Raw genomic sequence first — 72,089 nt, forward strand, 5'->3', positions numbered from 1 at the left:
GGAGGTTTTTCCGAGATGAGGCCGCATCCCTTGGGGGAGGAGGAGAGACTGTCGACCTCGGGATCGAGGGTCGATAATAAACGGAAAAAGTCTTCGAGGTGTGAGGATGCTCACGGCAGGGCGAGTCCTTCTCTGAGGTTCAAAAGAGACGAGTCAGCCGTTCTTCCGGCTTCGGAGGCCTCTGCTTTCGAGAGAACATTTCCCGTCCCCGTCGAAGGTACTTCGAGAGACAAGGATCATCCGGCGCCTCCCTCTTCTCCTACGAAGGCATTCCCAGGGGAGCTAAACCATCGGACGTATACTCAACCTTGGGTGAGGCTCAACGGCTTAGCTCCATGGTGAGTTTTGGTAGCTGGTATACGCTCCTTTCAATTTTGCGTCTTTCTTACTGAGCTTTCTCTTGCAGGCCTTTAACAAGCATAAGTCCGAGCTGCTTCATTGTGAGGCCAGGCTACGAAAAGCTTTGAATGGGGAGAGGTCCCTTAGGCTTCTTTGCACGAAAAAGGAAGATGAGCTGGTATACCTGCGGTATGAAGCGGATCAAAGTCGGAACTACGAAAGCCATCTCGAAAGATAGGTAACCTACAATTCATGTCGATGTATGCCCTTTTTCGCTTTCGGAGATTAATATTCTTATAATCCAGTTGAAGGATAAATGGGAGGAGCTAGAACGACTTTGGGGCGAAGTTGGCCGAGCCAATCGTGAATACGATGAGTTGAAAGCTCGAGCGGATGTTCAGGCTTCGGCGGAGAGGGGTGCTCTGGCTAAGGCTTCCGCCTTTGAGGTTCAACTTTGCTTAGCTCATGATAACAGCTTGGTTCGAACAGATATGATTATGAAGCTCGAATCTAAGCTTTTGAAGGTAACGGCCAAGGTTGTGGATGCTCGGGCTAAAGCCGTAATAAGCCGAACCAAGGATGACAAGAAAGTTGCGGTCTTCTTGAAGGACGCTGCCGATGTTCGAGCTAAGCTGAGAAGGGTTCTTGATCGTGAGGGCAGAAGCTTGGAGTATGCACGGTGCAAATCTCGAAGAGAAACTCTTGAGGAGATCCATGCAAGGGGCTTTGATCTCTCGAAAGAGATACAGCAGGCAAAGGCGGACAAATATGACGTTAAATCCTTTTTGTCCGATGCCGAGGATGACAAGAAAGAGACCGATTGGTAGCAGTCCCTGAGAGGGACGTGGATTAGGCCTTTCCTTTTCTGAATTTGTATATAGCACTTTCGAAGTATATTGTAAATGGAGCTTGTATTTTTTCGCATATATGTATAAAAGGAAACCTCGCGGTTTTATTCCTCCTGCATTTCGTTTTGTTTCGATTTTAGCCAGATGAGCTGGTCTTCCAGTGAAAAGGAATCCTTAGATTCATAGTATGGCCCTGGGGCTCATTAGGCTGGCCCCTGGGCTCTTACTCGCTTTGGTTGGTGCGACCTTTTAGCATAAGCCACCATTTGAGCTCTTATGCCTTTGCTCTTAGGTATATTTAGTTAACTGTTTCCGGTTCAGTCTCCGAGTCGGGTTTCGACTCGAGCTTATTCGACCCTCAAGTTTTTGAATTTAAAGCTGGCCCTTGGTCTCTTACGCGTTGGGTCGATACGACCTCTAATATGGGCTGGCGATAATGGCTCTTACGCTTTAGGTCAGCACGACCTTTTATGTGAGCTGGCGATAGTGGCTCTTACGCTTTAGGTCGGTACGACCTTTTATGTTAGCTGGCGACAGTGGCTCTTATGCTTTGGGTTGGCGCGATCTCTAATATAGGCTTTATTTTTCCCTCAATAAGGATTTCTTTGGAATTGTGTTTGCCTGACTCTTCGACGGTTCGATAAAACCTCGATTGGGAGTCGTAATATGGCGATGATCGAGCACCTCGGGAGGTTTGGCTCGGTGGCTGAGTATCTCAAAGCTTGTATTTAGGAGCTGACATGGTCGAAGCTCTTTTGCCTATGTCAAGGGTATCCTGTTTAACCGGTTTTTTTCGAAGTATATTCGATGTAATTGAAGGCCTATGATTTTATAGCGACGGTCGGGCATCCCCGAGTCGCGTTAGTTTGGCTGGTACAGCCTTGTGACCGTAGTCATTGTGTTTGGCCGGAGCCTTTCAGTCCCTGAGTGAAGTAGTTTCGGCGTCTATATCGAGGGTATGCCTTTTTAGGGGTCTTACAAGTTCGATATATAGCCTTAACCTTGAGATCGGGTTTATGCCTTTAGTAAGGTCTTACAAGTTTTACATGCCTTTGAGGTCCTACAGTTATTGTCACTTGGCGCAAGTGCGGTTCATTCCTTGCTTGAGGCCTTACAGATTTTTCATGCCTTTGAGGTCTTACAGTTTTTGTTGTTGCCCTATGTAGGTCTTACGAGACCGAGGCTGGCCGTGTGTGGTCTTATGGCCTCGGGTTTTGATAAGTTGATGGGGGTGGCGATTGGCGGCAGTCCTCGAGTCATCGAGGGTTTCTTGGCTCGGGAGCCATCACTTGTAAACTTGGTGTTGCCTCATTGATGGCTTGGGATTTCAGAGTTTTCCGACTCGAGGGTCGTGTGACCTTGAGTTTTTCGATGCTAGCCCCCGAGTGTTCGGGACATTTTTGTCTCAGGAGTTGTTTTGTGATCTTTGCGTTGCCTCATCGAGGGCTTACGAGTTTGGAGCTCCGACCCGGGGTTTGCATTGTTTCGAGTTGTTGACGCAAGTCCCCGAGTGTTCGGGTCATTTTTGACAGAGGAGCCATTTTTGCAAAAATAAACCAAGCTTCTTTGAAAAGCAAAATGCTTTTTGAAAGTATTCTTTGATTACTTGGTACAAGTATACATGTCTTGGCTGTTAAGGGCTCAGTTATTCTATGCAGGCATGGTTCTTTCGACCGTTTGGCCCGGTAGATTATTTTCCTATCGAGACCCTCTTCAGCGTATCTTGGCTTCTCCAAATAAGTCACCTTCCAGGGGGATGCCCCCCAGTATTCGAGGTTGATTGCAAAGAAACCTTGAATACTTGTTGAGTTTTCCTTAGGTAGCATATAGATGTTGCATCGTTAAAATCCTTGCCGGTAAAACCCTTCTTAGGATAAAAACCCGGTCGAAGGAAAAGAGTGCAACGCATGCTTTTGAAACCTAAGGCCTTCAAGTTGGAAATCGCTTCAGCTATTTTGACCGAATACCTGCACTTAGGTTAGTATAAGATGTAATTGACAAAGGGAGGCGATCATACCTTAGTGCCGACGACGCTTCTGCCCCTGATATGTTTCGTTCGTTTGTCATGATGACGCGGTACGGTCCTTTGCCTCGGATGATGTCCGAGTGTGTAGCTCGCTTTCGCTATTTCATTGTTTGCTTATCCTTTGGCTCCTTTGATGGTGGAGATATCGGTGTTTTGGATTGTGCTGGTCATATTGACTGGTGGGGTGGCTTTCCCTTTCGTTGTTTCGCTTGCCGTGTTGAATCTGTTGAGGACTCGAGAGGCAGGCATAGTTTGGTTAAGCAGCCCGAATTGCTTTGTCGCCCTCGACCTGACAATTTGGCGAGCTACCTGGATCCACAAGTACGCGTTTAATTTGAAATGTACTTACAAGAAAAGAATTTACCAGTGCATCGTTATGGGACCGAGATAGAGTCTCGAGTGCGTGGTTTCCTGCAGGGCACCGACACCTTAGAAGATCATATGGATGACATGCTGTGGCTCATCTGTTTCGTTCTTTTTGTCGCCTCTCTTTCCCGGAACTGATTTTTGGCTCGATCGCTGAGGAATTCCCTAAGTTGACCTTTGCTGAGTAGTCGGGCCACTTCTTCTCGGAGTTCTCGGCAATCTTCGGTCTTGTGGCCGTGCGTGTTGTGAAATTCACACACTAAGTTATGGTTCCTTTGTGAAGGGTCCGATTGTATAGGCCTTGGCCACCCGGTGTCTCTGATTTTACTGATGGCGAATACAATGTCCGAAACATCGACATTGACGTTGTATTTCGACAAGCGGGGTGCCTCCGCCGGCTCTGAGCGCCTATCGAACCCGGCTCTATTGACGAGTCCCCGAGGGTTTTTCCCTTGGCCCGTTCTTTAATCATTCTGGGGTATGTCGTGCCTCGGGGCGTTTCTCCTGTCTTCAGTGTATGGCTGGTACCTTTCTTTGTTTGGCTTCGGCTCCTTCACCAGAAGCCTGCTTGGATATATCGAGCCCGAGAGGGATCCTAGTTGGTCGTTTTCGACCCTGATCTTTCATTGGTATCGGTTGTGGATGTCCGACCAAGTCACGGCCGGGTATTCGACTAGGTTCTATTTCAGCTGTTTCGAAGCCATCGAGCTTCGTTCATTCAGACCTTGAGTGAAGGCCTGCACTGCCCAGTCGTCGGAGACCGGTGGTAGTTCAATCCGTTCCATTTGAAAGCGAGATACGAACTCTCACAGCATTTCATTCTCCCTCTGCTTGATCTTGAAGACGTCAGATTTCCTTGTCGCTACTTTGATGGCACCGGCATGTGCCTTTATGAAAGAATCTGCCAGCATGGCAAACGAATCTATCGAGTTGGGGCAAGGCTGTCATACCACATCATTGCCCCTTTAGAAAGCGTTTCTCCGAACTTCTTTAGTAGGACGTACTCGATCTCGTCGTCCTTTACGTCGTTGCCCTTTACTGCACAAGTGTAAACAGTAACATTCTCGTTGGGGTCTGAGGTTCCATTGTACTTCGAAAGGTCTGGCATTCTGAACTTCTTCGGAATGGGTTTCGGAGCCGCTTCCTGTGGGAACGGCTTTTGCACGAACTTCTTTGAATCCACTTCTTTCAGGATCGGGGGTGCGCCCGGGATCTGATCAACCCTGGAATCGTAGGTCTCAACCTTTTTGTCATTGGCTTCTATCTTCTTCTCGCCCAACTCGATCCTCTTTGTTAGGTCCTCGAGCATCTTTACGATAGCGGGGTCGACTGCCGACCCAATGTTGCTTGACCTCTCTGGTACCTGCTCGGCTAGGGGAGCCGTCCCCAATGCTCCCGTGCTGGGAGTTTTCTGATGACTTTGCAGCTGAGCGATCGCCAGCTGTTGTGCCTGTAACATTCCAAAAATAACGTGAAGGCCAACCTCCCGTTCTTCCCTAGCTGTGGTTTTCTGGGCTTCTTGTTGGTCTCCTTGGTGTATGCTCTTGTTGGTGTGGGAGCTTATTTCGACGTGTTGAGCGTCTCGTGAGACCGCGTCCACGGGAATTGGTTCCGGTGCATTCTCAGGGTTTCGTGGTGGTACACCAACACCTGGGACGTCAACACCATTTTCTCCATGGTCTTCAAGATTGATGTTTTCATGTGCGTTTACTGAGTTAGACATTTCGACCTAAAATCAAAGATCTTGGACAAGAAAAAGTGTGAAAGATAACTTGCGTTACGTAGTTAAACCAGCAAGAAAATAATTACTACTATTTTTAGCCCCACGGTGGGCGCCAAATTGTTTACCGTGAAAATGGTAATTACATTAAATTTGATTTTGTGGTTCTAAAAATACGTGATCTAAGTCAAGGATTAGAAATCAAGATTGCAGCTTAGAGACAGTGTGATAACCGAACCAAACAGCTGGAGACCGGGGCCTCGAGCTTGCTTATTCGGGCCCTCGAGGTCGAGTTGGACGACCCACTTAGAGCGATCGAAGGAGGGTTAACACTTAACGAGAGCTATAACGATGGCTCTTTATAATCAATGATAAGCAATAAATGAAGAACAATAAAAATAGAACACAATAAATGGAAGTAAAAATTTTAAGAGAATATGTTAGAGAGCAGAGAGAATGTTCTTGTGTATTTAGTATTGAGCAACAGATGTCTACAAAATGACAAGAATCCCCTTTATATATGAGGGGGAACATAGTACAAATGCATTCATTACAAAGATATGGGCTGACACAGCCATTTAATGCTCTGATACGGGTCAGAGCTAGCTCACTAGACTTTGTCAGCTCTAGTCGTGCGCCTAGGGAACTTCACATTGATCCACCGAGACCACTAAGTTGCATTGCCTCGAGATCGGCCATTATTTACACTACCTCGAAGTCGATCACCGAAAACCCTCGAGATATCCTGATGATCGCGAAATCGAACCGTCGATTTCCACTGTATACAAGCAGAGTTAGTCTTGAAATAAAAATTTAAAATAATGTATTTAATCTTTTGGAACAGAGGTTATTCATTTGATAGTGTTTGTATCATATTTTAATAAGTGCATGTAATTTTTCTAAATTATAATAAATCAAGGCCAAATTATTATTCTAAAATAGTAAAAATTGGTTATATTGACCTCGAGCGTCAAATTTAACCTTCTAAATTCGACGGAGGAAGCTATAAAAGGATGTTTAATATGAGATATGCGTATATTCGCTTTCATTCACCCAATGATATTCTTTTTCTTTTTTGTTCAGATCGAGGTTTGACTAGACAAAAGTACATAATTCTTCACAAATAACATCTGCAAAATTTTATGGACAAAATCTTTTTAACAATAGAAAGAAATCTGATTGGTGAGCTCTCATTTGGACTTTTTAGGTTCACGGAGGACAGTTGGATAAGTAGGTTTGTCAGTGTATAGATTTTGTATTGGAATTCTGCAGTTAGTTTAGAACTTATTTTATCCATTTCGATGATTTCGAGTTGCTTCAAGACTCGATATGCCATGTTACAATTCTACTATCCACAGCTTTAGCTAGTATGGTTGGCATGCTTTCGCAAATTGTTCATACTTACTAAAGATTACATTTTTATTATAAAATATGGTTGGCATGCTTTTGCAAATTGTTCGTATTAAAGGTTACATTTTAATTATAAAATTGTTTATACATACGTATCGTTAGTATAAAATTTTATTTGAGGCACAACTAACGAGGTGAGGACACATGAGGATTTAGTAGTTGAAAACTTGAGACATCTTTGTTGGAAATGGTCTGGTTAGGTTGCCAGCATATTGGTATTAGCATAAATCTTGAGGTATGAAGTTTGTTTACCGTAAAAATGGTAATAACAATAAAATTTTTTTGATGGGACTCTAAAAATACATGATCTATTTTTATGCTAGTTGTTTAAGCAGATGATGCTAAGTATATGAAGTCTAGAGACGAAATGCAAGCTAAAACAGAGTTACAATCGAACCGATGAGCTGACCAATCGGGGCCTCGTACTGACCGATATGGGGCCTCGAGGTCGATTCCTGGGCTCGGTCTCGAGCTATTAAGGGTAATCAGGGAAGGGCTAACAGTTGTAAAATAATCAGCGAAGGCTCTTTATGACCAATGATAAGCAATAAATGAAGAACAAGTATGAAAGTAATAAATAAGAGCAACAATATCGAGAGAGTATGTTAGAGAGAAAGAAGAGAGAGTTCTTGTATATTTCGTGTGAAGTAGTTGGAGTAACAGCCGCCCCTTACAAAATGACGAGGATCCCCTCTATATAGAAGGGGAATCCCTACACGGTATAAAATGCATTAATTGTAAAGATATGGAGATGGGACGGCTAGACATGACACCCTGATTCGGGTTCAGAGTAGGTCGTTCAGAGTAGGCCGACTAGGCTTTGTCAGACTTAGCCGTGTGTCTTGGGAACTCCCCGTCTTTACCCTTGCCACGGTCAATATTTCTTCTAGGACGGGTGTCGACGAGCCTCGAGGGAGGGAACTCGGTCATAGTTTTGCGTCCTCGAGGCTCCGAGATGGTCTTCTGGAATGCCTTAATAATGGGAATTTGGACCCTCCGATTTCACCGTATGCAGATAGTCTCCGTGTTTCCTAGAACGAGGCGATGGGAAACGACTTTTATGCCCAACTCCTCGGGATCCCCGAGACGACGTCATACCGGTGATGCAACCTATGACGTGGGCCTTCACGATAACCGGGACATCCCACAGACTTGTCTTTTCGGCGTCATTCAATGCACTGTGGATTCCCATTCTTCAAAGTGACAGTACCACCGTCGATTCAGTTTTTCAAGAACGCATTGATTGCGCCTGCCGATCCGTCTTTCAAAGGCATTGATGGTCGTGTTATCACCCCCTATAAACGGGGGCATTCCGGCACTATCTCTTTATCCAAGTGCCTTTCTCTATTCAGTCATCCCTTTCTTCTCACTATCTTCCTCCGTTGCTAACCACCATGTTTGGGGTTTACGGCTTTAAGGTTGTATGGCAGCATTTTCATCGGATGTGTGGTGGCCTTCTGCCTGAGCTTCCCCTTGTTGAGCGAGATCATACCGTCTTGTCGCTATTGTTGTTGTTATTACGCCTGTTACTGCTGTCGTTATTGGCTCGAGGTGATGATACAGGGGCTGCCAACTTCTTCCGATCTAGAAGGACGTTTGGACTCTACACCTCTGCTCGAGAGAGTGTTCGGATTATACACCGCTGCTCACTCTCCTACCCTGGCCTGGTGTGGCCCTTCAATCCTTGGGTTTTTTCCTAAGGGATAAAATGGCACAACCGGCCGCTGAGGCTGGTGCCCGCCGTATCTTCAACCTTTGGCTTTGGCGGGCCATGTCTCTTTTCTCTGCCTCTTCTGCATCCTTCCCCTTTCCTCTTCTTTATCTTCTCCCTCAGAGATATTATTCCGTGGGATCGAGTTGGGAACCTAGAGGAGGTGGCGCTCGGAGATGCTGCTATCGGAGATGGACCTTCGAGGGTAGACTAGGCTTTTAGGCTTTGACTATGGGTATGCACCCCTTCGCTTCTTTGTTTCTGTGTAAGGACCCCTTATGGGCTTTTGTAATCATATGTAAGGACCCTTCGTGGGCCTTTGTAACCAAACGTTTATGAATATAAAGATATTTTCTCGACTTTCGTCTTTGACGCTTGCCATATTCTTTTTACATTTGTGGAGACTTCTGAATGTATGCCTTTGCTGACTATTGTCCATATCTAACCCGAATGCGAGTATTCTTTCTGGTCTTCGGTTGATAAAAATGGCACCTCTCGAAGCCCTCTGTTGTTCCTCGTATCAAGCTTGAATCGGTCCGATAGACTCGGGTCGTCGGGACCCTTGGGTCGTATGAATATAGTACCTCGAGCCTTGAAATTTTCGAGAGTGGTCTCTGAGTGAGGGTCAGCTTTAGGCACCTGGAAACTTTCTTTGAACTTGATGTAGATAACCTTTGAGGTGTTGTAGAAAGGTCCCAGATGAGGGGTCGCCAGACTTTAGGTGATATCCTGAGGTCGAAACCTTATGGACAGAGCTCGAAGTGCTTATTTTTCTTCTTGAGAGGAGCCTTCGAGACAGGGTACCATCTCGAATCCTGCGATGCTTCCTGGAGTCTAACTTCTTTTTGATGGAGGTCCTCGAGGTCGGGTACCACCTCGAGACTGAAGATGATGCCGTTGGCTTCTTAAAGCCAGGCTTCTTTTTGATGGAGATCCTCAAGGTCGGGTACTACCTCGAGACTGGAGATGGTGCCGTTGGCTTCTTAAAGCGTGGCTTCTTTTTGATGGAGATCCTTGAGGTCGGGTACCACCTTGGGATTGGAGATGATACCGTGGGCTTCTTAAAGCCTGGCTTCCTTTTTGATGGAGATCCTCGAGGTTGGGTACCACCTCGAGATTGGCGATGATGCCGCTTCTTCATATATATATATATATATATATATATATATATATATATAGTCGACTGCACTCACTGGGGGTGTACAGACTCCGGAGGGATTCCTTCAGCCCAAGCACTATATCGCTGCAGCGTGCAGCCCGACCCAATACCGTTGCGGCGTGCAACCAATCCATATATCGCTGCGGCGTGGAGCCCGATCCATATACATATATAATCAATATATCGCTGCGGCATGCAGCCCGATCCATATACATAAATATAATTAATATATCGCTGTGGCGTGCATCTCGATCCCATAAAGTATAATAGATATAATATGATGCGGCGTGCAACCCGATCCAAAAATGTCACTCTCACTCAGGCAGTAAGGCCCTGTAAAAAAAATATTTGTGCTCAAAACCTAGCAGCTCGTAGGGTCAGGTTCCGAATATGTGTTGGGCCGCGGTTCGGACCCATTGTACTGATCTAAGTATTTAAAAATCAAAGAACCAAGTTTTTCCAGAAAAGTGCTATTTTGCGATCCAGAATGCGGTCGCAAATCAAGTATGCGGACCGCATTTCTACCGCATAATGAGTCAGTGGTTTGGTTAAAATTAAGGTCAAAATGCGGTCCATCATGCGACCGCATACCTGATATGCGGACCGCATTTCTATCGCAAAGTTAGTCAATGTGTCAGTCAAATTTGAGGTAAAAAATACGGTGCATTATGCGACCGCAAATTGGGTATGCGGACCGCATTTCCGCCGCAGACCCAAACAGTAGGATTGGATTTTTGGAGTAGTTTTGCGGTCCATTCTGCGGACCGCATTTCATCTCTGCGGTGGCAAAGTGCGACCGCATATCTGACTCGGGTACCTATTTTTCTAAATTTTAAACCCGACCTTTTTTTTAATAAAACACCCAAACCCCTCATTTTAACGAGTTTTCTGAACAAAATAAGAGAGAGTAAGAGAGGGTTCTTGAGAGAGAAAGTCATCTTCATCAAATTTGATTCTTCAAAACTATCCAGGCCGGGAAATTTCAAAGTGATTATATTCAGCCCCATTCTTGCTGGTAAAATCCCTAACCCTTTTTCATTGATTCTCAGGTTTAAACTAAGGGGGGGGGGGGTCTCATGCATTGATTCTTGAAAATAAAGGATGAAAACGTACATGCATGTCTTTTAAAACCTAAAACCTAGTAAGGGGAAATTGGGTAGAAGTAGAGGGTTGCAAAAGAAGGGTTGATAACCTAAATATGTTCGGGTAGTAATTGTGAACTTCAATTCTAAGATATATGTGTTAACTTGTGCACTAGATTGACGTTGCTAGACTGTTTGGTGAATTGAAAGTAGAAGTTAAANGAGTTTTCTTCTGCAGGCCTTTGACAGGCTTAGGTCTGAGCTGCTCCGTCATGGAGCTAAGTTCCGGAAAGATCTGGTCGAGGATAGGTCCCTTAGTGTCATTTGCGGGGAAAAGGAAGTCGAGCTGGCAGACTTGCGATATGAGGCGTGCCGGAGCTTGAATTACGAGAGCTACTTGATGGAACAGGTAATTTTCCATCCTGGGTGCGTACGCGTTTCGCCTTTTATCTTCTGAGGCTAACACTTCGTTTATTCCAGTTGCAGAAAAAGACGGAGGCCCTGGAACATCTTAGGGATGAAGCCGATCGAATCAAGAATGACTGTGACGAGCTAAGAGCTCGGGCGGAGGTTCTGGCTTCAGAGGAGAAGAACACCCTGGCTAAACTTCCCGTCTTCGAGGTTCAACTCCGTTTAGCATGTGATAATGCTTTGGTTCAAGCGGATATGATCACGAAGCTCGAATCCGAGCTTTCGAAGGTCAGGGCTAAGATCTTTGATGTACGGACCGGAGCAGTACTGAGCCGAACTAAGGCTGATCAAGAGATGGAGATATATTTGAAGGACGCTAACGATGTTAGCCGAGTTGAAGAGGGTCCTAGATCGTGAAGAGAGGATCAAAGAATACGCTCGTCGTAAGTCTCGAAGAAAGATTCTCGAGGAGATCCGCGCCATGGGTTTTGTCTTCTCGGAAGAGTTGGTGCGAGCGAGGGCGGACGAGCGTGATTCTCGGTTAGTCCTGTCCGACACCGAGGAGAGTGAAGATGAGGCCGGTAGGCCGTCGTTCCCAGGGGTAGGACGTAGATTTTGCCATTTTGTACGTAGCATTTCCAGAGCATGTGTTGTAGATAGAGAATGTGCTTTTTCGCGTATGTGTATAAAAGAAAACCTTGTGGCTTTACTTCTTCTGTACCCCTTTCTGTCTCGCATTTGCCCAGGTGAACTGGTCTCAGAGTCGGCGAGAATCCTTAGATTGGTGATATGGCCCTAGGGCTCATTAGACTGGCCCGGGGGCTCTTACGCGCTCGATCGATGCGACATTTAGTATAAGCTGGCGTTTGAGCTCGTATGCTTTTGCTCAACTGTTTTGGGTTCAATCTCCGAGTTGGGTTTCGACTTGAGCTCGTTCGGCCCTCAAGCTTTTATGTTTGCACGGGCTGGCGACAATGGCTCTTAAGCCTTTGATCGAAGAGATCTTTTATGTGCGTGGCCTTGAGGCTCATTACGCTGGTGACAATGGCCCTTACGCTTTTCCCTGAGGCATATGTAGTTAACTATTTTGGGTTCTGTCTTCAAATCGGGTTACGATCGAGCTCATTTGACCCTCAAGTTTTGTATTTGTGTGGGCTGGTAACAGTGGCTCTTACGCCTTGGGTCAAAGTGACCTTTTATTGGCTTCATTTTCCCCTCGTTAAGGACTTTTTGGAGTAATTTTTGTCTGACCCGTCGTCGGTTCGGGAAGAACCTCGATTTCAAGTCATTTCGTGGTGATGATCGAGCACCTCGTGAGGTTTGGCTCGGAGGCTAAGTATCTCGAATCCAATTATGTGGAGCTGACGTGGTCGAAGCTCTTTTGCCTATGTCGAGGGTAGCCTGTTTAACCGGTTCTTTTCGAAGTAGATTCAAAGTAATGGCCTATGATTATGTAGCGACGGTCGGGTGTCGTCGAGTCGCGTTAGTTTGGCTGGTACAGCCGTATGACCGTAGTCATTTGTGTTTGGCCGGAGCCATTTTTGGTCCCGAGTGTAGTGGTTTAGGTGTCTATATCAAGGGTATGCCTTTTCAGGGACTTACAAGTTCGATATATAGCCTAAACTTCGGGATCGAGTTTATGCCTGTAGTAAGGTCTTACAAAATTTTCATGCCTTTGAGGTCTTACAGTTTTGTTGATACTTGGTCCAAGTATGATTCATGCTTTGCTTGAGGTCTTACAGTTTTGTTGATTCTCGGTACGAGTGTGATTCATGCCTTGCTTGAGGTCTTACAGTTTTATTGATACTTGGTACAAGTATGATTCATGCCTTGCTTGAGGTCTTACAGTTTTAGTTGTTGCCTTATATAGGTCTTACGAGACCGAGTCTGCCCGCTCGGGGTCTTATGGCCTCGGGTTTTTTACTGAATGGCGACTGGCGACAGTCTCCGAGTTGTCGAGGTAGTTTTGGCCTGGGAGCCCTAAACTCGGTATTGCCTCATTGAGGGCTTACAATTTCGAAGATTCCGACCTTGAGGTCGTGCGATTTTCGAGTTTTCGATGCCAGTCCCAGAGTGTTCGGGGAGCTTTTGGCCTTGGAGGTGTTTCATGATTTTCACCCTGCCTCGTAGAGGGCTTATGAGTTTGGAGTTTCGACCCTGAGGTCATGTGGATGCCGAATCATTGACGCCAGTCTCCGAGTATTCGGGACGTTTTTGACGGAGGAATCATTTTGGCGAAAATGCTGAGTTTCCTTTGGAGTATGAGATGGTTTGACAAAAGGTGTTCTTTGATTACTTGGCACAAGTACATGTGTCTCTGCCCTCGGGGGCCCGGCTCTGCGGACACGGTTCATTCGACCGTTTGGCCCGGTACATCATTCTCCTATTGGGACCCCATTTGGCATTTTTTGGCTTTTTCGAGGGGATGATCTTCCGGGGGGATGTGCTCCAGTGTTTGAGGTTGATTGCAAAAGAAGCCTTGAACATTCGTCTGGATCTTCCTTAGGTAGTATATAAATGTTGCATCGTTAAAAACCTTGACGGTAAAACCCTTCTTGGGATGAAAACCCGGTCGAAGGAAAAGAGTGCTACGCATGCTTTCGAAACCTAAGGCCTTCGGGTTGGGAAGAGCTCTGGTTGTTTCCATGAGCCTTCATGAGGGTTAGTATGAAGTATAAAATGAAAAGGGAGATTATTATACCTTAGCGTGGGATGCGCTGGCAATGTTCCGAGCTCTGATATGTCCTTGTCACTTGTAGTCAGGACGCGGCACGGTCCTTCACTATGTTTAATCGGGCTTAGCCGATGATGTAGTTTGCTTGCCCTTTGGTTCTTTTGAGAGTGGAGATATTGGCATCGGTGCCACGTCGTGCACCGCGAACATTTCTCTTGCCGCATGCTGTTCCCCGTAGACGATTTTAATCCCGTTCTTAGTTGGGAATTACATCATTTGGTGGACGGTGGATGGCACTGCTCTCATTCAGTGTATCCACGATCGTCCGAACAAGGCGTTGTACCTTATGTCGCCTTCGATGACATGAAATTTGACATTTTGGGTCGTGCCGGCCACGCTGACTGGGAGGGTGATTTCTCCTTTCGTTGTTTCACTTTCCATGATGAATCCATTGAGGACTCGAGTGGCAGGCACGATTTGGTCTAAAAACCTGAGCTGCTCTATTACTCTCGACCTGATAATGTTGGCCGAGCTACCTGGATCCACGAGTACACGTTTTATTTGAAATGTATTCAACGAAGAAAGAGATTACCAGTCCTTCATTATGAGGTTGAGACAAGGCCTAGGAGTCCTCTTCGCTGAACGTGAGGGCATCCTCGGGTATGTACCCCCGAGTTCGCTTTTCTCTAGTGATGGATATTTTTGTCTTTCTCATTACGGGCTCTTGGGGATCGTCGGCGCCTCCCAAAATCATGTGGATAGCATGTTGTGGCTCGTTCGCTTCGTTCTTTTTGGCAGCTTCTCTTTCTCGGAACTGGTTTTTTGGCCCGGTCGCTTAAGAATTCTCGGAGGTGACCTTTATTGAGTAACCTGGCTACTTCCCCTCGAAGTTGGTGGCAATCTTCGGTCCTATGGCCGTGAGTGTTATGAAATTCACATACTAAGTTATGATTCCTTTGGGAATCCTTTGGGAAGGATCCGACTGTACAGGCCTGGGCCATCTGGTGTCTCTGATTTTGCTGATGGCGAAAATGATATCCGATACATCGACGTTGAAGTTGTATTGTGATAAGCGCGGTGCCCCTGTTGGCCTCGTATTTCCATCGAATCCGGTTCTGTTAATGAGTCCTCGAGGATTCTGCCCTCGGTTGATCAATCGATCGTTGCGAGGTGGGTTGCGCCTCGGGGTATTCCTCCTATCTTAGGTGTATGGCTGATATCTTTCCGTATTCGGCTTTGGCTCCTTCGTCAGAAGCCTACTCGGGTATACTGAGCTCGAAGGGGCTCCTAGTTGATCATTCTCGACTCTGATCTTTGACTGATATCGGTTGTGGACGTCCGACCAGGTTACGGTGGGATACTCAATCAGACTCTCTTTTAGCTGCCTTGAAGCTACTGAGCTCCGCTCATTCAGGCCTTGAGTGAAGGCCTGCACTGCCCAGTCGTTGGAGACCGGTGATAGTTCCATTGGTTCCATTTGGAAGCGAGATACGAACTCTCGCAGCATTTCGTTCTCCCTCTGCTTGATCTTTAACACGTCGGACTTCCTCGTTGCTACATTGATGGCACCGGCATGTGCCTTTATGAAGGAGTCTGCCAGCATGGCAAACGAGTCTATGGAGTTGGGAGCTAGGTTGTGATACCACATCATGGCCCCCTTCGAGAGTGTTTCCCCGAACTTCTTCAAGAAGACGGACTCGGTCTCGTCGTCTTTTATGTCTTTGCCCTTTACTGCCCACGTGTAGGTAGTAACGTGTTCATTGGGGTCTGAGGTCCCGTTGTATTTTGGGAGTTCCGACTTTCTGAACTTCTTTTGAATGGGTTTCGGAGCCGCTTCCTCTGGGAACGATCGTTGCACGAACTTCTTCGAATCTACACCTTTCAGGACCGGGGGTGCGCCCGGGATTTGGTTGACCCTGGAGTTGTAAGTCTCGACCTTCTTGTTGTTGGCTGCTATCATTTTCTCGCCCGATTTGATTCTTTTGGTGAGGTCCTCGAGCATTTTTATGATGGCGGGATCGGCTATCGACCCATTATTGTTTGACCTCTCCGGTACCTGTTCGGCCAAGGGATCTATCTCCGGTGCTACTATGCTAGGAGTCTTCTGGTGACTTTGCAGCTGAGCAATAGCCAGCTGTTGTGCCTGCAATATTTCAAAAATAACATGAATGCTAACTTCCCCTTCTTCCCGAGATGGGGTTTTTTGGGCTTCCTGTTGGTCGACTTGGTGTATGCTCCTGTTAGTGTGGGAGCTTGTTTCGACGTGTCGCGCGTCACATGAGATTCCGTCCGCCGGAATCGGTCCTGGCGCGTTCTCACGATTTTGTGGCGGCTCACAAACACCTGGAACAACCACACCGTTTTCTGCGTGGTTCTCAATATTTTTGTTTACTGAATCAGACATTTTAACCTAAAATCGAAGATCTTGGACAAGAAAAAGCGTGAAAGATAACTTGCGTTATGTGATGAAACCAGCAAGAAAATAATCACTATTATTTTTAACCCCACGGTGCGCGCCAAACTGTTTACCTCGAAAATGGTAATAATAATTAAATTTGTTGATGGGACTCTAAAAATACGTGATCTATTTTTATGCTAGTTGTTTAAGCAGATGATGCTAAGTGTATGAAGTCTAGAGGCGAAATGCAATCTAAAATAGAGTTACAATTGAACCGATGAGCTGATCAAATCGGGGCCTCAGACTTACCGATATGGGGCCTCGAGGTCGATTCCTGGGCTCGTGCTCGAGCTATTAAGGGTAATCAGGGAAGGGCTAACAGTTGTAAAATAATCAGCGAAGGCTCTTTATGACCAATGCTAAGCAATAAATGAAGAACAAGTATGAAAGTAATAAATAAGAACAACAATATCGAGAGAGTATGTTAGAGAAAAAAAAGAGAGAGTTCTTGTATATTTCGTGTGAAGTAGTTGGAGTCACAGCCGGCCCTTACAAAATGACGAGGATCCCCTCTATATAGAAGGGGAATCCCTACACGGTATAAAATACATTAATTGTAAAGATATGGAGATGAGACGGCTAGACATGACAACCTGATTCGGGTTCAGAGTGGGTCATTTAGAGTAGGCCTACTAGGCTTTGTCAGACTTAGCCGTGTGTCTTGGGAACTCCCTGTCTTTACCCTTGCCACGGTCAATATTGCTTCTAGGCCGGGTGTCCATGAGCCTCGAGGGAGGGAACTCGGTCACAGTTTTGCGGCCTCGAGGCTCCGAGATGGTCTTCTGGAATGCCTTAATAACGAAAAATTGGACCCTCTGATTTCACTGTATACAAAGTTCAAGTTCCCCCGAATGTTGTTGTGTAATTTACTACTATTGTGCCTTGTTTAGAACATGAAGCTTATGATACCGATCTGAAATTAGAAGCATGTAAATATAGAGTTACACACACACACACACACACACACATATATATATATATATATATATATATATATATATATATTCCTTTCTTCGTAGAAAAAACTTTATGAATATGCGAGTTTAAGACGAGTTTTGAGATTTAGTTAATTTCATATCTTTCAGCTTCAATTTTATAGGCAAATTATGTTGGGTGAATATATTTGGAACACCTTTATTTTTTGATCCCGTTAAAAAAGTTTTGAAAAATTAACCCAACGCTAGATTTTTGAAGCACTAGCAGTCCCGACGATTACCAAAATTTTTAGTCGCAATGCTGAAAAATTCCGGTGATCGATCAAAATTTTATGCCAATTCTTGTGATCACCATTAGCATAGAAATCCTGAGGATCACCATAATCATTAGGATATTTGACCAAAACCGAACGATCACCTTAAGAACCTGGCGATATCCTGGAACATACTTCTAAATTCTGACGAGAAGGTTATTGTATCCAGGACTTTTCTTAATCGGATCAAAATGTAAATGGTAGCATTAAAAGATCCTATTTGCGCAAATTACCCTCGATATATTCATATAACCCTTATTTTAATAACCCTCTAGTCTGTATGTGCAACAATCTAACAGGTCCCCAACAACTTATGCAATTGTCTTAAACCCTCAAAGTTCAACCAGGTGTAACTTACGCAATACACGAACAGTTGATGGAATAGTCTCATTTATCATGCCTCCCGATATTGGACAATCCCAATATTACAACATAACTGATGTTTTTTTATATTTATATATATATAAAATCATTATTGCCTCACATTCTAATATTTTTAGTTATCTTTTGAGTATTAATGATATTACTTTATGCTTCATATTATATTTCAATAGTGTAGGAATAAGCGATATGAAGATCAGGAAATTTGAAGCAAAATTTAATAAAACGCGAAAGAAAAAAAAAAGAATATAAAATAAGGAGACAAAGGCGGGACACCCATTGGTGTTCCCCCCCCCCCAAGTGTAAGACAAATGAAAAGGAAAATGCAATTGAAAGCAAGGAATTGGAATTGAAATTGCAAATTTTCACTGGTTCCGGCGCTCGCCTGGGACAAGGTTATTTCGACCCTACACGGTCCAAACTCATATAAAGTGGTTCTAAACCTAATTTGTAGGGGATCTAACATATTTTTGGGAGGATAACACGCCACTTTGGAGGGGAGAACATAAACCACACTTGGAGGGGGCTTCTAACTAGTTTTTCTTCTCTTCTCTTCCTTTAATCTCACAGTTTATTAGTGTAGACATGTGATTTTTGACCCTCTCCAAAATTTTACATATTTTAGCGTTTAAATAGTTAGTTTAGGTCTAATATCGATATTTTAACTAGTTTTGACCCTTTTACTTTATTTTATCACAAAAAAAAAAATTATAAAAATATTTATTCTTTTATTTAGCTAATTAATATTTTATCTAGTTAATTTTAATTTATCTACTTTACATAAAATTCAAAAATACAAAAATAGTTCCACTTCGTTTTTAGGAATATTATTTTAATTTTTGCAATGATTTTAATCTAATTCCATTTTTATCTTTTAGTATGATATTTGAAGAATACCAAAAATTAGGTTTGTTTTAACGTTTAGTCTTATTTTAATAGTTATTTTACTTAAGTAGGATTAATTGGTAAATGAGGTCGTATTTTTAGTCTTGTTCACGGAGAAAGAATTAAATTTGGGCTCAAACAACCCATTTTTAGGCATAATTTTTGGACCTGGCCCATAACAATCCAAGCTCAATACCCTAAAACCTAAATAAAACTATACAAACACCTAGAATCCCAAGGATAGAGCTGGAGCCGTTTGGACCTAAGACTGAATGAGTAACGCCTAAAACAATTCAGCCGTTTCTGATTTGGAAAGAGACCTAAGACCTAAGACCTAACGCCTGAAAAAACATAAACACAAAAAAAAGAAAAATCTGAAGAAGCAGCCATAGCAGCTGAACATAGGAGACCCCTCCCCTACCCTAAAAGGTCTTCTTCTTCGTGACCCCTCATCCAAGAGCCAGCGGCGAACAGACCTAGAAATATTTCCGTTCCCCTGATTTCTTCAACTCACCAAATCATGAGCACCCTTCTTCTTCCTTATTTACAAGACAAGACCTAAAGAGCACCTAGACGCCTAACACCCACACCCGACGACCCCCCTCAATTCCCAACAGCTGAAGCATAACAGAGAACAGGGGGAACGAAAATAAGGAGACAACCTCACCCTTCCCAAATACCTTTCTATCTCGTTTCTGTCTCACCTCCATCGCCGGCGACCTTCGCTGGAAACTGGCGAAAACTAACCCCAGAACCAGCCACTCCACCACCACATCAACCACTTTAACCAACACTTTTGTTGTCCAATAAATCCACCTCGCAGTAACTCCACACAAACTGATCACTGATCACAATTTTCATTCCGCAAATTTTATATGTTTCGTTCATTTCCTTTCAGCTGTATTTAACGAAAAAAATTGGCTTCCTCGTTCATGATCCAGTTTCGAAGGAAAAATTAGAAAACCAGATTGAAAAAAAAAGTTTTAGGGTCGTTGTTCAAGAAACGTCCATAGCTCCGACCATCTGCTGAATTTTTCGAATTCTGTTCGGGGCTTCGTTGATTATTTGGTTTCAGTTGAAGTTTTCTCAAAGAGATTCGAGTTTCAGTTTTTGTCCGAGAGGCGTTTCATTTGAAGTTCCCGTCCGTAGTTCGTGGTAGTGTTCCTGTGGCCATCTCAGTCTTTGGTCGGAGTTCGAGGTTACTAACGAGATTTTTCCGGTCAAGTTCTGGCCTCGGTTCCTATTCAGGCACTTGTACTGTAATCGAAAAGGCTATCACTGTGAGGTTCAACTCTTACTTTGATTTATAAATTTTCTATCTATGTTTTTTAATCACTGTTTGATGATTATGATTGCCGTAGGATCATTCTGTTATTTTGTTGTTTGCTTGAAACTTTTTTTTTTTTGCTAAATTTAATTGTTTTGTTTAATTTGAATTTGATACATTATTAGGAACATAAATGAATTAGTTAGTTAGTTTTTTTTTTCAAAGTGATGAATACGTAGATATGTTTGGTTAATAATTTTGGGCTAAACTTCATTGAGAGTGTGAAGTGAACCACAATAGTGATTGGAATGAATGGTAATTGGGTTTGGATTGATTTAAGTAACTAATAGGTTAAATGAAAATCAATTGAAGTTACGTTCTCTCGTCTGAGTGTTGATTCGCGAAATTTGATTTGGATTGTGGACTAAATTTTACTCTATTAGGCTTAGAAAACTTTTCTTGCTTTCATTTTAATTTCGTAATATTAACGCTAGGAGCATGTTTAGGCCGATCATATTTGGGTTGGCGAATCTTTATGTGCGTTTTGAATTTATTATCGTGATTATGTACATGTTCGCGTGACGTGATTACGGTTTTCTAAAATGAATATTCGTAGCCTGCTTTAGGCGCGAGTTAATCTACCATCGTGATTGTGTACACGTTCGCGTGACATAATTATGATTTTAAAAAAACGAATCGAGGTATGCATTAGCGCAACTTTGACCAAACCTTTTCTTGAATAATAAAGCGTTATTAATTGTGGACACGTTCGCGTGACATAATTTTGACGCGCCAAACATATGGGTACACGTATGCGTGACCTGTTTCAAGATAATTTCTTAACTAAAAAAAAGGCAAATAGACATAGGTTCTAAAAATGAGTAATTAGACAATTTGATTAAGCCAAATATGGTCAAAGCGACCGTGCTAGAACCATGGAACTCGGGAGTGCCTAACACCATCTCCTGCGTTAACAGAATTCCTTACCCGGAATTCTGTGTTTCGCAGACATAAAAGAGTCAAATCTCCTCAATTCGGGATTCAAAACCGGTGACTTGGGATACCATAAACTACGCCAAGTGGCGACTCTGATCTTAAATAATAATCCCGTTTCGATTGGCACTTAAATTGGAAAAACTCCCTTATACCCCTTTCGCGGGTATAGTAAAAAGGAGGTGTGACAGCTCTGGCGACTCCGCTGGGGACTAGGACACAGAACTTCTGGTTCAGGGTTCAAGAATTCGAGCTTGTTAATATGATTTTGCTTGTCTTTATTTATTGTTAATATTACTGTATTATGTGAATTTAATGTGCTAATTGTTGTTTATTTACCATTTTGATATTATGTGACTTGCATTAAAATGCCTTCTTACGCCACCCTTTCGAGTCTTCTAAAATTTGGTGCACACGTACACGTGGCCCACTTTCTGTTAGAAGTCATACCAATTAGAACGAGGCATGGGTCAGCAACAAGGCCGGGCAGACTTTCGTGCTCCCGGTACGTTGCCCCCACCTCGGCTCGAGCTGTCCGCTCGAGTAAGCCTAGTCTAGAACACAACCCCAGGTTCAAACCAAGTAGAACATAACCTCATGCCAGATCCCTGGTAGGAACGTTTGTTTGGATCACGTGCATTTGACTTAGGGGGCTCAACACAGGGGTTGGGTCCGTGTAGGACAGGTGTATCCAAAAATAAAAGACCATCCTGATGCATCCTATGTTCTACATGTTGCATTTCATCAAGGGTAAAATGGTCATTTGGCGGACCAATGATGGCTGAGGTAAAAGAGAAAGAAAAGAGGGTGAAGTGTTAAAATAAAGCAAGTAGGACCTAGTTTTGTTTTTCTTTAATTTTTTATTAAGAAAAAGACAAAAAAAAGAGACAAAAAAAAGAGACAAAAAAAAATTGAAAAATCCAAATTTTTTTTGCACTTTCCCTTTAATTTTCAAAAAAGACAAAAAATATGTTTTCTCTAAATTAGTTTCTTTTTAATTCTCGCCCGTATCCAATCTGCCCGAACTACGCATACCTGATTCTCGTCTTTCGAGGCCGGATACGTAGGCAGCCCACCAAGGGTCCGGTCTTCCTAGTGAGTCTTAGGTTATTGGCATCGCGGGGTCTTAGCCAAATCTGGCATTTTAGCCACTTTTAGCCACATAGGTTAATTTTAGAAAAATAATCGCAATCATGTCTTGCATGTGTCTAACAGGAAGTATTATTGTCTCACATAGTGTTCTAGGTCTTTAACTTTTTTTGGTCTAATTTTTTCATACTGGTGTGGATCTACTGTAAGGCCCCGTGAAAATTCTTCGCGACGAGTTTGCTCGCCGCGGTTCAGACCCTTTGGACTGATCTGTGCACTAAAAAGTCAAGAAATAATATTTTCCAGAAGAGTGCGTTTATGCGGTCGCATAACAGGTATGCGGACCGCATAGTCACCGCAAAGTGAAACAGTGCGTTGGTCAAATTTGAGATCAACTATGCGGTCAATTATGCGATCGCATAATCGATATGCGGAACGCATAGTCGTCGCATAATCCCCTTGGAATTTTGTAAGAGACAGTTCTGCGGTGCACTATGCGACCGCAGAACGAGTATGCGGACCGCATTTCCGTCGCATACCCAAATAGTGTCTTCAGATTTTGGGGAGCATTTTGCGGTCCATTCTGCGGACCGCATGTCAGCTTTGCGATCGCAGACTTGAGTCGGGCTCCCATTTTCTAATTTTTAAGACCCGACCCCCTATCGTTATATCTTGTGCAATAGCTCACTTTGAGCATATTTCCTGGTACTTCTAGAGAGAGGAAGTGCTTTTCATCAAGAATGGCTCTATAAATCCTTGTTAAACATTGAATATAATCAAGTGAGGCACCTAAACCTTCATCCCAAGAGGTAAGGCTTCATCACCTCAACTCTTAAATTTGAGACATAGCCATAAGGAGTCATTAGTGAGGTAATTTATGGGTATAATAATAGATTTCTTACATGCATACAAGATCATGGAGTATTGGGAAGTTGTGAACTAAAAAGAAAGCTATTAGGGTATAAAATGATAGAAATCTCTCACAAAAAGGACCTAAGATCACAATGCACCCCTAGTGCTCGATATTATGCTCAAACGAGCTAGAATCCTAATCTTGTCCCTAATTCTTGGTTCAATTTATAATTCTTATATAATAGATCGAAGTGCTAAGAGTTCCGAAATTTTGTAAGGATTAAGGGAAGCTTTATTGAGGTATGTATGGCTAAAACCCCGTCTTTTAGAAATTGAGCTTCATCAAGTGCTTGTGCAAATGTGGTAAGGCTAAACTTTGGATTCTTGCGTTAACTATTATTTTACATGAATTGATGTTGTAATTTTATATGCGTGAAAGATGTGTCGCAACGTAATCAATGTGCTATCCTGATAACTGGAAAGGGGCGAGAGGAATGAATCATGTATTGAAATGCTTAGACTTTAATTTAGATTGGAATTGTGTTGTTGTGCCATCTACTGGGAATCTTATTTATGCTTACACTTTAAATAGCCTTTGTGTGCACCTACTGTCCTAAATGGCAAAGTTAATATTGAAATTGGGAATAATGTAAAATGCGGCCTAGTGCCAAGAATGATGTGATAAGTTGTGGCCCCAAGTGCCTATGAAATGATATATGTGAAATGAAATGACTAATGAGAAAGGCACAACGCCGTGCTAAGGCGGCCTAGCCGATCGGGCCGTGATCGGACGCCATGCCGCACACATGGAGGTATTATGCTGAAATTGAATTTCGGGAAAAAAATAAAAATAAGATTGTGATTGAAACGTATGTCTCAAAGGAGGCAACCTAGCCGATCGTGTCAAGATCGGACTCCGCTCAAGATAGCGGTGGCATTGTGAGCAATGATGCATAATGTGAAATGTCCCAAACTAAAAACTAGGGAAAAATGACGTGAAAGTTGTATGATTCCTTTATTTGATAATATTGTGATAGTTTAAAGCCTTTGAGTTATACTTGTGATTTTCTTATTCTTATATGAAAGTTCTTTCTAATTAGATGATGTTTAGTTATACATACTAGTACTATTCCATGGTACTAACGTCCCTTTTGCCGGGGGCGCTACATTTTTAAATGAATGTAGGTGGCTCTATAGCGGACAGTGCCGATCGTGCGTAGCGGAGTGTCCTCATCCCGAAGACTTGGTAAGCCCTTTCTCCTTCAAAGGGGTTATGTTGTTCATCTTTTGTTATAGACCTTCACTTTTGAGGTATAGCCGGGGCCTTGTTGCCGGCGTTGTCATATTACGTCTTTTGTATCCACAGAGGCTCCGTAGACATTGTGTGGGTTATGTTGGTTGGGTTAATGATCTATGTACAACTCTATTCTCTAGTTCGTCTAAGCAATGACTGTATAAAATCTTGGAAACTTAACCACGATCTAAGGTTTGTGATATAAAAAAATGAACTAACATTGTTAAATGTTCAAGTTTGCTACTGTCTAAATAATCGAAAGCCGGATTTCCTTAATTATATTGAGTTGGGTAGAAAGTGTCAATAAGGCTTGCTCAGTTGGGTTTACTCGATTTAGCGCCGGTCACGCCTCCTGAGGTTGGGGCGTGACATCTACTTACCGGAGTTTGGGCATGACAAAAGCCCCGGGACCATCCAGTCAGGATCCTCATTTAGTAGTTGCTTAAGGAGATTTTTATTTATTTATTTTTATTTTTTATGTTTTGAGTCTGTTTTTCTTTTATGTCGTCTTTTACCTTCTAGTTTTGTACAGTAATGTTGAATCTTTTGTTATTGTATTTTCTATTTTGTATTGGAAAAAGATGTGTTATAAATCAAAAATCCAAAAAAAAAGAGATTTTGCGTTTTTATATTTCTGTTAAATGTTTTCTTTAGAATAATAATTCTAGAAAGTTAAAAAAAAAAAATTCTTTTGAGGTGGTTTTCCTTAGGAAATTAATATTTAGAACTCAAAATAAAAAATTGCTTTTATATTTCCTTTAGTAATTAAGATTAAAAATTCAAAAAAAAAAAGAGAATTTTCTATTAGTACCTTTTTAAAAGTTTTCTTTTAATATATTAATACCAAAAAAAAAACAAAAAAAAAATTTCTTTGTATTTTTATTAGAACTTTAGGATATTGTACATAGAAAAAAAACATACTTTATCTTTTGTTTATCTTTAGAGTTTCTCCCTTAGGTAAACAAAAACTGAAATCCAAAAATATTTTTTTATCTTTTTCATTGCTTGTTTCGAAATCTTTCTTCAAGATATCAAATGAAAATTCAAATGAAAGTTTTTCTTCCTAAAAAAAAAAGAATCAAAAAATATTTTTCTCTTCTAGGATTTTTCCTTAATAATTTCTCATAGAGTATCTATTTCATAAAGAAAAATATATGCTTGTTTAAAATTAAGTTTAGAATAGCTTATAGAACATTAAGTCAACAAAAAGAGAGGTTTCCTTCTTTTTCTCATCAGCGCAGTCATTTAATAAAAAAGAGGAAAAAAAGAACATTAGTTTGTTTTCTTTATTCTCGATATTCCCGAACTACGCAAAGATATGATTCATGCGGCGTCATGATACATAGGCAACCTACATAGGGTTTCGATCGAATCATTTAAAAAAAAAGAAGAAGAAAAAGAAAAAAAAAGAGAGGTGAAATTTTGGGACGTGAGAAATGAGAGGAAAGAAAAGAGCGATAAGCAAAAAGAAAAGAGGAGAAAGGAAATAAAAAACCAAGCAGTGCTAGAAAGGAAAATGAAGAAGGAAATGGAGCAAAAAGAGTGAAATTAGGATGATGCCATATGACCTTCATGACCTCGTAGTCATTTTAGAACCAATAATTGTGACTAGGTGCATTGCACATAATGTGAGATTATCTTATGTTAAATGCCCTAACGCAAACGTGATGACTTCATTTTTGTTATCTTCATAGCAGAAGGGTGGTTGGTTTGTGGTTCTTAAAGTGGTAACTCCTCTCTACAACATAAAGTCAAAAGGCAATGGCAGACAACAATAGAATTGAGTTGGTTGATACCGGTGTTCGAAAGCAATTGGTTGAACAGGACACTGCGTTGGTTAATGAGGTAAGCATGTTAAGACAACACATGACGGACATGTATCAGGCTTGGATGACTGGGAAGGCACCACCCCCGCCACCACCTAGCTTCCTTGATGCTACCCTTACCCATACTCCGGTCATAGTGCCAGATGATCCCCCACACTCTCCAGATTCTCCCTCTTGTTACAGCTTTCCCAACCACCCTAGTAGCTCCATCACTCGTCCTCCAACTACCTTTCCCAAAAATTGCCCACCTGTCATATCCACTATCCCCACGATCACAACTTCTCAACAATCTCCCCTTCTTAGATCTAACAATGAACACCCACTCAAAACTCATGATGTCCAATATTACCCCTCTGAGGTTGCCCACAAGGTCCCTGACTCATACCATCATAGCCCTCAGAATGAGCTTCATGTTGAAAATGAGAAGTCAGCAGGAAAAGAAGGGCGAGAGGAGATATCCAGGAAGCTGAAAGGGTTTAAAGCGCCAAAGTTTAACTGGTATGGCGGGTGTGGAAATCCAGTAGCCCATTTGAGGAGTTACTGCAGTGAAATGAGAGGTGTTGGCGGGAAAGATGAGCTGCTAATGGCGTATTTCAGTGAGAGTCTGACTAGGGCAACCTTGGAATGGCATACACGTCAAAATGTCAGTAAGTGGCATACATGGGATGACATGGCTCAAGATTTTGTGCGACACTTTCAGTAAAATATAGACATTGACCCAGACCGCTCCTCCCTATCTGAGGAAAAGAAACCCAAGGAAAGTTTTAGGGAGTTTTGGTTCAGATGGAACGAACAAGTTGCTCAGGCCAGTCCTCCGATTGATAGAAAAGATGGTGCTGAGCCCCCCAACGGCAGGATCCAGTGGGCATTCCTGCTAAACGCTTTTAGCCTCAATACCGACCCCATGAACATCCCCAAGCTCCACATAATCAACCCAGTGTTATCCTCCGAATAACATCCGGTCATCTGTCCAACCACTGGGTCATTCCTCATGGCGAGCGCCAGCACCGCATAATGCACTTTCGCCTTCACAACATTTTCGAGCATCCAACAACCCTAGGAAACTGGGGCATGGAGGGGAACAAAGGCAAAGAAATAGTGTCAGGCCAATCAGGGAATCCTATACAAGCCTATTTGAAAAGTTAAAGCACTCTGGACTGATTGAGCCGCTCCTCGGCTATACTCCGGACCCATATGAAAAAGGTTTTGATCCTACTGTACGGTGCATGTATGTTGATACCCAATTTTTCCCTGTATTTTTTTTAAATATGCAAAATACCCTCAAAATAGCCTATATAGGCATATATAAGTACATCCCAAGGTCCTATTATTTTTCCTTAATTTTTCAAAGATTTTAAAATCAATTTACTGCCCTATTTTATCAAGAAAAACCCAATGATGGTCTCTAAAATTATCATTTCTGGTGATTCATTTATTGGATTCTTATGTTTCTACCAAAATATGGCTAGGATATTTTTTACACATTTTTATAAATTTATTTTGTATTTTTAAGGATAAAATTGCATAATTGCAATATTAGCCATTTTTAAGTTTAAATCCGTCTCATATGTACAAAATGGGATTTTATATTTTTAAATTAATAATTATATATTATAAGACATTTTAATACTTTTAATTTGTTTTTAGAAATTTGTTTATTATTTTTTATAAATTAAGAGGGAAAAAGAGGCTATTTAACTTATAGCCACATTTGGCTTTCTAATTTGGCCTAATTAAACCCAAGCCCCAACCCAAATTAGACCAATCCAATACCAGCCCAATCCTAATTATCCTACCCGACCCACCTACCCCATCCAATCTGGACCGTTGATCATTCAGATCAACGGTCCCCGTTTAACCTACCTAAATTAAACCAAACGACCCCCCAATACCCTCATTTTTCCCTCACTCGTCTCTATCTCTCTAACCTCTGGTTCTCTCTAGAACCTTCCCCACCCCCTCCTCTCCGATGAATTCTATTCATCCTCTCCGGTCACCCTCTAACCTAGATCTATGGTGGTTTCACCACCCACCAAGCCACCTATGGCTCCTCACGTTTGATTGACTGAAGCTCCATGACTCGACCATGAAGGGTTATGTCCAGACCTCTGTCGATTCGAGTTCCACGGCCATCTCCGGTCCCGTTCCGGCAAGCTATGTCTATTTCGAAGCCTGGTCTCGACTCCTTTTGCTTAGATCCAAGCCTTTCTCGTCGTTTGGGTTCCTCTGAAAACCCTAGTTTTGAGGTTTTTCTGATCTCTTTAGATCTGTTCAATATCCATGCGTTCCTTAAGATTTTAGACGATTTTCCTGGCTTTTCTTTCAAAAACTACTTTCAAAACCATTTCTTTTCCGATCTAGGGTTTTTCTGAAAGTATTTAAATGTTTCTCTAACTTTCATTTTTGTGTGTATTTGCCTCTATTGTGTTCTTGTATTTTTTCTTCTACCATGTTCCTGTATTTTCTTATACTGTGTTCTTGCATGCTTTTTCTACTGTATTTTCCTCTACTGTATTCTTGTGTGTTTCTCCTACTGTATCTTCTTTTACTATGTTCTTAAGTGTTTCTTATTAAGTTCCACATACTGAGTTCTGGTTAAGCTTCTTTTAAAAACATCTTAATATGCTTCTCCTACTATTCTTATCAATTTTCCCATTATGTTTCAAATTAGTTTCTTCTACTCTGTTTCCTTTGAGCTCTTCTACTGTGTTCTGCATGTTACTTTTCTATCATGTTTCTCATGAGTTTCTGTTGCTGAAAGGAACGTGTTAGAAGTTTCAGTTCTTTTCTGAGACCTCTGAACCAGTTTCGATTTAATTACTTGCCCTCTCATCTTTGCACTCGATTAATGGTGGAAACCCTAGAATTAGGGGGTTCTTCCAAGTTTGGCTATGTGATTTGCCTGAGCTAGGGTTTTATTTCAAAACCCCCAACTCTTCAGACCAATTTCGAGTCTCTGAACTGAGTTGGGACATCCTTGTCTTTCATACGACTCTAACTTTTGCTAAACTCTCCTAAACTCTTTTACACTAGATTCTTCTACTGATTTTACAATGACACGACATCTTCTTTCATGCTTGACATGTCTGTATGCTCTTTATATGTGATGAACTTCCCTCTAAAATGGCTTTTGAATTTGTGATTAGTTTAGACTCCCTTCTGAATAGGTCTGATTGATTTTCTTTCCTTGTTTGCTAATTTTCCTTGTGACTCGACTTAAGTTAAAAACCTTTCTCAGCTTTTCTGACTTGGTTCATTCAGACAAAATCTCTGACCTCTAATTTACTGGCTACTAGTTGATTTTCTTACCTTAATTGTACAACCGCGTATTTCAAAATTCTGTACTTAAATAAAATTTTTATGTATTTACCCCTAATTGCCTACTTTGCACAAAGTGCTTATTTAATTTCTTTCCTCAAATAGTTTTTACCCGTTTCTGAATTCCTTAATTAAGGGAAGTCTTGTGTGATTGATTCTTAATTGATATTCAGTTCCTTAACTGCTTTCTAGCCTTATTTCTGCCTAATTTTCACACTATAAAGGCACGACCCTTTCACAAACTCAACAGATTTCACTATCCTTCTGAACTCATACTCACACACAATAGTGTTCTCTCTTCTTGTCTGCACTGTGGCCTGTTTACAAGACCTACTGCTTTTCTCTATTTGTTTCTTTGAAACTGATATGTCCTGATTTAAGCTTCAGCATCACAACAATGTGTTTATTTACAGCTTGTGTATCCATGTCTACTTACTGTTCCTGTAGAGTTTAATATATAAATTAGCATGCTGATTTCTTTCTGCCTGTTTCTGTTATGAATCCCTATTCCCTACCCCGTTATGTGTTCGAGCTATGGTTTATGACATGGCAATATGTAAGTTATTGTCCATGAATTAAACTTGATCCTTTGGAATCCCAGCCTCTAAACAATGTGTTCTAACAGGCTTATGGGTATGCTAGCACTCCCTATTGCTGGGTATGCCCACAGCCTGCTCTTGCTTCTTTCAACTTCCCTATTTCCCCTGCACCCCTATGTGTATTTATTTGTAACTATTTTCCTTTCCCTTTCCCCCTTTCAGCACTCTATTTCTGCACTTGCACTCTCTCTTAGTCCCTAAGTTCTGCCCCCCTTTTGTCAGCCTTGCCTTGGGACCTTGAGTTCCCTCTGAACTTGGACACTTGAGGGTTGGCCCTTCCACACTGCACTATGTCTTAATCTGGTGATACAATTGGGTGTGAGCACTGCCCGGAGTCCATATGAGACTCCGAGGGAACTCTGACACATCCAAATGGGAGAAAGGTTTTGGATCATGATCTCATTAGAGTTGGTTTACTTCATATTTCAGGCAGGAAGTCTGAATCAGGCTCTCCTTGGTTGTACTTTTAATTTCTGATGTATTCTTTTATTTTTCTGGGCTGCAATAATTTGTAATAAACTCTTGGGGATGGCTAGTGAAAAAGGGAGGGATAACTATGTGTGCAAAGGGTAGATATCCTGCCTATAGTTACTTTCTGAATTTTTGCACTCTCATATAGATATCTTGTCTATAGGTACTTTCTGAATTTCTGCACTCTCATATAGATATCCTACCTATAGGTTATTTCTGAATTTCTGCATTCTCTCATATAGATACCATGTCTGTAGGAATTCTGCATTTCTCATATAGATACCATGTTTGTAGGAATTCTGCATTCTCTCATATAGATACTACGTCTGTAATTACCCGAAAATCTGAATTCTGCATATAGAAAATACGCCTTTAGGTCTTTCTGAATCTCGCATATCCATTCTTCATTTTAATCAATCAACTGCAATTAGATATCATGTTCATAGGCTCAGCATCTAGATATCATGCCCATAAGGTTTCTGCATTTCCCCATGTCTATAAAAAGGATTAAAATCAACAACGCATAAAAAGCATGTCTATAGGAGCATTTAATCAAGTCTGAATCGCTTCACTCGCTTATTAGTCTAAAACCAGTAATAATGACGTACCATCAGTTGCAGAACTTATGATCTCTCGCTAAAACTTGCCTTTCTTTAATAATTGACAACTTTTCTCAAATCAGTATGTATTCAGTTTACTCCATTGTTTCTGAAATCAGTAGATATCATGCCTATAGGACCCTCTTCCAACACTTAGGCAAACCATAGAGTAAATTTTATAAACTGAATCAGATTTTTATTAGCTACAACCAACAGGCAGGCCTGATTCGGGCTTCTTATCTGAACTATGTAACAAATCAGTCTCCCTCAACCTTTAAGTTTTAATGAGACCCTAAACAGTATATGCAAGACATGCTAAATCATGTGCTTCTCTGTCAAAGGAGGTATATCTGAGCCTTTTACTTGTTATGTGCTTCCCCTAACTTGCTATACGTGTTTTTTGTATGTCGCCTTAGAGTTTTGCCTTTGAAACTATAAACAAGCCTAATATCCCTTCCCTTTATGATTAGTAGTCCTAAATGCCTCCGGGACTGATAGGATTGGGGCGGGTAATAGCATGCAATAAGTAAACGAGACCATTCCGTGCTTTAATACCCTAACGGGGTGGGAAAGGGTAGATATGGATATAACGACCACGCGATAACATCACGTGTAGCCCCTCACTGAGGAGTGATTACCAGATGTTTTGTGGGGTGATCCATATTATTTATAAACCTAGGACCCCCCTCCCTTTGTTTCTTTGTTTCTTTGCTTCTTCTCCAATTTCAAACTATTTCTTTAAGAAAAATCAGCTTTCTTTTGGTTCTTTCTAACTTTGTTTATTTGTAACAATTATGTGAAAATCCCCTCTTACTTGAAGTCTTTATTTGCCTATGTGTTATTTGCGCTTAAGTTCACAACAATAGTTTGGCCGGGAACCACACTAGTGGATCCTGAGGGGTGCCTAACACCTTCCCCTTGGGATAATTTCAAGCCCTTACCCAATCTCTGGTTATTCAAATCAAACCCTTCTTAGTGTCCTAATGCACTTTAATCATTAGGTGGCGACTCTTCAAATCAAACCCAATTCCCCAAAAGGGAACGAGTTGTCCTCCCAAATATCATAAACTCGATTTTGTGAGAAAAGGGGGGCGCGACAATGTACCAATCCAATGTCCAAGGGCATAGCATCGAAGATTGTCGGGCTTTAAAAAGGAAAATAGAAAGAATGATTCAAGAAAGGATAATTGTGATCAAGGACAATGACAGGGGGTATGCGAATCCCCTTGGGAACTTGCTGATTGAAGTTAATGATATTGAAATTGGTAAGGGTATTGATGATATTGATGTGGAACTCAGTGTCTAAGATGCCAAGCTCGGTAATTGGAAAGACGCTCCTTTCTTGGCTAGCTAGGGGAGTCCTGGTGGTTTATTTTGTTGTCATTTCTGTTGTCTGGGTTATCTCAGGGTTTTAATCCGGATATTGTCTTATGACTCAAACCCTTCTATCCTCTTATTTTGCCTAGTTCGTTTAGTCGTAGTACCCCTTTTAGTGTTATTTAGGTTTTTCCATGGTCGTAACCCCAGTGTGTTTTGCTTGTCTTGTTGTTCAAACCCTTTCACCGTCTGTCTAATGCAATTTTCTGTTTTCTGTTTATTTCTAGTCATTTTTTGTTTAGTTCTCTTCTCCTTTATAGATCTTTTCATGCTATCTCTAATGACATGAAATGCACGTATAATTCTAGGCCTGGTCTTAAAAGTTAGTTTAATCTTGAAGCAATGAAACAAGTTTGAAGATGATAGGGACGTTTGAGGGAAATAAGTACAGATTTGGACATCTTAAGGTCATTTAAAGCCTGAATTGTGTGAAACTGGGGCAGATGGTTTGGGAAGTTAAGAGGACGACAAGAATTTGTTACAAGAAAGTGCGTCCCAGATAATTTGAAGCAAGCGACTCTCAGTTCAAGTGCATCTTAAGTTACAACATAAAGCCAAAGGAGTTTGCTCCAAACTGACGGAGCACATCCATTTTGAAGAAGAAATCACCCAAGAAGAGCTCTGTACTTGACAAGGCACTAAAGAAAGGTGGAAGGCATATCTGTGATACCAACGTCGATGCTGCAAACGAAATGTTATGCATGATCTTGATTTTTCATCTTCAGGTTGCATGTGTTATACTTGGTATTCTTAGAGATTGGGAGGCCCTCCTTCTGCTATCTAAACACTTTATCCTTTGTTATCCCTTTTGAGCCTTATTTGTTTCCTTTCATACCCCTCTTTTGGAATCAGTAGCAATGTTCAAAAACACAGATACAGAAGATAAATAAACAGCAGAAAAGAGGAAAAAGAGAAGAGGAAAAGAGAAAAGAAATTGAGAAAAAGTAAGTAAAGCAAAAGAAAGAAAAGAAAAGAAAGGAAAAAAAGAAAAGAAAAAGAGCAACAAAAATAAAACAAGGATTAGGCATGAACTACGTTCGACCTGATTCCTTTTAAGGATACGTAGGCAGCCTCACGGTTCGGTCCCATCAAAATAAAATTCGAAATTCCCCAGGCAAGGAAACTGGGGCGGAAGTTGCAGTTTTGTACAAGATCTGATTCCAAAAGTTGTAATTCTAAACCCATTCAAGTTGTTTTGAGACTTTATGATATCCTTTCTTTCTAACCCTATCCAAAAGCCACATTACGATCCAATAAAGACCTCCCAGATAATCTTTGAAAGTGCTGAGCTAGACATGCCAGGAGCATATGATGTTTTACTATGGGTAATACCTTGCCATCTGCAAAATCAGAGGAAATAAGAAGAAAAGAACAAAATGAGAGTCTTATTGGTGAAAACCTTCACAAGGCACCATAAGGCAGTGGTAAGTTGAGAGAAAAAAAAAATGAGAGAGGCTTGATGGTGAAAACCCTTCGGGCACCACCAGTCGAATAAGGATCGTGAATCAGCTAGGATAATCGGAGCATTGAAGCCCAGTTTCACGCCGAAGAGGTACACCAAGAGTTGAACATTAGACTTGCTTGATAGATTCGGACACTTAATCCAATGGTGCATGTCATGGTCACTAGAGTTGGTATCCACATCTGATAAGTTTCTACTTTGTAGTTTTCTTGTTAGGAATCATCTCTTTCCATTGTCCTTCACTCTGTTCATTTTGTCTTGTTTACTTCCTCTTCCTGTGTCTGTTTAGTCAGAACAAGTGAGAAATGACTTCAAAATTTGCTACCAGCTTTCCAATTGCACAAAGCGGAGTCTGGCTAGTGCATCAGAGTGGTATAAGTCAAGAAAGAGCAGTATGCGCAATGAGTTGGTAATAATCAACGTGCTTTGGGATTCATGTGAAATACAAAGGTTCGGTGTAGGTCAATTCGTGAGCAATGCAACAGATAAATGGTATTGGGTTTAAATGGATCCAAGGTATTTTCTGTGATAAGGCTGACAGAGAAAGTGGTTAGTCAATAAACAGGCAAGGTCTTTCAAGTTGAAATCAAGGTTATCATGGCAAGTGAAGGAGCAAGCGACTGCAAAGTCAAGGCCACAAACCAACCACCATGTTTAAACTCACATGTTTTCTTTGTTTGAAACAGGGACGAAGTCTATATCCAAATCAAGCTTGGAAGCTCGAATCTTTTGAAGTGCCATGACCGAATTTTATCAGCACAAAGGCTGTGCGAGAAGGTTTTACTTTTAGCTGCAAACTGGGGCAGCAAAATTTTGTTCGTTTTGTTTGTATTGATGGGAAGACCGTTCAAGATTCAGCAATCAGGCGCCCACCCGGAGAACAAGGGAAGATAGTTCAAGTTTCAAGGTAAAGTAGTTTCGATGGAAGACAGTTCGAGTTTCAGCAATTAGGTGCCCACCTGGAGAACAAGGGAAAACAGCTCAAGTTTCAAGGGAAAGCAGTTCGAGTTTCAGCAATCAGGTGCCCACCTGGAGAACAAGAGAAGACAGTTCAAGTTTCAGGGGAAAGCAGTTTCAAAGGAAGACAGCTCAAGTTCAGCAATCAGGCGCCCACCTGGAGAACAAGGGAAAGCAGCTCAAGTTTCAGGGGAAAGCTGTTCGTGTTTCAGCAATCAAGCGCCCACCCGGAGAACAAGGGAAGACAGTTCAAGTTTCAAGGGAAAACAGTTTCAAAGGGAAGACAGTTCGAGTTTCAGCAATCAGGGGTCCACCTGGAGAACAAGGGAAGACAGTTCAAGTTTCAATGGAAAGCAATGTCAAAGGAAGACAATTCAAGATTCAGCAATCAGGCGCCCACCTGGAGAACAATGGAAAACAGTTCAAGTTTCAAGGGAAAGCAGTTTCGAAGGAAGACAGTTCGAGTTTCAGCAATCAGGCGCCCACCTAGAGAACAAGGGAAAGTAGCTCAAGTGTAAAGGGAAAGCAGTTCGAGTTTCAGCAATCAGGCGCCCACCTGGAGAACAAGGGAAGACAGTTCAAGTTTTAAGGGAAAGCAGTGTCAAAGGAAGACAGTTCAAGATTTAGCAATCAGGCGCCCACTTGGAGAACAAGGGAAGAGAGTTCAAGTTGCAGGGGAAAGCAGTTCAAGTTTCGAAGGAAGATAGTTCAAGCATCTGCAGTCAGGCGCCCACCTGGAAAACAAGGGAATTCACTTCAGAATGCAATTCAAGTCAGCAACAAAAGAAGCTCGCGGCAAGAATGCGAGTCAACAGTCCGAGATGATTAACAGAAGTTAGTCACAATCCAGAATAAAAAAAACAAAAGAAAAGCAAGAAGTGAATCCAAATGCTGAAGTTGATGAATGATGTGAGCTGCTCAAGACATGGCTGAGGTCACAAGCACTGCATGTCCGATCTTGATCCGAAGAAGCTGAAGAAGAATGAACTAGCACCTACAGCTAGCAAGCGTCAAGGTTCAAATCCAAAGACTGCATGAATAACCATTCAAGACTCAAGATCAAGCTTTAGAAGACTTATAGATAGGAATCTTATAACTCATAGTTGACAGGCTTAGTTAGTCTTTTTAATTTTTTTTTGATTTTGATGTAATATCAGGACCGCGGACCGGAACCTCGATGGAACGGCACCTCGACCATCTCTCCACCTCGGTATACTCTGTCACCTCATTCACTTCTGAACTACACATGGCCTGATTCCTTTATAGCCAAGGATATGTAGGCAGCTCAGATACCAGGGCTCGGTCACATTCTCCTTTCTTTTAGCTTTTGGTCTCTCCAAATAAGGGTCGGGTCAAAAATCTTGTCTTGTCGTTCTTTGACTGAAAATACTTCGTGTTTCCAGTCGAAGAGGGGCAGCTGTAGACATGTGATATTTGACCCTCCCCGAAATTTTACACATTTTAGCGTTTAAATAGTTAGTTAGGTCTAATATCGATATTTTAACTAGTTTTAACCCTTTTACTTTATTTTATCACAAAAATAAAAATTACAAAAATATTTGTTCTTTTATTTAGCTAATTAATATTTTATCTAGTTAATTTTTATTTGTCTACTTTACATAAAATTCAAAAATACAAAAATAGTTCCACTTTGTTTATGGGAATATTATTTTAATTTTTGCAATGATTTTAATCTAATTCCATTTTTATCTTTTAGTATGATATTTGAAAAATATCAAAAAATAGGTTTGTTTTAACGATTAGTCTTATTTTAATAGTTATTTTACTTAAGTAGGATTAATTGGTAAATGAGGTCGTATTTTTAGTCTTGTTCACGGAGAAAGAATTAAATTTGAGCTCAAACAACCCATTTTTAGGCATAATTTTTGGACCTGGCCCATAACAATCCAAGCTCAATACCCTAAAACCCAAATAAAACTATACAAACACCTAGAATCCCAAGGATAGAGCTGGAGCCGTTTGGACCTAAGACTGAATGAGTAACGCCTAAAACAATTCAGCCGTTTCTGATTTGGAAAGAGACCTAAGACCTAAGACCTAACGCCTGAAAAAACATAAACACAAAAAAAAGAAAAATCTGAAGAAGCAGCCATAGCCGCTGAACATAGGAGACCCCTCCCCTACCCTAAAAGGTCTTCTTCTTCGTGACCCCTCATCCAAGAGCCAGCGGCGAACAGACCTAGAAATATTTCCGTTCCCCTGATTTCTTCAACTCACCAAATCATGAGCACCCTTCTTCTTCCTTATTTACAAGACAAGACCTAAAGAGCACCTAGACGCCTAACACCCACACCCGACGACCCCCCTCAATTCCCAACAGCTGAAGCATAATAGAGAATAGGGGGAACGAAAATAAGGAGACAACCTCACCCTTCCCAAATCCCTTTCTATCTCGGTTTTGTCTCACCTCCATCGCCGGCGAGCTTCGCCGGAAACCGACGAAAACTAACCCCAGAACCAGCCGCTCCGCCACCACACTAACCACTTTAACCAACACTTTTCTTGTCCAATAAATCCACCTCGCAGAAACTCCACACAAACAAATCACTGATCACCATTTTCATTTCGCAAATTTTATAAGTTTTGTTCATTTCCTTTCAGCTGTATTTAACAAAAAAATAGGCTTCCTCGTTCATTATCCAGCTTCGAAGGAAAAATTAGAAAACCAGATTGATAAAAAAAAGTTTTAGGGTCGTTGTTCAAGTAACGTCCATAGCTCCGACCATCTGCTGAATTTTTCGAATTCTGTTCGGGGCTTCGTTGATTATTTGGTTTCAGTTGAAGTTTTCTCAAAGAGATTCGAGTTTCAGTTTTTGTCCGAGAGGCGTTTCGTTTGAAGTTCCCGTTCGTGGTTCGTGGTAGTGTTCCTGTGGCCATCTCAGTCTTTTGGTCGGAGTTCGAGGTTACTACGAGGTTTTTTCGGTGAAGTTCTGGCCTCGGTTCCTATTCAGGCACTTGTACTGTAATTGAAAAGGCTATCACTGTGAGGTTCATCTCTTTCTTTGATTTAAAAATTTTCTATCTATGTTTTTTAATCACTGTTTTTTTTTTGATAATATGGATATTTGTATTATATAAACACTAGAAGTTGTTCCTAATACATAATCTTCGAGAATGAAAACTTGTCACAACTTGGTAGTCCAATGTTTTTGACATTTTGGTTGCCTAGAAGTATTAGTCTATTACATGCCGTAATGTCTAGTGACTTGTTGAAACGTAGACAACATCCAGATCTTTAGCAAGTTGTGAGTTTACAAAAGGGGGTGATTGCCGTAGGATCATTATGTTATTTTGTTGTTTGCTTGAAACTTCTTTTTTTTTTTTGTGCTAAATTTAATTGTTTTGTTTAATTTGAATTTGATACATTATTAGGAACATAAATGAATTAGTTAGTTAGTTTTTTTTCAAAGTGATGAATACGTAGATATGTTTGGTTAATAATTTTGGGCTAAACTTTATTGAGAGTGTGAAGTGAACCACAATAGTGACTGGAATGAATGGTAATTGGGTTTGGATTGATTTAAGTAACTAATAGGTTAAATGAAAATCAATTGAAGTTACGTTCTCTCGTCTGAGTGTTGATTCGCGAAATTTGATTTGGATTGTGGACTGAATTTTACTCTATTAGGCTTAGAAAACTTTTCTTGCTTTCATTTTAATTTCGTAATACTAACGCTAGGAGCATGTTTAGGCCGACCACATTTGGGTAGGAGAACCTTTAGGCGCGTTTTGAATTTATTATCGTGATTATGTACACGTTCGCGTGACATGATTACGGTTTTTTAAAATGAATATTCGTAGCCTGCTTTAGGCGCGAGTTAATCTACCATCGTGATTGTGTACACGTTCGCGTGACATAATTATGATTTTAAAAAACCGAATCGAGGTATGCATTCGCACAACTTTGACCAAACCTTTTCTTGAATAATAAAGCGTTATTAATTGTGGACACGTTCGCGTGACATAATTTTGACCCGCCAAACAAATGGGTACACGTACGCGTGACCTGTTTCAAGATAATTTCTTAACTAAAAAAAAGGCAAATACACATAGGTTCTAAAAATGAGTAATTAGATAATTTCATTAAGCCAAGTATGATCAAAGCGACCGTGCTAGAACCACGGAACTCGGGAGTGCCTAACACCTTCTCCCGGGTTAACAGAATTCCTTACTCTGATTTTTGTGTTTCACAGACATTAAAACAGAGTCAAATCTCCTCGATTCGGGATTCGAAACCGGTGACTTGGGACACCATAAACTATCCCAAGTGGTGACTCGGATCTTAAATAATAATTCCGTTTCGATTGTCGCTTAAATCGGAAAAACTCCCTTATATCCCTTTTGCGGGTGTAGTAAAAAGGAGGTATGACAATTAGTTCTAGAGTTGTGAGGTGCTACATGAAAGTTTGAAGCTTGGATTGTTCCTGTTATTTTATCATATTGGTTTATTTATTCAATCTTGTGCTTAATTATTTTATTGTTTGATTACCAATTGAATACTATCTACAAATCTAGGATTGAACTCAGGAGACGAAATTTTAGATTGCATATAAGATTGCGTATAGCGAGATCTTGAACCCGAATATCGGGAACAGATTTGCAGTTATGATAGGGATATACCTAATCTATTTGCTTGGTTACTATATGGGAATTGTTAATGCGTTCTTGTTAATCCTATTTCCATTGGAATATAGGCGTTAAGTTAATTTGAATAGGCGAGTAGTACTTCAGGAGAATACTGCGAGTAATATTAACTCTGTCAATCGGTAAACCAGATAAATTAATTAGACAGTTTAAGTGGAAGACTCAACGGGATTGTTAACCCAAAACACTAGAATATTCTCTCCCATTGAATTTATCTCTAAGATTGCCGACTTGTTTTCTGTAATCGCTTAGTTTGCTACTCTAGATTAGTTTTAGTTAAGTATTCATACATTAGAAAATCTCTCAAATTTATTAATTGTCTTAGGTTAATTTAGTAAATTACAAGTCCCTGTGGGTACGATATCTGGACTTAGAATCCTATATTACTTGTACGACCATGTATACTTACGAGTGCATCTGGGAGCAACAAGTTTTGGCGTTGTTGTTGGGGACTTGGAAATTAACTATTTTACTAGATTGGATTTTTAATTTTTGTCTATTCTAGTTTTTTTTTTAATTTTAGATTAGCTTAATATTTAATTATCTTTGTTGACATGGAATCACATATTGCGAAATGGTCGAATATTGGTTATTCTTATTTTTGTGATCCTTGTCCATATTGTGGAGGACCGCACTTGTGGCAAAATTGCAAGACTATTTTTGGGAGTGAGTTGGGTGCACCATCTCAATCTTTTGCGTGGAATATTCGTAATGTGTATGGTAGTCAAGATGGCTATTGGGATGGTTGTCTTAATTCTTGTTATCCTTCTATGAGCTCTTATTATGATTTTTCTAATAATGTTTGTGAGTTTGATAGGAGCATTGAAGTGGAGGATGTGGAACGCGTTACTCGTATTATGGACACGATGAGACAAATAATTGAGCAAAATGATGAAATTCAAAAAAGACTGCCTTAACAATCAAAGTACTGCAGGATAGAATGGAAGAATTAATGGTCAATTTTAAAGAAGAACCTCAACTCGACGGAGAGAGTGAGTTCCTACAAGAGGTAAAAGCTGAAGAAGTTGATATAGTGAGCCAATCTTGGCTAGAAAACAAGCTCAAGTTATGAAATTTCATGAGTTTTTTCGTAATTGTCACAAAACAAAATCAACCGTCGTGATGGCGCCTATCGTGGAACTAGGCCAACCTCTACTTAACAACTCAACACAATGAAAACTTTTAAAATAAAGACGGAAGCAGTTAATATTAAAAAAAAGCCTTTTTGAAAACAGGAAAAATAATCCAAAATACGATACAATTATCCCAAAACCGGGGTGTCACTGAGTACATGAGCAACTAAACCGGAATACAGTCCACTACAGTGTCTCGAGAATAAAAACTGAAATACAAATAGAGATAAAGAAGAAGAGTCAAGGCCCGCGAATGCCATTTAGTTACCTCGATATTCTCCAAACTCTGATGCCTTAATCAACAGCCGCCGCCGTGACCAGAAATGCCTGGATCTGCTCACAAGGTACAGGGAGTAACGTGAGTACATCCAACTCAGTAAGTAATGAGTCCAACCTTTGGACTGAAAGGTAGTGACGAACTCAACCGGAACAGATAAAATAGAAATAATTGTATAGAAACGTAGGCATGCTTTCAAATTAAATAGGCAGCTCAAAATAGTAAAGTAGAGCAAATCCGAACAATATAAAGAATATAACTCTGCTATCTCTACATGCCAATGGACATGATGTATGTGATGCACCATGCTGTCAGCCTCATGTGCTCACACTCTCAAATGCTCAATCACTCGGTACTGTATATGGCCCATACGGCCCAGGGAAGATCCATCCATGAATATATACATCACTGACCATTAGTCACCCAGTACCGAGGAAGGCCAATCCAGCCCTATGGAGAAGATCCATCTCTAGGTATCAAGTACTTCAGACAAGATCCATGTTCAAGGAAGATCCATCCCTCAATAATATGAACCACGCTCACTAAGGGTGTGTATAGACTCTGGAGGGGCTCCTACGACCCAACCACTATCACAAATCAGTATAACCGCTGCGCCGTGCAGTTCGATCCCATAACTCTCACTCACAATCAGGCTCTCGGCCTCACTCAGTCATCAATCTCTCCGGTCTCACTAACGGGCTCACAATGTCATGAAAACTAGCTCGAAGCAATGATATGATGTATCAATAAATAACAACTGAGACTGAGATATGACATGAAATGCATGAACATGACTGAGTACAAGGTATATATGGAATCAGTGAGATGACATCAAGAAACGACCACTAGGGGTCCCAAAAGTACCGGCATAAAGCCTAAACATGATATCTAGCATGATTGACAACTCAATTACTATATCACATGATGAAAACACGGATCTGAACAAGATAGAGTCACTATACGGTGCCATAGAATCAACCAGGTCACAATTCTCGCGGTGCACACCTGCACGCCTGTCACATGGCATGTGCTTCACCTCAATACCAATCACATAGCATATAATTCGGGGTTTCGAATCCTCAGAACCAAGTTTGAAGACGTTACTTACCTCAATCCGAGAAAAACTCTACTCCAAAATGCCTTTTCCTCTCAAATCGGTCTCCAAACGTCCCGAATCTAGCCACAAGTAGTACAATACAATTAATATAGGCTAAAGGGGCCAATTGCACAAGAAAAACACTAAATTATAGCCAAAATCCGAAATCGGCCCGAACCCGACTCCCTGGCCCACGTCTCAAAATCTGACAAAAGTCACAAAACCCGAAAGCCCATTCACTTATGAGTCTAACCATACTAAATTTACTCAAGCCCGATAACAAAATCCCATTCAAAACCTCAAAAAGCTAACTCAAGAACACTTCCTCTTTTTCCCCAATTTTTCTCCCCAAATCACAAATTAGATGGTGAAATTAAAGACATAATCATGGGATTTAACCAAAATCAAGTAAGAATCATTTAGCCCAATCAACTCCACGAAAATCCCTTCAAGAATCTCCTAAATCCATGGTCTCTACCTCAAAGTATGAAGAATGGGTTCAAACCCTCGTTTTTGAAATTAAATACTGTTTCCCAGATTTCCTTCTTCGCGAACACGACCGTCCTCTCGTGTTTGCGTAGACCAACTTGACTGCCTCCCAGTTTAACTATTTGCGAACCCGACCAATGCTTCGCGAACGCGAAGCTGTACTAGCTCAACTCATCGGGAACGCGACCCATGCCTCCGGAACGCGTAGACCAATGACCTGGGGGTCCCCAGTTGCCTCACTCCTCTTCGCGAACGCGACACCACTCACGCATTCGCGATGCACACACATACTACACCTTCGCGTTCGCGTCCTCTCCTTCGCAAACGCAAAGAGAAAATTCTCCCATCTCACAAACAATCTTCGCGAATGCGAGGCTCCTCTCGCAAATGCATAAGAGTAAACCAGAAAAACACTGTAGCAGATATCAGATATCAACCAAAGTCCAAAAATGATCTGTCAACCACCCGAAACTCACACGAGGCCCCCGGGACCTCAACCAAACGTACCATCAAGTCTCAGAACATCATACGAAATTAGTCGAACCCTCAAATCACCTCAAACAACATCAAAAACACGAATTACACACAGATTCAAGCCTAATGAACTTTGAAATTTCTAAATTGTACAAATGACGTCAAAACCTATCAAATCACGTACAATTGACCTCAAATTTTGCGCACAAGTCATAAATGACACTACCAACCTGCTCGAACTTCCGAAAATCCAATCCGACCCCGATATAAAAAAACACTCCCGGTCAAACTTTCCAAAATTCCAACTTTCGGCATTTCAAGCCTAATTCTACTAGGGACCCCCAAAACACAATTCGGATGCGCTCCTATGTCCAAAATCGCCTGACGGAGCTAACGAAACCATCAAAATTCAGATCCAAGGTCGTTTACATATAAGTCAACATCCGGTCAATATTTCCAACTTAAGCTTTCAATTAAGAGACTAAGTGTCTCAATACATTCTGAAATCACTTCGGACCTGTACCAACTAACCCAATAAGTCATAATACAGCTGTAGAACACAAAAGAAGCAAAAAATGGGGGAATGGGGCTACAACTCTCTAAACGACTGGCCGGGTCGTTACGTCCTTCCTTTCTCCTGCGCAGTCTCCCACGTAGCCTCCTCCACGGGCTTACCTCTCCACTACACTTCCACTGAAACTATATCCTTTGACCTCAACATTTGAACTTGTTGCTCCAAATAGCCACCGGCTCTACATCATAAGTCAAATCACCATCCAACTGAACCGTGCTAAAATCCAAAACATGAGACGGATCGCCGATATACTTCCGGAGCATAGAAAAATGAAATGCTGGATGCACACTCGACAAGCTAGGTGGCAAAGCAAGCTTGTAAGGCACCTCCCCAATCCCCTGAAGTACCTCAAAAGGCCCAATGAACCGAGGGCTTGGCTTTCCCTTCTTCCCAAACCTCATAACACCCTTTATGGGTGAAACCTTCAGCAGAACCTTCTCCCCGACCATGTAAGACACATCACGGACCTTCTTGTCAGTATAACTCTTCTGTCTTGACTGCACCGTGTGAAGCCGCTCCTGAATAAATTTAACCTTGTCCAAAGCATCCTGAACCAAGTCAGTGCCCAATAGCCTAGCCTCGCTCGGCTCAAAACAGCCTACTGGAGATCTACATCGCCTCCCATATAAAGCCTCATACGAGCCATCTGAATACTCGACTGATAACTGTTGTTGTAAGCAAACTCTGTGAGCGGAGAAAATAGTCCCATGAACCGCAAAAATCAATAACAGAAGCGCGTAGCATGTCCTCTAGAATCAGAATAGTGCGCTCGGACTGTCCGTCCGTTTGAGGGTGAAATGCTGTGCTCAGCTCAACCTGAGTTCCTAACTCTCACTGTACGACTCTCTAAAACTCGGATGTAAACTGCATGCCTATGTCTGAAATGATGGAAACTGGCATACCGTGAAGGCGAATAATCTCTCTGATGTAGATCTCAGCCAACCGATCTGAAGAATAAGTAGTACCCACTGGAATGAAGTGTGCGGATCTGGTCAGCTGATCCAGAATCACCCAAATAGCATCAAACTTCCTCGAAGTCCGTGGGAGCCCAACTACGAAATCCATGGTGATCCGTTCCCACCTCCACTCTAGAATCTCTATGCTCTGAAGCAATCCACCCGGTCTCTGATGCTCATATTTCACCTGTTGACAGTTGAGACACCGAGCTACAAACCCCATTATATCTTTCTTCATTCTCATCCACAACTAGTGCTGCCTCTGGTCCTGGTACATCTTGAGGGCACCCGGATGGATGGAATACCGAGAGTTGTGGCCTCCTCAAGAATGAACTCCGTAGCCCATCTACATTGGTCACACATATCCGGTCCTGCATACTCAACACCCCATCATCTCCAATAGTCACATCTCTGGCATCATCATGCAGAACCTTGTCCTTGAGGACAAGCAAGTAAGGATCATCATACTGGCGCTCTCTGATGTAATCAAATAATGAAGACCGAGAAACCACACAAGGTAGAACTCGACTGGGCTCCGAAATATCTAGTCTCACAAACTGGTTGGCCAGGGCCTGAACATCAATGCAAGAGGTGTCTCACAAACAGGAATGAATGAAAGAGTACCCATACTCACTGCCTTACTACTCAAGGCATCGGCCACCACATTGGCCTTTGCCGGATGATACAGAATAGTAATGTCATAGTTCTTTAGCAGCTCCATCCATCTCCGCTGCCTCAAAATTGAGATCCTTTTTTTTAAACAAGTGCTGGAGGCTACGATGATCAGTAAATACCTCACAAGACACACCATAGAGATAGTTCCTCCAAATCATCAACGCATGAACAATGGCAGCCAATTCCAAATCATGAACAGGGTATTTTTTCTCATGGGGCTTTAACTGGCGCGAAGCATAGGCAATTACTCTACCCTCCTACATCAGAACACACCCAATACTGATCCGAGAAGCATCACAATATACTGTATAAGAACTAGAGGCTGATGGTAGAACTAGAATTGGAGCCGTGGTCAAGGCAGCCTTGAGCTTCTGAAACCTCTCCTCATACTCATCCTACCACCTGACAGGAGCACCCTCTTGAGTTAATTTGGTCAAGGGCGATGCAATACACGAGAAACCCTACACAAAACCGATGATAATAACCAGCCAAACCAAGAAAGCTCCGAATCTCTATAGCTGAGGACGGTCTGCGCCAACTCTAAACCACCTCTATCTTCTTTGGGACTATCTGAATACCCTTACTGGACACCACGTGCCCCAAGAACGCCACTGAACTGAGCCAAAGCTCACACTTGGAGATCTTAGCATAAAGCTTCTCCTACTTCAACTGCTGCAACACAATCCACAAATGTTGGGCAAGCTCTTCCTGGGTACGAGAGTACACCAGGATATAATCAATGAATATAATAACAAACGAGTCGAGATAAGGCTGAAACACACTATTCATCATATGCATGAACGCTGCTGGGGCGTTGGTCAGGCCAAAAGACATCACAAGAAACTCGTAATGACCATAACGGGTCCTGAAATCTGTCTTAAGAATATCCGAGTCCCGATCTTCAGATGGTGATACCCTGACCTCAAATCAATCTTGGAGAACACCCTCTCTCCCTGAAGCTGGTCAAATAGATCATCAATACGCGGAAAAGGATACTTGTTCTTGATTGTGACTTTGTTCAACTGCCTATAATCAATGCACATCCTCATAGAGCCATCCTTTTTTTCACAAACTGAACTGGTGCACCCCAAGGTGACACACTAGCCTAATAAACCCCTTCTCAAGGAGTTCCTAAAGCTGCTCCTTTAACTCCTTCAACTCAGCTGGTGCCATACAGTACGAAGGAATAGAAATGGGCTGAGTGCCCATCACTAAGTCAATACAAAAGTCAATATCTTTGTCGGGCGGCATGCCCGGTAGGTCTGCAAGAAACACGTCCGGAATATCTTACACCACTGGAACAGAATCAATAGTCGAGGTCTCAGCACTAACATCCCTCACAAAGGCCAAATAAGACAAACAACTCTTCCCAGCCATCCGTTGGGCCTTCAAGTATGAAATCACTCTACTGGGAACATAGTCTAAAGAACCTCCCCACTCAATCCGTGGCAACCCTAGCATCGCCAACGTCACAGTCTTAGCGTGGCAGTCCAAAATATCATGACATGGAGACAACCAATCCTTACCCAATATCACATCGAAATTAACCATACTAAGCAGTAAGAGATCAATTCTAGTCTCCAATCCCTCAATAGTCACTACACACGACCGATACACATGGTCCACAATAATAGTATCGCCCACTGGCGTAGATACATGAATAGATAAAACTAAAGACTCACAAGGCATATCCAGATAATGAGCAAAATAGGATGATACATATGAATAGGTGGAACCAAGGTCAAATGATACAGAAGCATCTCGGTGACATACTAAGACAATACTTGTGATCACTGTGTCTGAAGCAGTAGCATTTGGTTTGGCAGGGAGTGCATAGAAACGGGCCTGACCACCACCTCATCGGCCTCCTCCTCTAAGGCGACCCCTGCTGACTGAGCTCCACCCTGAGCTGGCTGGGCGGGTGGTGAATTAACTAGTGCTAAAGTCGAAGGCTGACTCCTCTACTAAGATGAACCTCCTGAAAGGTGGGGACAATGCCTCTTGATATGACCCAGATATCCATACTCAAAGCAAGCTCTCCCTGCAAATGGTGGAGGGGACTGAAGGGAGCCCCGAGCACCGGGATAACCGCTAGAAAGACCCGACACAGATGAATCCTGAGCTGATGGTGCATGAGAAGAACTCTGAGCTGGAAGGGCATTGAGAGATGAGTGACCCTGATGAGAACTGTGAGGACCATGGCCAGATGATGCACCATAGTGAAGTGGAAGAGCCGTCTGAGCATGCCTACAAGGACGACCCCTACCGTGGTGGAACTGACCTCCAGAAGGAACACCACTAAGACTACCAGATCCACGAGACCTCTTGGCCTCCCTCTCAACCCGCTCCTGGCTGCGGACCGACTTTATCTCCCGAACAATGTCAAAAACCTCATCAAAAGTAGCACTAGACACCCTCTCTTTGGTCATAATCGCCCGCAACTGAAATGTGAGGCCATCAACGAACCTCCTGATCCTCTCCCTATCAGTGGGAACTAACCAAACCGCATGATAAGCCAACTCAAAAAACCTCATCTCGTACTGCATCACAGTCATATCATCCCGATATAACCGCTCGAATTGTCGGTGCAGCTCCTCTCTACGAGACTGCGACAGATACTTCTCCAAGAAGAGAACGGAGAACTCCTGCCATGTAGGTGGCGCTGCACCGACTGGCCTACGCCTCTCATAAGCCCCCACCAGGTGAAGGCAGCTCAAGTAAACTGAAAAGTAGTGAACGAGACTCTACTTGTCTCCAGAATACTTGCTATACGGAGGATCCTCTAACATCTGTCCAAGAAACCCTAGGCATCCTCCGACTTTGCCCAGTTGAAAGATGGAGGTTGAAGTCTACCAAACCTCTCTAGTCTCCGCTGCTCATCATCAGTCATAGCAGGAACCATATGGGCCTGAGCAGCTGCCACCGGCTAGGCTGGTAGTGCCCCCCCATGACTAGAGTCCCTGCATCACCTGCTCGGGTGTACGGGCGACGGGAGTCTAGGTACCTCCCCCGGCCTAAGAAGTGGCTGCTGCGGCCGGAACAGATACCGCCTAAGCAAGACTGGTGCATACGGTCAAAATCTGATCCAAGGACTCCGGAAGGCCTGGAATCACAATGGGCACAGCTAGTGCCTGAGCTGGTCCAGCTGGTGCATCCATAAATGGGGCCTGATCCTGAACTAGGGCAACTGGTGGATGTGCAGGTGCTGCCATAGCTGGTGTGCAAGCTGCACCTCTGTCCCTTCCGCGACCTCTACCGCGACCCCGACCTCTCGCGACCATTACTAGTGGTACTGGTGGCTGTCCGTCCTGCCCAGTAGTACGTGTCCTCACCATCTTTGAGAGAATAGAGTAACAGACGTTTGGTTACTAGAATCAACAGATTCGCACGAAAAGAATTCATGAATGTGAAGTTTCCTAAGGGTTCTGAAGCCTCTCAAAGACAAGTACAGACGTCTCTGTACTGATCCGCAATACTCTACTAAAACCTCTCATGACTCATGAGATCTATGTAACCTAGGCTGTGATACCAACTTGTCACGACCCAAAATCAACCGTCGTGATTGCGCCTATCGTGGAACTAGGCCAGCCTCGACATAACAACTCATCACAGTGAAAACTTTTAAAAATAAAGACGGAAGCAGTTAATATTAAAGAAAAGCCTTTTTGAAAACAAGAAAAATAATCCAAAATACGATACAATTCATCCCAAAACCGAGGTTTCATTGAGTACATGAGCGTCTAAATTAGAATACAGTCCACCATAGTGTCTAGAGAAAAAAAACAGAAATACAAATAGAGATAAAGAAGGAGAGTCAAGGCCCGCGAATGCCATGCAGCTACCTTGATAGTCTCCGAACTCTGATGCCTCAATCAGCCAGCGCCGCCGTGACCAGAAATGCTTGGATCTGCTCACGAGGTGCAGGGAGTAATGTGAGTACATCCAACTCAGTTAGTAACGAGTCCAAACTTTGGACTAAAAGGTAGTGACGAACTCAACCGTAACCGATAAAATAGAAATAACTGTGCAGAAATGTAGGCATGCTTTCAAATTAAATAGGAAGCTCAAAACAATAAAGTAGAGTAGATCCGAACAATGTAAAGAATATAACTCTGCTATCTCTACATGCCAATGCACATGCTATATATGATGCACCATGATGTCAGCATCATGCGCTCACACTCTTAAATGCTCAACCACTCGGTACTGTATAGTGCCCATACGACCCAGGGAAGATCCATCCCAGAATATATACATCACTGACCATCACTCACCCAGTACTAGGGAAGGCCAATCCAGCCCTATGGAGAAGATCCATCTCCAGGTATCACGTACATAGGACAAGATTCATGTCCAGGGAAGATCCAACCCTCAATAATATCAACCGTGCTCATTAGGGGTGTGTACAGACACTGAAGGGGCTCCTACAGCCCAAGCGCTATCACAAATCAGTATAATCGCTACAGCGTGCAGCCCGATCCCAACTGTCACTCATAATTAGGTTCTCGGCCTCACTCAGTTACCAATCTCTCCAGTCTCACTCACGTACTCATAATGTCAGGAAAACAAGCCCGAATCAATGATACGATCTATCAATAAATAACAACTGAGACTGAGATATGACATAAAATGCATAAGCATGACTAGTACAAAATATATATGGAATCAGTGAGATCACAGCAAGAAACGACCACTAGGGGTCCCAACAGTACCGGCATAAAGCCTAAACATGATATCTAGCATGATTGACAGCTCAATTACTTTATCACATGATGAAAACATGGATATCAACAAGATAGAGTCACTATAGGATGCCATGGAATCAATCGGTAACAATTCTCACGGTGCACGCCCGCACGCCCGTCAATTGGCATGTGTGTCACCTCAATACCAATCACATAACACATAATTTGGGGTTTCGTATCCTAAGAACCAAGATTGAAAGCGTTACTTACCTCAATCCGAGCAAAACTCTACTCAAAAATGCCTTTGCCTATCAAATCAGTCTCCAAACGTCCAGAATCTAGCCACAAGTAGTACAATACAATCAATATAGGTTAAATGGGCCAATTTCACAAGAAAAACACTAAATTATAGCCAAAATTCCGAAATCAGCTTGAACTTGACCGCTAGGCCCACGTCTCGAAATCTAACAAAAGTCACAAAACCCGAAAGCCCATTCACTCATGAGTCTAACCATACAAAATTTACTCATATCCGATAATAAAATCGCATTCAAAACCTCAAAAATCTAACTCAAGAACACTTCCTCTTTTTCCCCAATTTTTCTCCCCAAATCCCAATTTAGATGGTGAAATTAAAGACATAACCATGGGATTTAACCCAAACAAAGTAAGTATCACTTACCCTAATCAACTCCACCAAAATCCATTCAAAAATCGTCCATATACCTGGTCTTTAGCTCAAAATATGAAGAATGGGTTCAAACCCTCATTTTTGAAATTAAATACTGTTGCTCAGATTTCTTTCTTTGCGAACACGACCGTCCTCTCGCATTCACGTGAACCAACTCCACTGCCTCCCAGTTTAACTCTTTGCGAACGCGACCAATGCCTGGCGAATGCATAGACCAATGACCTGGGGGTCCCTAATTGCCTCACTCCTCTTCGCAAACGCGACACCACTCCCGCGTTCGCGATGCGCACACAAACAACACATCCGCCTGCGCGTCCTATTCTTCGCGAGTGTGAAGAAAAAAAATCTCCCAACTCACAAACACTCTTCGCAAATGCGTAGGAGGAAACAAGAAAAACTTACTAGCAGATATCAGCTATTAACTGAAGTCCAAAAAATGATCCGTCAACCACCCGAAACACACCCGAGGCCCCTGGGACCTCAACCAAACATACCATAAAGTCTCAAAGAATCATACTAACTTATTCGAACCCTCAAATCACCTCAATCAACATCAAAAACACGAATTACACATGGATTCAAGCCTAATGAACTTTGAAATATCTAAATTCTACAAACAATGTCAAAGCCTATTAAATCACGTCCGATTGACCTCAAATTTTGTGCATAAGTCATAAATGAAACTAAGAACCCTTCTTCAACTTACGGAAATCCAATCCGACCCGGATATCAAAAAGTCCACTCCCGGTCAAACTTTTCAAAATTCCAACTTTCGACATTTTAGGCCTTATTCTACTACGGACCTCGAAAACACAATCCGCACGCGCTCCTAAGTCCAAAATCACCTAACAGAGCTAACAAAAGCATCAAAATTCAAATTTGAGGTCGGTTACACATAAGTCAACTTCCGGTCAACTTTTTCAACTTAAGCTTTCAATTAAGAGACTAAGTGTCTTAGTTCATTCTGAAATCACTCCGGACCCGTATCAACTAACCCGATAGGTCATAACACAGTTGTAGAACACAAAAGAAGCAGAAAATGGGGGAACGAGGTTACAACTCTCAGAATGACCGGCTGGATCGTTAAAGTAATGGTCTTTCAAATATGACAGAACAACTGGTAGAAGGAAGAACTGAGCTTAGGCAAGAGATAGACCAATTTGGCTCAGATGTCCATGATTTGCAGGCTCAATTAAATAAAAAAGTTTAGGCATCTGATGCCCAACAACAAATTATTAGGGATACTGGATAGCTTATGTAGCAGAAAGAGGAATTCTAACCATTCGATCAAAATATTATTAATGATGCTAAGGTTGAGGAAGTGTGCAAAAGTGAGGATGTTAAAAGTAAAGAGTTTTTAGAGTTGGAGTGTATTGGACCCCATTCTAATCATTTTTCAATATTGTGTTTGGTTGGTGATGCGAGAATTGATCCATTCGAGCATATGGAGGAGTCAATGGATGGGGAAAAAAGTGTTTATATTCTGAAATTTGCGATACCAAGAAAAGAAATGACATCCCTTACTTAAAGACCAAGACGTGCAAGGTGCGATATTATTTACTTGGTTCTCTTGTATTCGTGCCACCGCCCCAGGAACGCGACAGAAAAATTGATGCAAAATTGGGGGCGCATTTCCTATCCTCAAAGTGGAAGGAAAGGTAGGGAAAGTAACAGCATCGTGCCGCGACGTTAAATCAAGCACTTGTTGGGAGGCAACCCAACTTTACTGTTTTCCTTTATTTATTTATTTAATCTTTTTTTTGTGGTGTTTGTTTTTATTTTGTAGGATTACAAGCATGGGAAGCATAGCCATTGAAAGTATACAAAAGTGAGCCAGATGGTTGAAACTAAGTGTGGGGTGCCGACACAAAGGACCATGTCTGTGAAAAGTCCGAGCTGCTAATGCTTCGGCCTTTGACCTACCACAGAGTATCTTTTGCCCTCTTTTTATTTGTTGTATGCATTGAGGATATTGCATAATTTTAAGCTTGGAGTGAGGAGATTATTTGGGTGATTTTATGTGCTATTTTAGCTTAGTTGTAGTACTCTTCTTAGTGTACTGGTTATTGTAAAAAAAAAACACACAAAAAAAGGAGAAAGAAAAAAAATCAAAAAATTTGGACTTTTCCCGATGATGGATCTTGTGGACAACTTTCTTGAGGGATTAAGGTCCAATGAAAACAAATCCAAAAAATTAACTTTTTGTTCTAGCTAGTTTTAGTTAGGTTTTAATCCCCCTTGGTTTTTCTTTTTGCATCAGTTCTTTTCCAGGGGATGTAACTTTAACTGGATAAACTTTTTTATTTTTAGGAACAGATTTTTTTAGGAGTAGTAAAAGAGGGAGAAGAAAAACCGTTATGATTTATTTGATACTAGTATATTTATGCCTAAGCTTGAGTAGTACTTTCCTCTGAGTGCATGAGTAATGAATAAAATAGCAGACTTTCTGACACCTTAGCTCAGGGTTGTTACTATGTATATAGCTTATTCTTATTTTGTCATTCGCTATGACCATGTCTGTTTTGTAGCCCATATGGCCGAGGTTCTAAAATCAGCTTATTTTGAGAAGTGCTTTTCTCAAAATTACTTTTTAAAAAAGTGCTTTTGGTGAGAAGCAGTTTGTTTTTGGCTAATTAATTTGAAACGTACTTTGGAGTAGTAATTACTGTTTGGCCAAGCTTTTGAAAACTGCTTCTAAGGGTATTTTTTTCAAAATTGCGTCTCATAAAAGTGCTTTTGGAGGGAAGCTACTTTTTTCTACTTCTCAAAAACTGCTTCTGCTTCTCCTCAAAAACACTTTTTTCTTTCCAAAAGCTTGGCCAAACACCTCAATTTTTGGCCAAAAGTTCTTTTGGCCAAAAATGTACTTTTGGCCTAGAAAAAGGCTTGGCGAAACAGGCTATTATAGTAGAATTGATCCACTTGCATGATACTTGTGCCATGTGGGGTGATGATTTCTTACATATATTCCATGTTTTGCAACATAGTCTAGAACTTGCCCTACATGTTATTGAAGCAAAATAAAAGTGTTGCTCTATCTAAAAGATAATGATAAGCTTTCTGTGATATGTCTTGTGAATTTTAGCATTTTCAGATATTGTACTGTTTACCGTGAAAATGGTAACAACAATTAAATTTATTAAATGGGACTCTAAAAATACGTGATCTATTCCCAAGCTAGTTTGTTAGAGCATATGATGCTAGTATTATGAATTTTAACGATGGAGGGGGAGATAAAACGAGGTAACGAGCGAACAAAAGGGTCTACTACCCGGGCGTAAGCTTGGTCGATTGGGACTTCGAGGTCGACCTCGGGGTCAAGCTCGGGTTGTCGGGAATACTCGGGAGTAATCTAACAGCTAGAAATATAATCAAACAAAGCTATTTACAACTGAAATTGAGTTTGTACGATGAAGAACACATATAGAATGAAGAAGTTGTGGTGCCCTTGCCCCCTTTTCCTTTAGTAACTTTTCTTCATGCGTCTGATTCTGTTTCTTGCTCTTTTAGCCGCGGTGATCTACCCCGGTGCGGTGCCAGATCTTCGGGGTTGGGTCTGTTGTCTGCACTCAATCTGCCCGTATACCGACCAAGTGTGGCGGGATTTGTTCCGAGCCCACCAAGAGGCCGGAGGCCTCGGTAAGTCTAGAGTTTTGACGCATTCGTGCAATCCGGTGTTAACGAGGCGTTAGTAGCTTTCTCTTTTCCACGCTTTTGACATCTGTATTTATGCATGTCTAGCAGGAACTCTTCTGGCGAAGGAGGCACCTTCTGTTGGAGGGGACGCCCAAATGCGTGACGAGGAGGGGAAGAGGAAGGGGAGCCCGCCAGTCGAGCTGCCGGAACCCAAGAGGAGATGAGTGGAGGGTTCTGATGTCGACCCTTGGCTCCTGAAACCGAGGCGGCGGGAAATCCTCGTGTTGAAGGTGAGGGGGAAAGTAGTTTTTCGGCACCCTTTAAAGGGTGCATGAAGATGGTTGATCGCTAGGCCGTGGGAGTAGACGCTTCCGAACAAGGATCCGATGCTGGCGTGACTCGGGTTTGTGGTGGTGAAGCAATGGATGGGGTATCAAGCACTGACCTCGATGTAACAGGAGGCCAGGGTTCTCCCCGGACTGGGGGGCCTTTGATAGTCAATTCAGAGGAGTCTCTGTCTGGACCCCGGGATGAGCCGAAGATGGAGGTTCAGGTCAACCCTGTTGGCCCATTGATTATTACTGCTTCCCCAAAGGGGGATATTCTTCCATTTCGCCGTATGCACGAGGAATCTCACGAGAAGCTTTTCGTGTCGGGAGCACTAACCAAAGGCGGGGGCGCGATCGAATGGCCGGCGATCGTTTTTTAGGGCGGTTCCGAGGTAGACGTCCTGTCTATCTTCGGCGAAATGGGCAGGCTGTGTGAGCTGGTAACTTTACCTATCACTGCTTGCTGTTTCGGGCTTCTTCGCCCTTTTCTCTTTTTTAACTTTTTTTTGTGTGGTTTCAGGCGGAGGCACTTTATAATCAGGTTCTCGCCCAGTGCAAGGAAGAGGTGAGTTGTCGTGAGCGTGAGAAAGCTTTCTTCGCTGAACAGGTTGTCTATCCCATGCTCTTGCTATCCTTCGAGTTTTTGTAGGATCTTGTCGCTTTTTAACTCTTTGGGCCCTGACCCGTGCAGTTTGAGAAGGAGAATGCCTTGCTAAGATGGGAGATTCGGGCCAGGGATGCTGAGATCTCCGTGCTTAGCCGGCGTGTAAGCGCGGTGTCTTCTGAGAGGGATAACCTTAGGGAGAGAGTTACCTTGATCGAGCGCTAGCTTCAGGACACAGGGGAGGATAGCGACAAGTATAAAGGCCTTCATTCTGAGTTGGTGGTTGCACTGCTTCAAATCAAAACTGAGGCCGAGGCGCTTGTATCTTCGCACGGGGGAGAAGCAGTCATCACAGATTCCTGTGTTGAGAGGGCGTTGAAGGAGGCTAGCCCGACATTGCCTCAAACCCTGGGTCGTGCTTGGCCAGTTTTCTGAGGGCTGCCTGTTGAGGGCGCGTTGGAAGGCAGCTCGAGCGGGGTAAAAAATGGAGGTGGATCCCCGGAGAGAGGGGATGCCGTCGATAGGGGGCCATTACGGGACTTGGAATTACCTGGATGAAACCTTTCGAGGCCATCGGTTCGGGGGTAAATTAGGGCCTGCTATCCTTCTCCGTTGGTCTCCTTATTTGTAGTACTTCTTTGATTCAGCATTTGTACAACGAGAATTCTGCAGCTTCATTTCCCCTTTTGTTTCGATTTTATCAATGATTTGGCGAACAAAACCCTCGGGCCTATAATATAGCCTTGTGGCTCTTTCGGGCTGGTTCGGACAAAAGGGCTTTTTACCTTTGGTCATTTTGTCATTTTGCTGCTTTCGGTCCAGTCTCCGAGTCGCATTGCAACTCGAGGTTTATTTGACCCTTGAGTTTTTTTCTGCCCGTATAGGCGGATAATGGTAGTTAATGACCTTGGTCGAGGTGACCTTACAGGTGGGTGGCCCGAAGGCTTTATTCGATCGGCGACAGCGGCACTCATGTCGTGCCCTTAGGCTTTTTTGTAGTATAACTTATTTCGGGTGCAACTTCTGAGTCGCGTTGCGATTCAAGCCTTAATTGACCCTTAACTGTCAGTTTTGGCTGGCGACAAGGGCTCATACGCAATTTGGTCGTGGAGACCTTTTGATATGTGGCCCGTAGGCCTGTTTAGTTAACTATTTTGGATCCGGTCTCCGAATCGGGTTACGATCCGAGCTCACTTTAATCCTCAAGTTGTCAATGTTTGCCGGCGACAATGGCTCTTACGCTTTTTGGTCGTAGAGACCTTTCGATATGTGGCCCGTAGGCTTGGTTAGCTGGCGACAATGGCTCTTACGCTGTTTTTGCCCGTGGGCTTTTGTAGGCTTTGTTTTCGCTCGTTGAGGTGGTTTTGAAAGATTTTTGCCTGAACCGTCGTCGGTACTAGAAGAACCTCGATTTCAAGTCGTAATCGGCAATATTTCGAGCTCCTCGGAAGGTTCATAGCCCGTTGTTTGCCTGTTGAGGGAAGACTATTTTAACCGGTTCTTTTCAAAATATATTCGAAGTAGTGGCCTGCGATTTTTGTTTAGCGACGGTCGGGCGTCCCCGAGTCGCGTTATTTTGGTTGTATCAGCCGTTTTGACCATAGTCATGTGCGTTTGGACGTAGCCATTTTTGATCCCGAGTGATAGTTTAGGCATCCACATCGAGGGTATGCCCTTTCGGGATTCTTACAAATACGACGTGTAGTCTAAGCTTCGGTATTTTCATGTCTGTTGAGGTCTTACAGTTTGTCATGCCTATTGAGGTCTTACAGTTTGTCACTCTTATTGAGGTCTTACAGTTCTTTTTTTTGGCGATGTAGTATGGCGATTGTCGTCAGTCTCCGAGTCAGCAAGTTATTTAAGCGTGAAGACCGCTTCTTGTGAACTCGGAGCTGTGTTTTCGGGGCTTTATGAGCCCGGAGTTCCGGTCCTGGAGCTGTGCGAGTGCCTTATTACAGGCAGTAAGTCTCCGAGTATTTCGGGATGCATTTAGTGGAGGGGGGCCCCCATGTTGGGGATACACTTGAGATTTCTCTGTCCGGAGAATAAGGCATTGAAAAGATATCTTTTGATTGCCTGATGTAAGTACAACCCGATACAGTGTTACGACCGGGGCCTCGTTCGTCTTATCCCCGGAGCGGAGCTGACCGTGATAGAAGCCTAGTGGGTTCCTCGGATCCTTCTGGAGAAAAGCATGGATGTCACCTCATTAAAAACCTTGTTGGCAAAAAACCTCGGGAAAAGATTTAGAAGGAAAAGAGTACGACGTCCGTTCGAAGATGTTTGTGGGGTTCCATATTCGGCCACGCTAGCAGTAATAACGCTTAAGCATTGATACATTCCGTTTGCTCAGAAGTTGTTCGCCTTCTATGGCACAGAGCTTATAGGAGCCTTTGCCCATTATTCCGAGGACACGGTAAGGTCCTTCCCAGTTTTGGCCCAGCTTCCCTTCATTAGGGTTTCTGGTGTTGAGGGTGACCTTCCTTAGGACCAGGTCTCCAACTCCAAAGTATCGGAGATTCGTTCTCCTCTTGTAGTATCTTTCGATTTTCTGTTTCTGGGAAGCCATCCGATCCAGCGAGGCTTCTCGTTTTTCTTCGAGCAGTTTGAGGGCCGTTGCCATGGCTTCGTTATTTGATCCCTCGCTAGTGTGTTGGAATCTGGCGCTTGATTCTCCGGCCTCCACCGGTATCAGTTCCTCGGCACCGTATACTAGAGAGAAAGGTGTCTCGCCGGTGCTCGATTTCGGAGTTGTTCGATATGCCCACAGCACTTCGGGCAGCGCTTCCCTCGATTTCCCTTTGGCGCTTTCCAGCTTCTTTTTCAAATTTTGAATGATGGTTTTATTTGTAGATTCGGCTTGGCCGTTTGCACACGGGTGATATGGCATCGACAGGATCCTCTTGATTCCGTTGTCCTCATGGAACTGCGTTACCTTGCTTCCGATGAATTGCCTCCCGTTGTCGCATGTTATTTCGGACGGGATTCCGAATCGGCATATAATGTGTTCCCATATAAAATTGATGACTTTCTTCTCTATTATTTTCTCGAAGGCGTGCGCTTCCACCCACTTTGAGAAATAGTCTGTCATAAATAAGATGAATCAGGCCTTACCTGGCGCCGTTGGCAAAGGGCCGACAATGTCCATCCCCCATTTCGTGAATGGCCATGATGACAAAATGGAATGCAGTTGTTCTCCGGGCCGGTGGATCATGGGGTCAAACTTTTGACACTTGTCGCATTTTCGGACGAATTCCTTGGCGTCTTTCTCCATGCTATCCCAATAGTAGCCTGCCCGAATCAATTTTCGGACCAAGAAATCGGCCCCGGAATGATTTCTGCAGGTGCCCTCATGGATCTCTTGAAGTACGTATTCCGTGTCGCCCGGTCCCAAGCATATCGCTAGGGGACCGTCGAAAGTTCTCCTGTAAAGGGCCCCATTTTCGTCGAGTGAGAACCGGGCCGCCTTGGTTCGCAGGGCCCTTGACTCTTTTGGATCTATGGGCAATTTTCCGTCTTTCAGATAAGCGATGTATTTGTTTCTCCAGTCCCATGTCAAGCTGGCGGAGTTAATTTTCGCGTGGCCATCCTCGACCGCAGATTTGAACGACGGTTCTGGGGAGCAGGTCTTCAACTTCGGCGGAGGACCCCAAGTTTGCGAGGGCATCGGCCTCGCAATTTTGCTCTCGGGGTATGTGTACTAAAGTCCATTCTTTGAAACGACGCAACACGATTTCGATTTTGTCCAAATACCTTTGCATCCAGTCCTCTCGGGCTTCGTAGCTTCCGTTTACTTGGCTTACCACGAGGAGTGAGTCGCATTTTGCCTCTACGATCTCGGCTCCCAAACCTTTGGCCAAATTTAGACCTGCAATCATAGCCTCATATTCGGCTTCGTTGTTAGTCAGTTTCGTGGTTTTTATGGATTGTCTGATTATGCCGCCGCCGGGCGGCCTCAGGACTATACCGAGTCCAGACCCTCTTACGTTCGTGGCGCCATCCGTGAACAGGGTCCATACTCCGGAGGAAGTGCCTGATTTTAATAAAAGCTCTTTCTCTACCTCGGGTACGAGGGCTGGCGAGAAGTCAGCCACGAAATCCGCCAGGATTTGGGACTTAATGGCTGTCCGAGGTTGATACTTGATGTCATACCCTCCGAGTTCGATGGCCCATTTGGCCAATCGACCTGATAGCTCGGGTTTATGCAGTATACTCCGGAGGGGATAAGTTGTCAGGATACAGATTCGGTGGCACTGAAAATAGCGTGAGCGCCCGCTTTTCTAGATAGGGGTACCGGGTTTGGGCGTCCCCTAAGGTGCGGCTTACATAATAAACAGGAAATTGCGTACCTTGCTCTTCTCGGACCAATACTCCGCTTACCACTATTTCGGATACTGCCAGGTACAAATATAGTGTTTCACCCTCTTCGGGCGTGCGCAGCAATGGCGGGCTGGACATGTATCGTTTCAGTTCCTCTAGGGCGTGCTGTCATTCTGAAGTCCACTCGAAGTTGTTCTTCCTTTTAACCAGCACGAAGAAATGGTGGCTTTTATCTGACGATCTCGACATGAATCTGCCTAGGGCCGCGATCCGCCCCGTTAATCGCTGGACTGCTTTTTTGTTATTTACTGCCGCAATCTCTTCGATGGCCTTTATTTTATCGGGATTGATTTAGATCCCTTTGTTTGAGACCATGAAGCCCAGGAATCTACCTGAGCCTACTCCAAAGGCGCATTTCTCAGGATTGAGCTTCATGTTGTAGCTTCTGAGGATGTCAACGGTTTCCTGCAAATGGGTTAAATGGTCCTCTGCGCGTAGAGAGTTTACCAGCATATCATCAATATATACCTCCATTGATTTTCTTACCTGGTGCTCGAACATTTTTTTAACTAGCCGTTGGTACATTGCTCCTGCGTTTTTTAGCCCGAAGGGCATTACGTTATAACAATATGTTCCGTATTTTATGATAAACGAGGTCTTTTCCCTATCTTCGGGGTTCATCTAGATCTGATTATACCCCGACTAGGCATCGAGAAAAGTGAGGGACTTGTGGGCGGCCGTAGCATCGATCAAGCGATTGATATTGGGCAGAGGGAAAGAATCTTTCGGGCACGCCTTGTTCAAGTCTTTACAGTCTACGCACATTCTTAGCTTATTCCCCTTTTTTGGTACCACTACTACGTTAGCCAGCCATTCGGGATACTTTACCTCCCTGATGGATCCAATTTTAAGGAGTTTCGCCACCTCCTCTTTGACGAAGGCATGCTTCACCTCGGACTGCGGTCTCCTTTTTTGCTTCACGGGCTTGAACTTGGGGTCAACGCTTAGTCTGTGGGACATTATCTCCGGTGGGATACCTGTCATATCTAAATGGGACCAAGCGAAGCAGTCGATATTATTACTGAGGAATTGAATGAATTCTGCCCTGAGTTTGGGGGTCAGCCCCTTACCCAAGTATACCTTGCGATCCGGGAGGTGTTGGATCAAAACGGTTTGCTCCAGCTCCTTGACCGTTGACTTGGTCGCGTCGGATTCTTCAGAAGCGACGAGGGTCCAGGGTGCAAAGAAGTCTTCCTCGTCGTCTTCAGGGGTCTGCGAGTTTCCCTCCCCGTCCAAGGCCGGGTATGCGGGAATAGTCGTCTCATGGTGGACTGCGAAGATTTCCCTTGCTGCTTGTTGTTCCCCATGTATGGTTGTGATACCGTCCCTGGTAGGAAACCTTATTACCTGGTGCAAGGTCGAGGGCACGGCCCTTATGTTGTGTATCCAAGGTCTGCCAAGTAGGGCGTTGTATTTCATATCTCCGTTGATGACCTGAAACTCTGTGTTCTGGGTCGTGCCAGACGTGTCGATCGGGATAATGATTTCTCCCTTTGTTTCCTCTCCGACCATGTTAAAACCGTGGAGGACCCGAGAGGTGCGAATGACTCGATTGAGCAGTCCTAGCTGTCCTTCTACTTCTAACCTGATTATGTTGACCGAGCTGCCTGGGTCCACGAGCACACGCTTTATTCTGGTGTTGTTTGAAAGAAACGAGATGATTAGAGCATCGTTGTGCGGTTCCATCATAGCTTCGAGGTCCTCGTTGCTGAATATGAGGATTTCTTCACGCGGGCGCTCCCGGGCCGACCCCTCTTTTGTAGCGGGTGTCCTTGCTCGTTTGGAAGCGGGCCCTCGGGGGGCATCGGCTCCCCCAATAATCATATGGACGTCAGCTTCTTGGTTGGTGTGGGAAGTTTCGCTGACTTGTCGTTCGTCCCGTGACCCCGCATCCGCTAGTATTGGTCCGAGTGCGCTATCGGGATCCTGTGGTGGTGCTCCGGTAGCCGGGATAGCTACACCATTTTCCCCGTAATCTTCGAGGCGGTCGTTCTCAGCTCTGTTCACTGAGCCAGACATTTTTACCTGAAATCAAAGGATCTCAGACAAGAAAAAGTGCTAAAGATAGTATGCGTTTGTGTAACGAAACTAACAAGAAAATAATCACTATTATTTTTAGCCCCACGGTGGGCGCCAAACTGTTTACCGTGAAAATTGTAACAACAATTAAATTTATTAAATGGGACTCTAAAAATACGTGATTTATTCCCAAGCTAGTTTGTTAGAGCAGATGATGCTAGTATTATGAATTTTAACGATGGAGGGGGAGATAAAATGAGGTAACGAGCGAACCAAAGGGTCTGCTACCCGGGCGTAAGCTTGGTCGATTGGGACTTCAAGGTCGACCTCGGGGCCGAGCTCGGGTTGTTAGGAATACTCGGGAGTAATCTAACAGCTAGAAATATAATCAAACGAAGCTATTTACAACCGAAATTGAGTTTGTACGATGAAGAACACATATAGAATGTAGAACATGTATAGAGACAAAGGATATCGAGGTATCCTCAGTATCAGTGAGAACCAATGAGCTTTAGTAAGAAAAGAGAGAGAGAGAAATATTATTGCACTTTGTAGAATTGTGGGGAGCAACATCAGTCCCTTATAAGGCAAGGCGAGTCCCCTTTATATAGGAGAGGGAACTCGAAATACATGTATATTTAATTCATGAAATATGAAGATGTAATGGCTTGACTCGACACCCTAGCATAGGCTAGGGATAGGCTGGTCCTGTCAGACTCAACCACTTGCCTTGGGGGCTTCCTTTCTTTATCCCAATCTCAGCCTCAAATCAGGTCTCGATAGGCCTCGAAGAAGTGGACTAAGTAGTAACTTCATATCGCCGGGGTCTTGAGATATCTTCCCGAGGTGGCGTCATGTCCTCGGGGTCTCGAGGTATCTCCCCGAGGTGGCTCGATGGTGGGAAATCGGGCCCTCTGATTTCATCGCGTACATGTACCACTAGTTATCCCTTTAAGCCTGTAGCCTTTTGTTTGGAAGACGTATTTTTGCCTTGATTCTCTTGTTGAACCCTAATTTTTGCACCCTGCTTCCTTGAGCACTGTTGCTTAGACTGTGATATTAATTGATAAATCTGAAAAACGGGTGATTAAGTGAAACATGGTGACCAACGATAGCTGAAAAGGCTTTCTTGAAACGAATGTGACATAAAAAAAAAGTGAACGAAAAAAATTGCTTTGAAAAAAATTGAAACATTCTTGATATGAGGGAAATACTTGTGAAATAATTGACGAAGAGGGTTGAAAAATAAAATTAAGAGATACAAAATAATAGGTGATGATGTAACGACCCAACTGGCTGTTTTGAGTATTTTAGCCCCGTTCCCATCTTTATCGCCTCCTCTATGTTCAGTTGTGGTTATGTGACTTGCTGGGGTGGTTGGTTTGGTTTCGGAGTGAATTCGGACACTAAGTCCCAAAGTTGGAAGCTTAAGTTGGAGGAGTTGACCGGAGTTTGACTTTTGTGTAAACGACTCTGAAATGGAGATTTGATGATTCTGATAGCTTCGTATGGTGATTTTGACCTTGGAGCATGTAGATATATTGATTCTGGGGTCCGTAGGTTATTTTGGTTTGAATTGGCGAAAGTTGGAAAGTAAAAGGGTTGGGAGGTTTAGAGGTTTGACCGAGAGTTAACTTTGTTAATATCGGGGTTGGATTTTGGTTCTGGAAGTTGAAATAGGTCCGTTGTGTCATTTATGTCTTGTGTACAAAATTTTAGGTCATTCAGAGTTAGTTTGATATGACTTGACATTAGTTTTAGAAGTTCGAAGTTCATTACTTTATTAGGGTTGAATTGATGTACGATTCGTGATTTTGGTGTTGTTTGATGTGATTTGATGTGTTTTAGGACTTGTTGGTATGGGGTTCCATGGGCCTCAGGTGTGTTACGCACGAGTCTCTTACCAATCTCTTCACGTTTTGATAGTTGATCTGGTGTCTGGTGCATGTTTCTTCGCGTTCGCGAGGAAGGGACCGCGTTCATGATGCTTTGGAGGTTAGTGCGCTTCGCGAACGCAAGAGAGCGATCGCATTCGCGTAGAAGGGAGGTCGGTTGAAGGGCACTGGGGCATAAGCCTTCGCGTTCGCGTGGGAGGTCTCCCATTCGCGTAGGCATGGCCTAGTTGGGCATCACGTTAGGGACTGGGACCTCGTGTTCATGAAGAGTAATTTTTGCTGGAGGCGAAGTTGTGCTTCGCGGATGCATGGCTTCTTCGAGTTCGTGAAGGTTGAGCAACTGGATAGAATATTAAAACCCAAATCGAGGGTTAGTGTTCTTTTTCATATTTTTAGTTGTAGAACTCGGTTTTGGGCAATTTTGGAGGGGATTTTCAAGATTTGGATCGGGGCAAGTTTTTTTGACTTGGATTTGTTAATATTTTCTTATTCCATCTTTGTTTTCAACATTTAATTAGTGAATTAAAGTGAAGAAATGGGGGATTTTGCAGAAACTTTTCTAAAATGAGAAATGGAGGTTTGAAGGTCGATTTGAGGTCGGAATTGGATAATTTTTGTATGGGTGAACTCGATATTGAATGGGCATTTGGATTTTGTAAGTTTTGTTGATTTTCGAGGTGTACACCCGTGGTTGAATTTTTTAGTTGACCTTTTGAATTTGTTTAAAGATTGTAACTTTATTTTCTGGAATAGTTTCCTATGTTTGTATTTGCGGTATGAAGTTATTTTGGCTAGATTCCAGGCGTCTGGAGTTGGATTTTCGCGGAAAAGACTTACTAGTTGGTTAATTTAGCTTGTATGAGGTAAGTATCTTGCCAACTTTGTGTGTGATAACTACCCCTTAGGATTTGGATTGGTTGTGCTATTTGTGTTATATGAAGCCGTGTACGCAAGGTGACGAGTGGGTCCACAGGCTATAGGTGGTATTTGACTGGTTTAGGCTATTTAGACTCTTTCCATGCCTTTAATTTAATTTTCATAAAATATCACATCTTTCATTGTTAATCTACTCTTACATGCTTTGTTTGACGTTGTAGAACTTGTTCTACCTCTTACTTGTTATATTTTCTCTCATATGTTTTAGTTGAAATTGTTATCTTGTTGCCTTGTTACCACTTTATTGTTAAATTACTCTTACATGAGGTTGTTATTTCGTGGAATATCTTCCTGTTGAGTTGTTGGCGTTGAATTTGTAAAAGTTGTTATCATATTGAGGTTAAATTGTTAATTATTGAGGTATCTTTCCTTGTTGAGTATTCCTCATTCATCTTGTTGTTATTGAGATTATTGTATACATTGTGGTTAAGCCATGGGCTCTTTGTTGTGGGAACATTGGTATTGTTGACTTGTTGGCAAGTTGTGGCGTATGGGCACTTGTGGTGCGAGTGGAGATTGTTTTGTGATATTGATACGCATGCAGTGGTACAAGGCTAGGGATTGATATGCATGTGGTGAGATAAGGCGGGCTATATACACGTGTTGCTAGTAGGGGAACTACTTGAGCCCACACGGAGATAAGGTGGGCTAAAATGCGTGTAGCTATTTCGGGAAAAATGATTTTCAAAACTAAATGTAAGGCTCACACGGTGATATAAGGAAAGATTGTGATTGAAATTGTGAAATATGGAAAAAAGTAGGTACCTCGGTTGTGATTTCTTGTTGTGCACTCTATGTTAAAAAGGCTTGTGGGTTGAATAGTTCTTGTTGTTTCTTCATTACCTTACTTGAAATTATCCGTATTTGTTTCCTTGTTGTTTCATCATGTGTTTACCCCTTGTTGCCTTTATTGCCTAAACTTCCGTTGTTAGCATACATTATTGAACTATCTACTTGTCATATACTTCCCCGCTTTCCATATTTAGATTGTGACATACTATGTTAGTTCTCTTTTATCCTAGTAGGTGTCTTCACCAGGACTCATCACTACTCTACTGAGGTTAGGTTTGATACTTATTAGGTACCATTGTGGTGTACTCATACTATGCTTTTGCATATTTTTGTGCAGATCCAGGTATGTCTGCCCGTTCTGGACGCTAGTGATTGATTGATTAGCTGCTTTTCGGAGACTTCAAGGTATCCTGCCCGACATCCGCAGGCCTCGGAGTCACCTTTCGTTATCTTCTCATTACTGCTATTTCCTTTATCAGATAGTGTTGTAATAGAGGTTTTAGAATATTCTGTAGAGCTTATGACAAAGTTCCACAGGTTTTGGGAATTATGTTGTTGATGTTCTATTTTGGAAATTAATATGAACTTATCGGTTTTATTTTAGTATCTTAGATTGGTTATTTTTGTTAAGCTATTATTAAATATTAGGCTTACCTAGTCCTAGAGACTAGGTGCTATCACAACATCCTAAGGTGGGAAGTTGGGGTTGTGAGAAATTGGTAATATAGCTCTTTGTTCATAGGTTTTACGAGCCATAGCAAGTTTAGTAGAGTCTTGCGAATTGGTACGGAGACATCTGTACTTATTTGAGACGCTACAAAACTGTTAGGAAAATTCCGCTTCTTTGATTCCTTATCGTACGAATTTGTTAATTTCGAAATCTGAGTTTTTGTCTTTCTATTCTCTCACAGATTGTGAGGACACACACTACTGGATCTGATGATCAGACGCTCGCGCCCCCTGCTAGAGCCGCAAGAGGCCAGGGATGGGCAGAGGTTGAGGATGGGCACATGGTGCAGCTAGAGCATCTGCCCAAGGAGCGGCTGAGGAGCCACCAGTAGCTTTGATTGGGGATAGGCACCCGAGGCGCCTATTGTCACCCCTGCACTTTTGGAGACCCTATTATAGTTTATGAGCATGTTCGATGCTCTGACTCAGGCGGGATTGATCCCCCTCGCACCAGCTATACCTCAGGTCGGGGTAGGAGCTCAGACTCCCGCATCACGTACTCTAGAGCAACGGGTCCAGGTTAATTAGGTCTCAAAGTTATGCTAGTGCAACCTGTTGTTCCGGTTCAGCCCAAGGTAGGGCAGTTGCATCTGAGGAGGAGCAACTGAGACTTGAGAGGTTCAAGAAGTATCATCTTCTTACTTACAGTGGCCTAGCTACCGAGGATGCGCAAGATTTTCCAGAGAAGTACCACCATATTCTTTGCACCATGGGTATTTTGGAGGTGAGCAGAGTTACTTTTACTACATTCCAGCTGTTAGGAGCAGCGTATCAGTGGTGGTAGGCTTACGAGGAGGGTATCCCAGCCGATGCAGCTTCACTCACATGGACATAGTTTTCAGAGATGTTCTTGAGAGAGTTTTTCCCCAGACCCTTCGAGATGAATGACGCACGGAGTTTGAGTAGTTGCGCTAGGATACTATGACAGTGTTAGATTATGCCATCAGCTTTAGTGAGTTGTTAAGACATGAACTTGCTTGGTTTCTATAGTCAAAGAGCGAGTCCGCAGATTCATTAAGGGACTCAACTATGGTATTAGATTCAACATGGCTCGAGAGTTGGAGACAGATACTTCATTTCAGTAGGTGGTAGAGATCGCGCAGAGGTAGGAGGGTATGTGAGGCCGAGAAAGAGAGGACATGGAGGCGAAGAGGCCTCATGTTTCAAGAGGCTATACTAGTGCTCGTGCCCCAACTACAGCCCGTCATGGCAGGGGTTATGTGAGCCACCCAGTTCATTCAACACTTCCAGCTTCTAGTGGTGCTCCTGATATTGCGAGGTATCAGGTTGCCCATTTTGCTCAGCCACTATCTAGTGCCCTTCCTGCACAGGGTGCCTTCAGCGGTTAGTCTCGCCGACTAGGATCGAGTCAGCTTCAGCAGCCACCCCTACTGAGATCTTCTTTTGAATATGGCGATACTAGACGTATTGTGAGGGACTGCCCTAGGCTTATGATGGGTGTACCTCCACAAACTACCCAGGCTCCTTCAGATTCCACTTGGTCCACTAACATCACATGCCATGGTCGCCGCTCCAGTAGCCACTCCACCTGCACAACTAGCTAGGGGTGGAGGTCAGGTAGGTAGAGGTCACCCTAGAGGGGGAGGCCAGGCCAGATTCTATACTTTTCTGGGTAGGACGGAGGCGGTTGTACCGGATGTTGACATCACAAGTATAGTTCTGATTTTTTATAGGGATACATCAGTTTTATTTGATCTGGGATAAACTTATTCATATGTGTCATCTTATTTTGCTCCGTATTTGGATATATCTCATGATTCTTTGAGTTCTCATATTTATGTGTCCACGTCTGTGAGAGATTCTATTGCTATGGACCATGTGCATCAGTTGTGTTTAGTTGTTATTTGTGTTTTTGAGACTAGAGTTGATCGATCGTTACTCAATATGGTAGACTTTGATGTGATCTTGGGCATGTACTAGTTATCGCCCTATCATGCTATTCTGGATTGTCACGCCAAGACTGTGACACTGGCTATGCCAGGTCTGCCGTGGTTAGAGTGGAGGGGTACATTGGATTACATTCCTCGCAGGGTTGTGCCCTTCCTTAAGGCAGAGCGAATGGTTGACAAGGGGTGTGATGCATATCTAGCCTTTGTGAGAGATGTCGGTTCTTATACTCCTACCGTTCAGTCAATTCCAGTAGTAAGAGATTTCCTAGATGTATTTCTAGAAAATCTTCCGAGCATGCTGCCCGATAGAGATATTGATTTTGGTATTGACTCGTTGCTGGGCAGTTAACCCATTTCTATCCCACCCTATCGTATGGCGCCATGAGAGTTGAAGAAGTTAAAGGAATAACTTTAGGAGTTTCTTGATAAGGGTTTCATCCGGCCTAGTGTGTCGCCTTGGGGTACCCCGATTCTGTTTGTAAAGAAGAAGGATGGTTCTATGCGCATGTTATTGATTATCGACAGTTAAACAAGGTTACACTGAAGAACAGGTACCCATAGCCGCACACTCATGACTTATTTGATCAACTATAGGGTGCTAAAGCATTCTCAAAGATTGATTTATGGTCAGGGTATCATCAGCTGAAGATTCGGGATCCGAATAATCTGAAGACTACTTTTAGGACTCAGTATGGTCACTACGAGTTCCTTGTAATGTCATTTGGGCTGACCAATGTCCCAGCAACATTTATGCACCCGATGAACAGTGTATTCCAGTCATATCTCGAATATTTTGTCATCGTATTCATTGACGACTTCTTGGTGTACTCCTGTAGCCGGGAGGATCATAAGCTGGATTTGATGATTGTGCTCTAGACCTTGAGGGAAAAGAAGTTATATGCAAAATTCTCAAAGTGTTAATTCTGGCTTGGTTCGGTGGCATTTTTGGGTCATGTGGTATCTAGTGAGGAGATCAAGGTAGATCTGAAGAAAATTGAGGCAGTACATAGTTGGCCTAGACCGTCTTCAACTACTAAGATTCGGAGATTCCTTGGTTTAGCTGGATATTATCGTCGCTTCGTAGAGAGTTTCTCATCCATTGCTGCACCATTGACCAGATTGACTCAGAAGGGTGCTCCATTAAGGTAGTCTGACGAGTGTGAGAAGATCTTTTAGAAGCTCAAGACTTCCTCGACCACAGCTCCAGTCTTAGTTCTGCCTTCACTATCGGGTTGATATACGGTTTATTGTGATTGTTGATATCCAATTTTTCCATCATATTTTATAAAAAATTATTTATACTTTCAAAACATCATTTTGCATTATTATCCAATTTACAAAAGTCATATAAGTATTTTCTATAATTTTTAAGCTTTAAAATTAATTTTCTTGCATTTAAGTTGTTCAAATATTTTATCCTTTTAAAGTATTTTGTGATCACTTAATCATCTAAATTTATTATTTATACCCACATATGTGTTTTATAATATTTTACTTTATTTTATATAATTATAGTTGTATTTTTAGCTATTTACACAATTTTTATAATAATAGCCTATATTCTATACATAACTACATTTATTAGATTATTCATGCTAAAATAGCATTTTTATATTTTTATAACGTTAAGCTATTATTTTCTATCATTTTATTGCATAAATAATATTTTTATTATTTATTAAGTACTTTTATAAATTATTTTGAACAAATTTCGCATATCTAATTTATAGCCCAATACAAGGCTAATTCGGACCAAAGTAGGCCCAAGGCACTTGGCCCATTCGATTTAACCCTTCAACAGCCCAAACCAAATGACCTCTTCATTTAAACTGGCCGCGACCTATTTTAAACGACCAGCCCCACTCTTTCTTTCATCTCTGCCGTTGATCTCAAAGATCAACGGCCCACAACCCATCTATCCTCTTTAAAAAACCAAACCCAAACCCTACCACCATTTTCCTCCGAACTCCCCCCCCCCCAAACACTCTTAACTCTCCCCTTCCCTCTTTTGAGAAACCCTAACAGCTGCCTATCCTTTCCTCTTCAATTTCGACCCTAACATAGAATCTCTCCGTGATTTTCCTTATATATATATATGCTCGATCTCTGTGTTAGTTACACAGTTATGGTATCACCTAGTACTTGCCTATCTTAGGAAATTACCAGGTCTTGAATCAAGTACAATTGTCTCCAGATATTCAAGATCTGGACGGCATTCGTCTATATGCATCCATAATAAGATTATATGGGTCCAATTCAGTGAGATTCTTGGACTACTTTGTTCTCCATCTGGAACTAGGGCTTACCCGATTTTCTCTTGAGTAGATTCTGAATTGATTTTGCATGTTTCTCTTTCCTTATTTGTATTTGATTGATTATATTTCCTTGTTTGTTCATTCAATTTCTACTACTACATAAACCCCCTTTCCTGTTCCCCTCGAAGTCTTAATAAGTTAAACTAAACTACTACTATTACTCTCTCACTCTCAGCCATTCTACTATTCTACACTTGAGACCTTGGCCAGCTGAAAGCCAAGGCCACCAGAATTCGATCATTGCTCTTTTCTTAATCGAGCACTGCGGGGGATTCACTTGAAACCCTTGGGAACTTTGACGCACTGGGATTTTGGGGCGCTGCTGCTCTTTTGCTATTGACGATTGAAGTACTAATGTAATTTATTCTTCTTACTTACTTGTCCGTTAATTTGTAACAGGTAAATGCCTTTGGCCGTTGCATTTTCATTTTCTATTTGTGTAACCAATATGCTACTAAGTCATCTCTGTTGGCATCCCTATTTGCTCTGAAGTTATTCTCGTGGTTCTATACTTTTTCCAGCATCTCAACTAGCCTATCTTCTTACCCTGATTCTACCATAGTCGCGTGTCTTGGGAACTCCCCATTTCTACCATAGCCGTGGTCAACATTGTCCCAAGGTCGGGCATCGACGAACCTCGAGGGAGGAAACTCGACCATACTCTTGTAGCCTCGAGGCTTCGAGATGATTTTCTGAGGTGCCTCGTTGACGAGAAATTGGACCCTCCAATTTCACCGTACACTGATATTCCCCACGTTTCTTAGAGAGGAGCGATGAGAAACGATTTTGACACCCAACTCATCGGACTTCCTGTGATGATGTCATGTTGATGATATCATACTTATGACGTAAGCCTTCACGATAACCGGGACACCTATGGACTTGTCTTTTTAGCGTCATTCATAGCGCTGCCGATTTTTATTCTTCTAAGCGACAGTATCGCGGTCGATCCAGTTTCCAATAATACATTGATTGCACCTGCCGATCCGTCTTTCAAAGGCATTGATGACGTTGTTGTCCATACTATCTCCTCCAATAAATGGGGTCTTCCGGTTCTATCTTTTTATCCAAGTGCCTTTCAACATCTTTCCATCCCTTTCTTCCCACTATCCTTCTCCATTGTTACCCACCATGTTTGGGGTCTATGGCCTTAAAGTTACATGGCGGCATTCTCATCAGCCATGCCATGGCCTTTTGCCTGGGCTTTCCCTTTGAGCGAGATTATACTGTCTTGTCGCTATTATTGTTGTTGTTGTTATGATTGTTACTGCTGTCGTCGTTGGTTCGAGGTGATGAGATAGGGGGACGGCTTCTTCCGACATGGGAGGACGTTTGAACTCTACACCGCTGCTCGGGAGAGCATTCGGACTATACACCGCTGCTCACTCTCCTACCCTGGCCTGGTGTGGCACTTCATCCCCTAGGTTTTCCAAGAGATAAAATGGCACAGCCGGCCGCTAAACTTGTACGGCACAATGTACCAGAAGGCGGACTATGAGCGGCCGTGCGAGTAGGGTCGATGCCCCTGAATCATCAACCTTTCACCTCGGCGGGCTATGTCTCTTTTTTCTGCTTCTTCTGCATCACTTTCTTTTTCTTGATTTTCGCCCTTGGAGATATTATTCTGGAGGGCCGAGATGAGACCATAGAGGAGGTGGCGATTGAAGATATTTCCGCCGAGGATGCATGCCCAAGGAGATAGTGGTCGAAGGTGTTGCTGCCGAGGGTGACCCTAGAGAATAGTTTAGGCTCTTGTCTTTTACTACATGTGTACTTTTTTGCTTCTTTGTTTCCATGTAAGGACCCCTTGTGGGCTCTTGTAATCAATTGTTTATGAATACAAAGATGTTTCCCCATTTTTGTCTTTGGTGTTTGCTATGTTTCCTTTTATTTACGCTTATGGAGACTCTGAATGCATGATTCTACCAATTGGTGTCGATATCGAGCATAGGTGGAAATATATTTCTCTTACCTTTGATTAAATAATACGGCTCCCCGTGGAACCC

Source organism: Nicotiana attenuata, chromosome 11, assembly GCF_001879085.1.
Source record: "Nicotiana attenuata strain UT chromosome 11, NIATTr2, whole genome shotgun sequence".
NCBI lineage: Eukaryota > Viridiplantae > Streptophyta > Magnoliopsida > Solanales > Solanaceae > Nicotiana > Nicotiana attenuata.